This window comes from Pan paniscus, chromosome X, assembly GCF_029289425.2.
Source record: "Pan paniscus chromosome X, NHGRI_mPanPan1-v2.0_pri, whole genome shotgun sequence".
In the NCBI taxonomy this organism is placed as follows: domain Eukaryota; kingdom Metazoa; phylum Chordata; class Mammalia; order Primates; family Hominidae; genus Pan; species Pan paniscus.
In genome coordinates, this window is record NC_073272.2 from 66,183,332 (window position 1) to 66,255,420 (window position 72,089).

The window sequence follows — 72,089 nt, forward strand, 5'->3', positions numbered from 1 at the left end:
AATTGATCACATAATTGGAAGCAAAAGTCTCCTCAGCAAATGCAACAGAACTAAAATTATAACAAACAGTCCCTCAGACCAAGCACAAATTAGAAATCAAGATTTTAAAATGTACTAAAAACCACACAACTACATGGAAACTGGACAGCCTACTCCTGAATGACTCCTGGGCAAATAATAAGGCAGAAATCAAGAAGTTCTTTGAAAGTAGTGAGAACAAAGAGATAATGTACCAGAATCTCTGGGATGCAGTTAAAGCAGGGTTAAGAGGGAAATTTGTAGGACTAAATGCCCATAACAAAAAACTACAAAGATCTCAAGTTAACAGGCTAACATTACAACTAAAAGAACTAGAGAAACAAGAGCAAACAAACCCCAAAGCTAACAAAAAACAATACTTAACCAAGATCAGAGCTGGACTGAAAAAGATAGAAACACAAAAAAACACTTCAGAAAATTAATGAATACAGGAGCTGTTTTTCTGAAAAAAATTAATAAAATAGATTGGCCACTAGCTAGACTAATAAAGAAGAAAAGCAGGGTGAAACCATTGCTCTACCTTGCTTTTCTTTCTTATCCGTATGTCAAGTTGTTTCCCTACTCATTTCCAATGCAAGATTCATATATTTCAGTTGAAGGTGCTGTATTCACTTTCCCCTTTCATTGCTGTCCATGAGAAGATTCAAATAAACACAATCAGGAATGATAAAGGTGATATCACCACTGACCCCATAGAAATACAAACAACCATCAGAGAATACTATAAACACTTCTATTTACATAAACTGGAAAATCTAGAAGAAATGAATAGTTCCTGGACACATACACCCTCTGAAGACTGAACAAGAATGAAACTGAATCTCTGAATACACCAGTAACAAGTTCTGAAATTGAGGCAGTAACAAATAGCCTACCAGCAAAAAAAAAAAAAAAAAAAAAAAAAAAAAAAAAAGCAGCCCAGGACCAGATGGATTCACAGTTGAATTCTATTAGAGTTACAAAGAGGAGCTGGTACCATTTCTACTGAAACTATTTCAAAACATTGAAAAGGAGGGATTCCTCCCTAACTCATTCATTGAGGCCAGCATCACCCGATACCAAAACCTGGCAGAGATATGACAAACACAAAAACTTCAGGGCAATATGATTGATGAACATCGATGCAATAATCCTCAACAAAACACTAGCAAACTGGACCCAGCAGCACATCAGAAAGCTTATCTACTATGATCGAGTAGGCTTCATCCCTGGGATGCAAGGTGTGTTAAATATATGCAAATCAATAAACGTGATTCATCACATAAACAGAGGTAAAGACAAAAACCACATGATTATTTCAAAAGATGCAGAAAAGGCCTTTATTTATTTATTTATTTCCCATTTCCATAGGATACTGGGTCACAGGCAGTGTTTACTTACATAAGTAAGTTCTTTAGTTTTGACTTGTGTTTTTGGTGCACCCATCACCCGAGCAGTATACACTGCACTTTTTGTAGTCTTTTATCCCTCACCCCATTCCCACCCTTTCCACCGGAGTCCCTAAAGTCCATTTTGACATTCTTATGTCTTTGCATTATCATAGCTTATCTCCCACATACCAGTGAGAATGTATGATGTTTGGTTTTCCATTCCAGAGTTACTTCACTAAGAATAATAGTCTCCAATCTCATCGAGGTCACTGTGAATGCCAGTAATTTATTCCTTTTCATGGCTGAGTAGTATTCCATAGCATAAATATATACCACAGTTTCTTTATCCAATCATTGATTGATATGCATAAGGGTTGGTTCCATGGTTTTGCAATTCCAAATCGGGCTGCTATAAACGTGTGTGTGCAAGTATCCTTTCTTTTTTTTAAGGGAAATATCATGTGCTTAATTTAAATTATCATTGAATATAAGGCACTACTCTAAGAAGTGAAAAGAAACTCATAGCTCCTCATGTCATTATGAAATAAGTATTATTGGCCTCATCCTCATTTTACAGAGCAGAAAACGGGAAAAGGAGATAAACTGATTTTTTGTAAGGCCAAAAGATAATTATATGAGCTAGAGGTTGAAGCCAGGTAGTCCACCTGAGTACATTTCCTTAGCCCATGCTATAATCCCTCTGCTATAGTGTGCTGCTTAACTGGCTCACTCATCTATAAAAAATTTTCAAATCAATCTTGGACTAAAATTCAGTTTTAGATAACAAATCAAGTAAAACTCATCAAACATTATTTTACCCTGTAATATAAAGTTGAAGCACTTATTCTTCAATTTCTCTTTCTGCTTATCAAAAAAATCCCTGGCTAAACATTGAACAAAATCAAAACTGGTGAATAAAATTATTATTATCATTTTAAACAAATAACTTTTTTATTATTATACATTAAGTTCTGGGATACATGTTCAGAACTCGCAGGTTTGTTACATAGGTATACATGTACCAAGGTGGTTTGCTGCACCCATCAACCCGTCATCTATAGTAGGTATTTCTCCTAATACTATCTCTCCTCTAGCCTCCCCACCCCCTGACATGCCCTTGTGTGTGATGCCCGTACCTCTGTATCCATGTGTTCTCATTATTCAGCTTCCATTTATGAGTGAGAACATGCGGTGTTTGGATTTCTGTTCCTGTGTTAATTTGCTGGGAATGATGATTCCCAGCTTCATCCATGTCCCTGCAAAGAACATGAACTCATCCTTTTTATGGCTGCATAGTATTCCATAGTGCATATGTGGCACATTTTATTTATCCAGTCTATCATTGATGGGCATTTGGATTGGTTTCAAGTCTTTGCTATTGTGAACAGTGCTGCAATAAACATATGTGTGCATGTATCTTTATAGTAAAATAATTTAAAATCCTTTGGGTACATACCCAGTAATGGGATGGCTGGGTCAAATGCTATTTCTGGTTCTAGATCCTTGACGAATTGCCACACTGTCTTCCACAATGGTTGAATTAATTTACACTCCCACCAACAGTGTAAAAGAGTTCCTATTTTTCCATATCCTCACCAGCACCTGTTGTTTCGTGACTTTTTAATGATCGCCATTCTAACAGGCGTGAGTTGGTATCTCATTGTGGTTTTGATTTGCATTTCTCTAATGACCAGTGATGATGGCTTTTTTTCATGTTTGTTGGCTGCATAAATATCTTCTTTTGAGAAGTATCTGTTCATATCCTTCGCCCACTTTTTGATGTTTTTTTTCTTGTAAATGTGTTGAAGTTCCTTGTAGATTCTGGATATTAGCCCATTGTCAGATGGATAGATTGCAAAAATTTTCTCCCATTCTATAGGTTGCCTGTTCACTCTAATGATAGTTTCTTTTGCTGTGCAGAAGCTCTTTAGTTAAATTAGATCCCATTTGTCAACTTTGGTTTTTGTTGCCATTGCTTTTGGCATTTTAGTCATTAAGTCTTTGCCAATGCCTATGTCCCGAATGGTATTGCTTAGATTTTCTTCTAGGGTTTTTATGGTTTTAGGTCTTACATTTAAGTCTTTAATCCATCTTGAGTTAATTTTTGTATAAGGTGTAAGGAAGGGGTCCACTTTCAGTTTTTTGCATTTGGCTAGCCAGTTTTTTCAACATCATTTATTAAATAGGGAATCCTTTCCCCATTGCTTGTTTTTGTCAGGTTTGTCAAAGATCAGATGGCTGTAGATGTGTGGCAGTATTTCTGAGGCCTCTGTTGTGTTCCATTGGTCTATATATGTGTTTTGGTAGCAGTATCATGCTGTTTTGGTTACTGTAGCCTTGTAGTATTGTTTGAAGTCAGGTAGTGTGATGCCTCCAGCTTTGTTATTTGTGCTTAGGATTGTCTTAGCTATACATGCCCTTTTTTGGTCCCATATGAAATTTAAAGTATTTTTTTCTATTTCTGTGAAGAGAGTCAATGGTAGCTTGATGGGGATAGCCTTGAATCTATAAATTATTTTGGGCAGTATGGCTATTTTCATGATATTGATTCTTCCTATCCATGAGCATGGAATGTTTTTCCACTTGTTTTTGTCCTCTCATATTTCCTTGAGCAGTGGCTTGTAGTTCTCCTTAAAGAGGTCCTTCGCATACCTTGTAAGTTGGATTCCTAGGTATTTTATTCTCTTTGTAGCAATTGTGAATGGGAGTTCACTCATGATTTGGCTTTCTGTTTGTCTAGAAATGCTGGTGATTTTTACACGTTGATTTTGTATCCTGAGACTTCGCTGAAGTTGCTTATCAGCTTAAGATTTTAGACTGAGTTGATGGGGTTTTTAAAATATACAATCATGTCATCTGCAAGCAGAGACAATTTGACTTCCTTTCTTCCTATTTGAATGCCCTTTATTTCTTTCTGTTTCCTGATTTCCCTTGCCAGAACTTCCAAAACTATGTTGAATAGGAATGTTGAGAGAGGGCATCCTTCTCTTGTGCCAGTTTTCAAAGGGAATGCTTCCAGCTTTTGCCCATTCTGTATGATAGTGGCTGTGGTTTTTTATAAATATTTTTATTAGTTTGAAATACGTTCCATCAATACCTAGTTTACTGAGAGTCTTTAGCATGAAAGAGTGTTGAATTGTATCAAAGGCCTTTTTTTGCCTCTATTGAGATAATCATGTGGTTTTTGTCATTGGTTCTGTAACGTGATGGATTATGTTTATTGATTTGCGTATGCTGTACAAGCCTTGCATCCCAGGGATGAAGCCAACTTGATTGTGGTGCATAAGCTTCTTGATATGCTGCTGGATTTGGTTGGCCAGTATTTTATTGAGGATTTTTGCATTGATGTTCATCAGGGATATTGGCCTGAAATTTTCTTTGTTTTGTCTCTGCCTGGATTTGGTATCAGAATGATGCTGTCCTCATAAAATGAGTTAGGAAGGATTCCCTTTTTTTTTTTTTTCTATTGTTTGGAATAGTTTCAGAAGGATTGTTACAAGCTCCTCTTTGTACCTCTGGTAGAATTTGGCTGTGAATCCGTCTGGCCCTGGGCTTTATTTTGGTTGGTAGGCTATTAATTACTGCCTCAATTTCAGAGCTTGTTATTGATCTATTTAGGGATTCGACTTCTTCCTGGTTTAGACTTCAGAGAGTGTATGTGTTTATGTGTTTATCCATTTATTCTAGATTTTCTAGTTTATTTGCACAGAGGTGTTTACAGTATTCTCTGATGGTAGTTTGTATTTCTGTGGGATAAGTGGTGATATCACCTTTATCATTTTTTATTGTGTCTATTTGATTCTTCTCTCTTTTCTTCTTTATTAATCTGGCTAGAGGTCTATCTATTTTGCTAATCTTTTAAAAAAAAAACAGCTCCCGGATTCATTGATTTTTTGAAGAGTTTTTTCATGTTCCTGTCTCCTTCATTTCTGCTCTGATCTTAGTGTTTTACTTCCAACTGTGTGGTCAATTTTAAAATAAGTGCAGTCTGGTGCTGAGAAGAATGTATATTCTGTTGATTTGGGATGGAGAGTTCTGGAGAACTCTATTAGGTCCAGTTGGTCCAGAGCTGAGTTCAAGTCCTGAATATACTTGTTAATTTTCTGTCTTATCGATTTGTCTAATATTGACATGTGTTGTTAAGGTCTTCCACTATTATTGGTGAGTGTCTAAGTCTCTTTAAAGGTCTCTAAGGACTTGCTTTATAAATCTGGTTGCTCCTGTATTGGGTACATATATATTTAGGATAGTTAGCTCTTCTTGTTGCATTAATCCCTTTACCATTGTGCAATGCCTTTTTTTGTGTGTGTTTTCTGACCTGTAGAAGTGTTCCCTATTCACTGCATGCACGCCAACATCTAATTTTTGATTTTTTGATTGTGGACTTGCATGAATAAGTTGTTATCACATTGTGGTTTTGATTTGCATTTTCCTGATCATTAGTCATGTTTAGCTTTTTTATGCTTTTTGGACAATTATATATCTTCTTTTAAGAATTGTCTGCTCATGTCCTTAACACACTTTTTGATGGGATTGTTTGTTTGTTTCTGGATGATTTGTTTGAATTCCTTGTGGATTCTGGATATCAGTCCTTTGTTAGATGTATAGATTGTGAAGATTTTCTGCCACTCTGCTCACTGTTTCTTTTGCCATGCACAACTGTTTAGTTTAATTAAATTCCAGCCATTTATCTTTGTTTTTTGTTGTTGTTGTTGTTTTTCTTTTTTTGGGAGAGGAGGGTTTTGGTCATAAAATCCTTGCCCAAGCCAATGTTTAGAGGGTTTTTTCCAGTGTTATCTTCTAAACTTTTTACAGTTTCAAGTATTCAACTTAAGTCCTTATTTCATCTTGAGTTGATTTTTATGTAACGTGAGAGGTGATGACCCAGTTTCATTCTCCTACATGTGGCTTGCCAATTATCCCAGCATATTTGTTGAAAAGGGTGTCCTTTCCCCAGATTATGTTTTTGTTTGCTTGTCAAAGTTCAGTTGGCTGTATTTGGGTTTATTTCTGAGTTCTCTATTCTGTTCCATTGGTCTATGTGCCTGTTTTTATACCAGTACCATGCTGATTTTTTTGACTATAGCCTTATTGTATAGTTTAAAATCAGGGCATGTAATGCCTCCAGATTTGTTCTTTTTGCTTAGTCTTTCTTTGGCTATGCTATCTCTCTTTTGGTTCCATATGAATTTTAGAAATTTTTTTGAATTCTGTGAAGAATGATGGTTGTATTTTGATGAGAGTTACATTGAATTTGTAGCTTCCTTTTGGCAGTATGGTCATTTTCACAATATCGAGTATACCGATCCATGAGAATGGGATGTTTCTATTTGTTTGTGTCATCTATGATTTATTTCAGCAGTGTTGTGTAGTTTTCCTTGCAGAGGTATTTTGTCTCCATGGTTGTGTATATCCTAAGTATTTAAATTTTTTTTGCAGCTATTGTAAAAAGGGTTGAATTCTTGATTTGAGTCTCAGCCTGGTCGCTGTTGGTGTATAGAGAAGAGCTACTGATTTGTCTACCTTTGTTTTATATTGGGAAACTTTGCTGTATTCTTTTATCAGTTCTAGGAGCATTCTGGAGGAATCTTTAGAGTTTTAAAAGTAAAGAATCATATTTTCAGCAAACATTGACAGTGTTAGTTTCTTTTTACTGGCATGGATGCCCTTTATTTCTTTTGGTTTTCTGATTTTTATGGCCAGGAGTTCCAGTGCTATGTTGAAGAGGAGTGGTGAGAGTAGGCATCCTTGTTTTGTTCCAGTTCTCAGAGGGAAGGCTTTCAACTTTTCCCCATTCAGTATTATGTTGGCTGTGGGTTTGTCATAGATGGCTATTATTACCTTGAGGTATGTTCCTTGTAAGCCAATTTTGATGAGACTTTTAATCATAAAGGGAAGCTGGACTTTGTCAAATCCTTTTTCTGCATCTGTTGAGATGTTCATGTGATTTTTGTTTTTAATTCTGTTTATGTGGTGTATCACATTTATTGACTAGCGTACGTTAAACCATTCCTGCATCCTTGGTATGAAACCCACTTGATCATGGTTGATTATCTTTTTTATTTGTTGTTGGATTTAGTTAGCTAGTATTTTGTTAAGGATTTTAGCATCTATGTTTATCAGGGATATTGGTCTGTAATTTTCTTTTTTGATTATGTCCTTTCTTGGTTTTGGTATTAGGGAGATGCTAGTTTCATAGAATGATTTCATGAGGGTTCCCTCTTTCTCTATATTGTGGAATACTGTCAGTAGGATTGGTACCAATTATTCTTTAAATGTCTGGTAGAATTCTACTGTGGATCTGTCTGGTCCTGGACTTTTTTTGTTGATAATTTTTAAATTGCCATTTCAATCTTACATCTAGTTAGCGGTCTGTTCAGGGTATCTAATTCTTCCTGATTTAAGCTAGGAGAGTTGTATCTTTCCAGGTATTTATCTATCTCTTCTAGGTTTTCTATTTATATATGCATAAAGGTGTTCACAGTAGCCTTGAATGATATTTTGTATTTCTGGAATGTCAGTTGTATTATCTCCCATTTTATATCTTATTGAGCTTATTTGGATTTTCTTTCTTCATTTCTTGGATATTCTTGCTAATGGTCTATCAATTTTATCTTCTCAAAAAAACCAGCTTTTTGTTTCAATTTTCTTGTGTATTGTGTTTTTTGTTTGTTTATTTAATTTTATTTAGTTCTGATCTTATCTTGGTTACTTTTTTCTTCTGTTGGGTTTGGATTTGGTTTGTTCTTGTTCTGTAGTTCTTTGAGGTCTGGCCTTAGGTTTTCTGTTTGTGCTCTCTCAGACTTTTTGATGTAAGCCTGTAGGACTATAAACTTTCTTCTTAGCACCACCTTTGCCATATCCCAGAGGTTTTGATAGGTTGTGTCACTACTGTAGTTAATTTAGAAGAATTTTCTAATTTCCATCTTAATTTTATTCTTGACCCAATGCTCACGCAGGAACAGGTTATTTAATTTCCACATATTTGCATGGTTTTGAAGGTTCATTTTGGAGTTGATTTCCGGATTTATTTTACTGTGGTCTTAGAGAATGCTTGATATAATTTCAATTTTCTTAAATTTATTGAGGCTCACTTTGTGGCCTATTATATGGTCTATCTTGGAGAAAGTTCCATGCGTTGTTTAATAGAATATGTATTCTGTGGTTGTTGGATGAAATGCTCTGTATATATTTGTTAATTCCATTTGTTCTAAGATGTAGTTTAAATCCATTGTTTCTTTGTTGACTTACTCTCTTGATGACCTGTCTAGTGCTGTCAGTGGAGTACTAAATTCCCCCACTCTTATTGTGTTGTTGTCTATCTCATTTCTTACGTCTATTAGTAATTGTTTTATAAATTTGTGATCTCCAGTGTTATTTGCATATATGTTTAGAATTGTGATATTTTCCTATTTGATGAGGGCTTTTATCATTTTATAATGTTCCTTTTTGTCTTTTTAACTGCTTTTGCTTTAAAGTTTGTTTCGTATGATATAAGAATAGCTACTCCTGCTTGCTTTTGGAAGTAGATAGTTGGTTAGTGAATTCTTATCCACTCTGAAATCCTGTACCTTTTAAGTAGAGCATTTAAGCTATTTACATTTAATGTTAGTACTGAGATATGAGGTACCATTCTATTCATCAGGCTATTTGTTGCCTCTATACCTTGGTTTTTTGTTTGTTTGTTTTGGTTTTTTAAATTGTATTTTTGTTTTATAGGTCCTGTTAAATTCATACTTTAAAAAAGTTATGTTTTGATGTGTTTCCAGGATTTGCTTCAATATTTACAGCTGTTTTTAGCAGTTCTTGTAGTGCTGGCTTGGTAGTGGCAAATTCTCTCAGCATTTGTTTGTCTGAAAAAGTCTGTATCTGTCCTTCATTTATGAATCTTATTTTCACAAGATACAAAATTATTGGCAGATAATTGTTTTGCTTTAGGAGGCTGAAGATAGGGCCTTAATCCTTTTTAGCTAGTAGGGTTTCTGCTGAGAAATATACTGTTAATCTGATAGCTTTTCCTTTACAGGTTACCTGGTGTTTTTGTCTCACAGCTCTTAAGATTCTTACCTTCTTCTTAACTTTAGATTACCTGATGACAGTGTGTCTAGTTGATGATCTTTTGGTGATGAATTTCCCAGGTGTTATTTGTGCTTCTTGTATTTGGATGTCTAGGTCTCTAGCAAGGCTGGGGAAGTTTTCCTCAATTATTCCTCCAAATAAGCTTTTCAAACTTTTAGATTTCTCTTCTTCCTCAGAAATGCCAATTATTCTTAGATTTAGTCATTTCACATAATCCCAGACTTCTTAGAGGCTTTGTTCATATTTTCTTATATATTTTTTGTCTTTGTTGGATTGGGTTAATTCAAAGACCTTGTCTTGGAGCTCTGAATTTCTTTTTTCTACTTGTTTGATTCTATTGCTGAGACTTTCTTAAGCATTTTGCATTTTTATAAGTGCAATAACTGATTTTATATAACTGATTTTATAATAACTGATTTTATAATAACTGATGATATTTTGACACTAGTATGTGATTTTGGAAACTCCTAGGGAGACTGTCTGATGTAGTTTTCCGAGCCGAACACTATGACAGACTCAAGGGGATAAACATCCTCTTTTTTGAGGCCTGTCTTAAGGAGGCATCTGTGGTGTAGTGGACAGTGCTGGGCCTCAGAGTCACAGTCTTGTGCTGAAATTCAGCATATCACTTGCTGCTGTATATTCACAGAAAAATTATTAAACCTTTGTGAACTTTAGTTTCTTCTTTTGTTAAATAAAGATTGTAAAGGATGCCTACCACCTAGGAATATCATGAGTATTAAATAAGACAAAGTATGGAAGTAAAAAAGCACACCAGCAATAATCATTAAATATTAGTTTTTCATCCACCTTCTATTTCACTGCACTACTCCTTAGAAAGGAGGTCTTAAGGAAGGTAATTTGCTCTCACTAGAAACCACAAGGAAGAAAGGCTTTGTAGAAGATAGCCATGTGACTGCACAGCTGCCCTCAGTGGGGATCCATTTTATCTGGACAGGCAGCAGGTGAACCCCTAACACTCATGTGTACACAATTTCTGAGGACTTAAAAGCCTAACTGCTGGGTACATAGAAACTTGCCAATCACACTGTGAGCATAAAATGCAGTAGCATCATACCAGCCCAGAAATATGCAAGCGATTTTAGTCTCTAATGAAAAGGTTATTAACAATCACCTAAGAATCTTGTCTGACAGTTTGATGACTTGTTTGCTGCTTTGATCCATCTATTCACAGAGATCTGGTTCCCCATGTCCTTCTGGGGTATACAGTGGGGGCTCACTGCCCTTTGACTGACACAGGCACACACTGAAATCAACTCCAAAACAAAGTGTTGCCTAAATGCTAATCCTTCCTATGCCTTTATCATCATCCATAAATCAGAGGATTCTGTTTCCCCCACTGTACCACCATTCATAATTTTATCAAGTGAGAATGCAAGGCCCAGTTAGGATTTAAAAAATGCCTTTTCTCAAATAGAGGCATGAAAAATACACAAGTCCTGGCCTCTTACCTCCTGGTAATTCCAGTCACTTCTCCCCCATTCTGTAGTGGTTCCCTCAATAAGCCCTTCTACAGCCTGTGATAGTTATTTCCCAATATATCTTTTCCTATGCACACCCCTAAGCCTTAGTGGTTTCCTCCGTCCTTTCTGCTTTGGTATGAGTGATACCTCCTAAATCGTCCTCCTCTAAGTTCTGCCTAGATGCTTTCTCTCCCTCTTTTCTCTAGGCTACATAGGGTCTAGAGAGACTAAAAAGAAGAGAACGGAAAAGGACTCAAGTTCTGTCTCTATCTTTTGCTCTGAACTGAGCAATTAAGTTGTGAGTGTGTGTGTGTGTGTGTGTGTGTGTGTGTGTGAGAGAGAGAGAGAGAGAGATTGGTTATGGAATCAGCCCTAGTAATGAACATTTTTAAGAAAGTAAATTAGTAAACCAATAGCAGTCTACTCAGAGATCAGAGATCAGTAATCATAGAATATTTTTAAAACAGCTTTATTGAGGAATATTCTACATATTATAAAATTCATTCATAATTTCATGTATACAAGTCAATGATTTTTATTAACTTTATTGAGTGGGGCAGACATCAGCATAACTAAATCTTAGAACATCTTTATCCTTTAAATAAGATCCATCATGCCTATTAACATTTAATTGTTTTTCTCATGCCCATTCCAAGGCAACCATTAATCTACATTCTGTCTTGATTAGCATACTTTTTATGGACATTTTATATAGATGGAATCATACAATATGTGGTCTCTTGTATCTGACTTATTTTACTTGACATGATTTAAGGTTCATCTACAATGTATTATGTGTCAGAAGTTCAATATTTTTTATTACTGAATAGTATTCTATTATATGTATATACCACAACTTTTTATCTATTCATCAGTTGATGGACATTTGGGTTGTTTCCACTTTTCAGATATTATAAATAATGTTTCTATATTTGTATACAAGTATTGTGTGTACATATGTTTTTAATTATATTGAGTATATATCTAGGAGTGATATTACTGGATCATACTCAAGCTTTAGCTTTTAGAGAAACTGCCAGACTGTTTTGAAAAGAGGCTATACCATTTTATAATTCTACCAGCAATATATGAGGCTTCTCATTTCTCCACATCCTTGCCAACATGTATTGTTGTCAAGATTATAGAATATTAAAGATGGAAGGAAACTTGATTTTCCTCTCTCTTAAATTAAATTATAGTAAAGTATAGCATTCAAAATTAAATAGTTTCTCTTTAGGTGGTCTCTTTAACCTGGTAAGATTATCAACACAAATACAGACCTTGAAATGGCAAGGCAGTACTCTTAACAGGTCTAGCTAGAATATGCTTGTATTTTAAGACATTACGATCAAAATGAAAACACACACACACACTGAAATTCCTAAAGATTTTGCAGACCTCAGAAGATGTGCAGTGCACGGTTCCCTTAGGACCATGGAACCCTGTTTGATAAGTATTAGTTTAGAACACAACAGTTTCTAGTAGATCCTTATCTCAGAGGAGAATATAAATGGCATAAACAATTTTAGAAAAAGAAAGAGAGCTTGAACTATAACCCAGATCTCCTGTGTGACAAGTCAGTGAATCCCATCACTACTGATGCCATGTCCAATGATCAGAAACACATTTTCTTGCTGTGCTCACTGAGAAAAGACACATGAGCAAAATGATTCACCAGGTTCTCAGAAAGTAGAGGAATAAACAAGGTTTTTGGATATATTTCTGTTTATTGGCCAATATGAAATGTTTGCAGAGCATCATAAACAAACATAGCCCTGCCAGTACCTACACATGCATATGGCTCAAGAGTTAACAAAATCTCTATAAATAACCCATTTATGAGAAAAAAATAATTAAAATGTACCAATATTCAATGTAAAACACTGAAGACCTAGCTAGTAGGGTGGGGTTGGTAGAGAGGAGTGGGACAGGAGGGATTATGATCTCAATGTGACAGGGCTGTATGTTGTAGAGGGGTATGCTGTAGTGCTGAATCCTTTCCTAACCTGGATCTGAGAATCCTGGAGGAAAAAATTATTTTCCCAGACTCCCTCCTGTCAAAATCCAAGTCAAGGTATATGGAGAGAAAAACAGTAATCCAAAAAAAAAAAAAAATTCATTCTCAGGAAATACCTCCCCTTCCTTACAAACAAAAACTACATTTTTTTTTTTGCTAGTTCATTTAGAGACAACTTAACTGCTGTTTAGGCTCAATGTATGTTGAAAATGTTTTTATCAAGTGTACTTTGTTCTTCCACTGACCAATAACCCCTTTGTAGAAAGACACATAAAAGCACAGTGCTCAAAGAAATATGCCTCAGCATTGAAAAGTAAAACTGTAAAAAGAACTCTCCTGAAGCAAATACTCAACTATGATATTTGCCATGGCCAAACAGAAATTATAAGGACGAACATCCTTCACTTCACCTTTACCCGAAATACTTTAAAATGCAAAGCCAATTGCCACCTCCAATTGCTGAACCTCAAAAAGTTGGAATTAAGGTGATTCTGGGTATGGCTTGGGCTGTCCACATAGCATTCATGCCATGAGCAAGCACACTGAAGAAGTCTTACTCTTTCACTTTATCATATTTTTGTTATTATTATTATTATTACTGTGTTACCATCATTATCTTTCCTCTAGAGCAGCAGTGTCAAATGTGGGCTTGAACCACTGCCAGCCACATGGCAACCTTTGAACACCTGCAGCCTGCTGAAGCCAAATCATCCCCTGTCTGGATATTATTTCTTCTACCAGAAGGTCTAAACATGATCAGTGAAAGCCAGTGAGATAAGAATAACCTGTTGCAGAAAAACAAAAACAAAAACAAAACAAAACAAAAACAGGAAATCTAAAGGCCAAGGCCTAAAACCTTGGTTACCACATATTTGCTAATACCTGTGTGGGGCCAGGCTGCTTGCTTGGTACAGGCTTGTATTTCAATTGCTTCTAATCCTCAGTCCAGTACAATGGGACCTTTTTGCTTTTTCCCAAGTCCTTTTAGTAATCTGATCAATTGGTTGCCCCAGGGGCCCTTAATCAGTGTTTGTAGATGGATGAACCCAAAAGATGTATTTAATAAAATTCTAAAAGCAAAAATCTTGCTGTAGACAGCACTCCTTTGCCAGAGCTAGAACCTGGTGATGAAGTGCACATTCTGCCTAATGTACTTAATAAACCACTTAATAGTTGTGGGACAGGAACTAGCTGTACAAGTTTCAGACAGATTCTTGGAGAATAAAGAATACAACCTCCAAGGAACTTGTTTTTCTCTGAGCATGAGATGTATAGGTGGGAGCTAAAGGCAAAAAGACAATTGAGAAAGAATCAAAGGGGAACGGTGGTGAGAGAGCTGGGATTGAATTGACATTTCAATAGAAAGAGGCATACTCAGATGTCCCTACATGGATTGAGGGCTGTCTTTGAGGGACTGCTGTGGGGTAGTTTGGGGAACTCAGGCCCCAGAAGGAAGATTACTTTGGCTCAGAAATGTTCTGTAAGGTTCCAAAATGGCGAACTTCAGCCCTTCTCCCTGCTGAGGGTGGTGAGAACCTCAAATACAGGGTGAGGCCCCAGGGATCTAGAGGGAAAGTGTTTGCCCTGCCTCATGCTGCAATGCAGCAGTCTGAGACATGAACTTGGGAATTATGGCACAAGGCCTCCCCCAAGATAGATATTAATGTGTGTGTGTGTGTGTTTGTGTGTCTATGTATATGTGTGTGTATGTGTGTGTGTGTTGAGGAGGGAGGCAGTGTGGAGGAGCTAAAAGGGGAGAAGGGTTTGATTTTGTCCCTAAAGTGCTAGGTAGATGTGCCAACACAATTTTGAGAGGCTTACCTGACCAAAAATGCAGACATGAAAACCCTACCCCATTCACTGTCCTCTCTCCTCTTCTCTATAATCAAGTTGAGCTAGGAACATGTCTGGTAGTCCCATGAATGTGGAATCTGGCTCCCCAGACTACAACAGGGAAGCAAGAAATGCTCCAGATCAGTCCTGGTGAAATGGAGAATCAGTCCTCTGGTGGGATGGGATAAGATATGCCCCATCTGTAGGGTATTAGCTCTTGTGGACATCACATTTCAGGCCCCTGCTGCTGTTGTGGTATAGGAACAGAGTCCAGAGAGAACAACTGGGCAAGGCTGCCAGGAGCCCAAGAGACCTAAGGAGAGAGCAAACCAAGTTAGAAACATGTGGGGAAATCTCACTAGCACCCTTCTTTCTCTACCCCTCCAAATATCATAGGTTAAGCCAATGGTTGAGGATGTAATAGCAGAAAGACATTACCTAGATAAGGATATGACAATTCTACCCTATTCTACATTGGTGAAACCATTTATCCTGAAGATAGGTTTAGTTCTAAGCTCCACATACTTTAGAAGAACCTAAAGTGGTATTCTCCAGAGAGGTGGTGTTGTCTTCAAGTCTCTGCAGGGCTATCTTAAAGCAGAGGAAACTGATGAGGTCTGTCTGGCACGAGGAACAGAGCCAGGATGGATAGGCGGGTACTATAAGGAAAGCTCTTTCTTACATTGAGCTCAAACCCACCAGTCACAATTGTGTATACTGTAATATACATTGAGAAGTAGTCAGCCCTCTGCCACCTAAACTATGTGAGCAAGGACTACACAAACTCTTAGTGGGGATATTATAAAATGGACCCAAACCTTGGAAGAAGAACTGGACTAGATAACCTTGAAGGTACCTAAGTTGATTGATTTGACATCAGTTATAACTTTCAAATTTGATATCAGTTATGACTTTCAAATATACATTTGTTCACGTTTTCTTAGGTTGGATGCAGGGAGCAGGGAAGTCATTGGGAGAACTGAAAATGTATTAACTGAAGAAATACGGAAGTGGGCACTGCAAGATATTTGGTTAGTTGAAAACTGGGAATCTACCTACTCTCCTACCTCATGCTACATAAGCTTTGAGAAAGTAACATTGGCTATCAAATGGTTGCAATGGTGGAGTTGGACCAACTCTAAAATGTAGCCCCCAAACCTGGGTTCTTGCCCAGTTCTAGCCCACTAATTTGCCCTGTGACTTTGAGAAACTAACTTTCCCTCTCTGTGTCTCAGTTCCTGCCTCTGTAAAATGTAAAATGAAGTGACATACACACAAGGTTTGTATAGTTATTAGGGAATGAAGGTTGATTTGAAATGTAGGGTTTCCAGATGACAAGGCTTGTATATCTTTTTCTACTGTGCTATGCTGCTTGCACACATAAAGGGAGATACCTGAATATGACCATTAGATAGTGGGGCCCTGAGAGAGCTTACGAAAGACCAGAATGGAGAGACTGGTATCATGACAACCTTGCCAGTTCCCTGACAATTGTAGACCCAGAAGTGTGATATCTGTCTGGCTTAAAAGTTTAGCATCACCACTGTTGCCCCTCCACCCAAAGTGTTCCTAGCTTGCTGCTGTTCCTCCACTCCTAGTGAACAATACTATTCCAAAAGAGAATTCCTTGAGGTTAGTCCTCAATTTCTGTTTTGCTTTTTTTGTTTTTTTCTGATCCACCTTTCCAGCTCACCTCATTAGAGTTAAGGGCTGGGAACTTCAAAGGGCACATTGAGCTCCAGCCTGTCTCCAGTGCTTTCGACTGTGTTTCCCCCCAAGGTCTCAGCTCCAGTATAGGAGGCAGAGCTGGAAAACTTTTGCAGGTCCAGCTCTGTGCATTCGATGGGGCTGTGGACCCAGTGGGAGTGGCTCTCTGAGGCGCAGGAGGCCATGGTAAAGGACTCCTGTGTGGGGAAGCCACTAGTCGAGCTGCAGTCGTCCTCGAGGATAGGGTTAAGTGGCTGGGTCTGAAAGATGCTCTCACTCACTTGGGACTCAGCACTGGTCTCCTTGCTGGGTGGCACGGGGAAGAGAGATTCCTCCTTTGCTGTTTTATCAGCCTCAAACTGCAGCAAACCTCCTGCAACTCGAAGCAGAAAGCCACTGGGTTACCCAAAAGCAGGGGCTCTTCTCAGCTGGGCACTGGGTACTGAGTACAAGACAGGTAAAGGTCTGGGAGCTGATTCTTTCCTTCCTCTCCCTGGGGTCTAGAGCACCTAGCACCAGGCTGAGGTGACACAGTTGAGAAACATACTTACATTCGGGTATCGGATTGAGGCTACCTGGTACTGGATCAGGGAAAATAATCAATTTCTCTAGAGAAAAAGAAACCTTTGTGGGAAACAGGATTTTGATACCATCTCCCTTGCCATAATCTTCATGGCCTGGTCTTATGTCTATGTACATTAAGTTACATGGCAAACTAGACTCTGCAGATGGAATTAAAGTTATGGATTTCAAAATAAGGAGAGAATCCTGGATTACTCTATGGGTCCAATGTAATCCTGTGTCCCTAAAAGCAGAAGAGGAAGGCAGAGGAGACAGAGAGTATCAGAGAGATGTGCCATGAGAAGAACTCAACTCATCATTGCTAGTTTTGAAAATAGAAGGGGGCCATGAGCCAAAGAATGTAAGTGGTCCTAGAGGCTAGGAATGACCTTCAGCTTACAGCCAGCAAGGAAATGGGACCTAAGTCCTTTAACTGCATAGACCTGAATTCTGCCACTTTTGTGCATGATCAAGCAGATTCTCTCCCAGAGACTCCAGAAAGAAACACAGCCCTGCCAATATCTTAATTTTGGCATTGTGAGACTCTAAGCAGAGACAAAATTGAGCCTGCTGAACTTCTGAGCTATGGAAACTGTGTGATAATAAGCTACTAAATGGGTGGCAATTTGTTATGGCCATGATAGAAAAGTAATACCCCCTTTATGCATGGATCTGGTTCAACATCAGATCACAAACTGAGAACCTATGGGATTTGTGTTTGTCCTCTTTGCTTTGGTTGTGATTTTGCTCTTTATTCAAATTCATTGACTATGGTTAACACAACTTCATTAAAAAAATCCAGATTTCTGAATTCTCTTGAAAATGTAGAAGATCTTGCAACATTAAATATTTCCATATGGTTACAAACAGCTGGATCCAAGTAGTGGGATTCCCCTTTAGATAAGGGATGTGCTCTGTAGTTTGCCACAGTTGCACTTTTCTCTCTTGCAACCTTACACTGGATCTAATTCGCACATACATCTCACCCCAGTATGTGTGTAAGTCAGTGTCTCCTGAAAAACAGTTTTCCAAAGTAAGAAAATGTCTAGCCTTCCTACCCCTTATAAAAACAGTGAGGAAACTGCCTGCCCTCATATTCCAAGCAGGTTACCACATTATTATCTTCAGGATAGAAGGAGAGCAGAAAAGGGTTACCCATCTCTCTTCTTCTGAGGCAACTCTCTGATATTTTCTCATTTTCATCTTCTGGACCCTGGAGTCCAAATGCTTCATTGCTCATGTTTCATGTCCATGCACCCAGGGCCTAAGCAACAACTCTTATCTGGGACACTGGCCTCCAAAGTCAGAGACAGGAAGGTCTACCTTGAGTCACAGTGTCCCAGGAGCTAGCAAGAAGTAGACTTTGAGAAAAATCATAAAGGAACAACAGTGTTCCCCGTGTATCCTGCAGCCCATGAAATGCTATATTCATCTCCAATTAAGCCAGGGCACAACCAAACATACCTCTTGGGCTTTTCAAGATCATCTGCTAGGCCCCAGAGCCAAACTGACCCAAGGCAAATTTACATTAGCAGGATCTTCCCACACAAATACTGCAGCTTTGCACACAGTATCCAGTGGGCTGAAAAGGAGACCTGAGCACTCTTTTATCTAGTAAACTTTATCTTCCCCCTTATAAATCAACTTCATTCTCTGATCTGAGTTCCTGTTTCAGTGTCCCTGCCTAACTCTCAGTTCCCTTAATGGCAGTACCAAGTACTGAACCTTGGTACTCTTGGCTGGAGTTCTAACTCTTTACCTGGTCCTGATCAGCCACATTCCCACCTCCCCCATCTTTGTCCTCAGTGAGCTGGCTTTTCTGTCCCACATTCTTGTCTAGTAGCTGAAGTTGTGCTTAATAGAGATCACAATGTTACTGTGACTTTAAATATGATTTTCCATCTGGAATTTTGCATGGCTGTCTGATATGGACTGGGCTAGACCTCTTGGACATCAGTATTATCTGAGGGAGAAAGTCTAGGTTTGCCAACTACTCTGGACATAGGGCTTTCAGTTATCCCCCTTTGTGAAGTTATTATACTGATAGCAGTGGCCTTAGACCTCAACCACTTTTATTACAGTCGTATCTCAGATATAGCCAAGCCTTCCTCAATTCATGGCATGCTCTAGAATTTATACCTACTAGTATAGATATAAAGAATTGGAAAAGAACCCAGAAATCAACAAATCCAATCCTATCTCTTATCTTAAAGATTAGGAAGAAAGAGGTCCGAAGAGGCTAGATGACTTGTCTAAGGTTACATGGTGAATTAGAGGTAGATATAGAACCTAGGTCTCCCGATTCCTTTCCTGAGGGGTTTCCCACCGTGCCACGTTCCTTTAAAAACCCCTGAAACATAATGAACCAGGTCTTCTAAACTCTCAGCGTTGGCTTCAGTAATCTCTTAAGTCCCATACTTTCTATTGCAGCCCCAGATAGTTCCCCAGGCCAACAGAAGACTATTCATGGGGTTTTCAAGCATGGTAGAAAAGGCCCATTGTCTCTCAACCCCAGAACATCCCTCTCTTCTGCCAATAAGAGCCTTGTTCCTGATTCATGTGAAACATGAAACAGCCACCCTTACCACGCTGGCAATGTCTGTTGAAGAACTGCTTGCAGTAGAGGAAGAAGAGCCCCAGGAAGGCCAGGGTAAACACCACTAGCAGGCTGCTCACCAGTGCAACAAGTGTGGCCTCCTGAGGGGGCACTATGGGTGCATCTGCCTCCACTAAGCTCAACTGGAAGGCACCTGTGAGACAAAAAAATGGGGGAGGTCAGTTAACGTGGGCAGTAAACAGTCACCCTGACCCTGGACCTGGACTTCCTCAGGCTGTCACCCTTCTCCCTAGGGCCTTCCCCAATTAGGGTGGCTATGCTGGTTTTACTTCTTTCTAGAGCAGGCAAAATTATAAAGAACAAGGCAAAATAATTTGTATATAGTGCTGGTATGTAGAAATTAGTACAATTAATCGAAGATGCACATATCCTGTGATCTTTCTGTGCCACATCTAATTATATAATCCAGATCAATGGAAACAAGCTAAAAAATTCATCAGTAGAGCACAAGATAAACAAATCATGATATAATCCTAAAATCTTACATTATTATACAGCACTTAAAGGCCTTTATGGATCAATATAAATAATCTAGAGGGGAAAAAGAAAGTTGGAGAAACAGAACATATAGCTTGATATCATTTCTATAAAACATTATACAATACATAACAATAGCATATATTGGTTATGAATATGCACATATATCACAAAAGAACGCAAGTATTAAAACATTAGTGGAGAGTATGGCAGAGGCATAGTGCTCACCAATTATCCACATACTCCCATGTATTTCCCTTATACCCTTGCAGTAAGGCCATCAGAGTACTTCTGGCCAATGAACTGTGAGTTGAAATAACATGTGTCACTTCCAGACTGAGGCAGTTAAGAACCAGTATGTCTCCTCCATCTCTTCCCCTGTGTCATTGACCTGGAAGACATATGGTCTAGAAGGCACAGTCAAATGATGTAGGAAGGCCTTTGCATAGTAAAAAAAATATAAACTTTTATTGTATAAAGTCACTGAGATTTTGCAGTTTGTTTGTTACTTTAGCATAGCCTACCAACAGAATACATACAATTTCAGGATAGTGGTTGTACCTGAGGAGGTAGGGAGGTAATAGGACTCTGAGAGAATCTAGAAGAGAATTCCATTATATCTGTGGAATCTTTATTCTTTTAAAACATCTGAAGCAAATATGCAAAATGCTATGATTTATTAACTTTGGATAGATGCTGGGTGATTGCATTTTAATTTTATGTTTTTCTGCACTTAAAAATATTTCTACATGTTTGAAAACTTTCATGATTTAAAAAATATGTCAATAATTTTAAAATAGGAAGTAAGTAAATAGATGGTAGACAAAAAAGATAGACGATTAGATAAATGGATAGTGGTATAGGCATAGATTGGACCCTAGGTCTTCATTCAGCCTCTTACAAGTCCTCAGCCCTAGGGGCTCCTATATACTTCATATAATAATAATATCTCATAGGTTTACAAATATTATAATTTGTGAAGTTATTCCTAACATCCATTTTCTCATTAGACCTAGATACCCATCACACAAGGTATGAAGAAAAATGATTATCATGACTCACCCTTTTTTCAGAAGTAGGAAATGAGGTTCAATGAGATTGAATGATTTGCATAGAGTTGCAAAGATAATATGTTGTAAAACCAGAATTCTAATCTGATTCCCTTGCCACTCTACTCTACATGAAAAGGTATGAGGGGATATGGGTAGTCTTTACTACCCTATCTTGCTGCCACCCAATGGGATGAGGAGAAAGGGAAGAAGAGAACTGGGTACACACATTGAACCTCCGAGGTGGGGGTCTGCTTCGTGCACGGGATGCACTCTTGGTCCTGCAGGCCTCCAATGCGTGTCTTTCGGTAGAACCTGTGTTCAGAGCAATTAGGAATGGCAGGGTGATCAAACAAGCAATGCACTTGGACCAGTTCTTCCTGGGAAAGCAGCTCCTAAGAATCTTGCCAACCTGAAAGTAAGTGCCCACCCCTCATTCTGAGTTATCTGCCTCTGTGTCTTTTTCTGACTCAGAGACCCAGACACTCTACTTCTTCCCCCATTCATGACACCATGTAGCCAAAAGGAGACCTAATTCCACAAGAGAGGGGTGCACTGCTTTGATACCAAGTACATCATAACTTCTTTTAAGTCTACAGTGAGATTTACCTTGAACTTTGGTCTTCAGCTGAGAGTGATAATGGAAAAGCGGTCAAGTACTCATCTGTGACTGACAATGTGCTAAGCACTTTATAGAGGTATCTTGGGAAGACACCACTTCTCTCTTCTGGGAGCTTAAACTGAATATTATGTTTATAAGAAGAATATTTCGACTAAGTTCTGAGAGGTGAGGATGGGAGAAACCTCCAACAGCTAGAAAAGCCCAGACAAGCTTGGTCTCATAAAGCAAGCTCACCTGGGCAAACAGTCCCCACAGACAGCATTAGAGGTAGCTGTGCAGTTGACCTTCTGAACACGATTGATGACAGCACAGGTGATGCAACTCTGACATCTGTGGTGGCCCCAGCTGCTTTTGTACCTGCGAGGAGGGCAGGCTGTGCAGTAGGCATCTCCACCCTCTCCATAACCACAATCCTGTAGACAGATGGGAGTTGTTAATATTGCTTTATAGGAGCTTGGAGATGGGATCACCTGTGGGACAAGTGGACATGTACAGGGTAGTATTTTGCAACTTGCAACCCCATTACTAAGTCATAAAACCAATTCACTAGCTTCCAGCCAGCACTGAAAGATAAAATAGAATGAAATATAATAATAGTATCAAATATAAGAGTACATAGAATGAAGTAAAGCTAAGTATTTGTATCAGTCAGCATAGGCTATGCTGCAGTATGGCAAAAGTCAAACCCTAAATCTCAGTGTCTTAAAAGAATAAAAGTTTATTTCTCACTCATCACATTTGCCTACCAGGGGGTTCCTGAGGACTCTGCTGTACATCATCCTCAATGGGGTACCTGGGGTTACAGAAGCTTTATTTTTCTGCTTTTATGATTGAAACATTGTGAACTGCGTACAAGCTCTTAAAGTTTTCCCCAAGAAATGACCCATATTGCTTTACTCACATGTCCTTGGCCATACACATCACATGATCATTAATAACTACAACGGGTACAAGAAAATGCAATTCTACAATGTGACAGAATGTGGGGAGCTGAAATATTTGACAAATAGTCATAAGCACTACCCACATAAGTACTGTTTTATAAAAGTTTTACAGATAAAATGCATGAAAGTATATATTGGGTTGTGATAAAAAGTTATTTCTTACTCTAGGTCATGGTAAAAAATGTTTGAATGCCAATGGTATAGATGAGAGGCAAACACTCTAGCTGGCTCTTGTCTCAGCTCTGGTACTAACTTTGGCCATATTCCTTCCCCCTGACCCCCAGTTTCTGGGCATCAGAAGTCCCAACACTGAGGAAATTGAAATAAATGCTCTCTAGAGATTCTTAGATCTGACAGCCTAACTTCAACAGGAACAAGGCTCCTGCCTGATACCAGTCACAGCTCTTTCTCAAAGAAACAATTCTAGTTGTGAAAGCATATTAATTGTATGCTAGTTGTAGCAGAAGCTGGCTGGTTGTTCACTTAACCTACTCTTTATTTCTCCTGGGAACACCATTAGCCAAAATTCCTTAACCCCACTGCAATGAAGTGGGGGCATGTGCATCATTTCTAGCCAATGAAATATGGATACTAATATTGTTTGCCATTCCCAGGCTTGACTCAAAAACATGTCCTGTGTGATACTTAAATTTTCTTCATACATTCATTTTCCAGTGCATGCTGACACCCCTGGAAACCTTGGAATAAATATATTAAGAATGATAGCGGAAGCCAGATAAAATGGAGGAGTAGGCAGCTTCAAGCTCTTATGCCCCCACAGAAACATAGAAAAACAAGCAGGAACTGTCATAATCAATGTTGTCAGAACTCTGGAAAACATTTAAAGGCTTACATCAACCATGTAAATGTTAAATCAAGAAAAAGGTCACTTGAAAATAATAGGAAAGTTTTCTGCTATTTTTACTTGTACTTGTTACATCCCTCACCCCAGAGCAGTGGCAGTCCTAAAGTAGTGGAAGTCTTAAAGTAGCCTCAGCCTGTATTCCTAGTGTGAGACCTCTGTACCTGATTCCAGAGTGAGCTAAGCAAAACTTATTGACAAATTACTGTGTATGTCTGTCCTAACCTATTTGAGGGCTATTTGAAGGACTGATACAAGGTATTTATGTATGTTCCACTCGATTGAGAATGCAGATTGGAAAAGTGATGGGCACTGTTTCAAAATGCTGCAAGGCAAACTAACAAACCACAATACCTAGGGCAATGATTATGGATTAAGACATAAAACAGACTGTCTGAATCTGGGAGCAAAAGCTGGGGGAGGTTCCTTTAGAAATAAGTACATTCAAAAGTATCCACATGGAGGAATTTAGAAAGGTGTGTGCATACAAGACACATGCTCAGAAAATACTAGTGGAGACCTAAAGCTTACATGTCAGGCTGATCCCTAAGCTAAGTGCACATCTGGCTAACTGTTTAAGTAGTTCCCAAGCACAAAGCCAATCTAAAAATGTGAGAGTAATGTGTGACTATTTTTTCTTTTGGTTGTTGTTGTCATTTTTTAACTTTTAGCATTCAATGAAATTGCTGTCCAAACATTAGCTGAACATGAGCTAAATTAACATAGGTTTCAATGGCGATACATGACAAAAAATAGTCTCTACAAAAATAGTTTGGAAAAACACCTAAACAAATGGAGTGCTAGCCTAGGCAACACGGCAAAGCCTTGTTGCCAAAAATACAAAAATTAGTTGGGAATGGTGGCATGCACCTGTGGTCCCAGCTACTCAGGTGGCTGAGATGGGAGGATCGCTAGAGCCCGGGAAGTGGAGGCTGAAGTCAGCAATAACCATGACACTACACTCCAGTTGGGGTGACAGAGCAATACCCAGTCCCAAACAAAATAATAATAATAACAATAATGATAATAATAACAACAACAGATGGACTACTATAGCCTTCAACAACACAAATCTAGAAAACTAACAAACAAAACCAAAACCAAAAGTAAAACAGGAAGAGGGGAAATCTGACTACCAGAGTTACTTCATTACAATACAAAACTGCCCAGTTTTTAACAACAAAAAAATAAATCACACAGTGTAAAAAGAAAGAGGCAAGTGTGTCCCATTCAAAGGAACAAGAAAAAGAAAGAATTGAGACTATTCTTGAGGAAGCCCAGACATTGCACTTAGTAGACAAAGACTAAAAGAACTGTCTTAAATTTGCTCAAAGACACACATGGACAAAGAACTAAAAGAAATCAGGAAACAAATGTATAAACAAAGTGAGAATATTGGTTAAGAAAAATTGTAAAACGGAACCAAACATGAATACTGGAGCTAAAAAGTAAGATAAATGAAATGAAAACTTCACTAGAGAATTTGAGTAGGTAAAAGAAAGAATGAGCAAACCTGAATGTAGGACAATTTAAATTATCAAGTCTGAGGAGAAGAAAGTAAACAGAACATAAGGAACTTGTGGAACATCATGCAGGTGACCAATATATGCATTATGGGATTCACAGAAAAAATAGGGAGATGGGGGACGAGAATGAATATTTCAAGAAATAATGGCTTAAAACTTCTCAAATTTGATGAAAGACATAAATTAACCCATCCAAGATGCTCAAGAAACTCCAAGCAGAGTAAACATAAAGAGACCTATGCTGAGATACACTATCAACAAAATGTTTATAGCTGAAAACAAAGAGAAAATATTGAAAATCAAGAGTGAAATTACTTGTCAAGTAAAGGTATTCTCGATAAGATTCAAAGCATATTTCTCATCACAAAGTGCAGAGACTTAAAGTCAGTGAGATGACATATAAGTGCCTAAACAAATAAACTGTTAACCAAGAACTCTATATACAGAAAAAAGTTCTTCAAAAATAAAGGAATAATTAAAACATCCCTAGACAAACAACAGCTGATTGATATCACTAGACCTGACTACAAGAAGAGAGTCCTTCAGGCTGAAATGAACAGACAATGGAGAGTAACCCAAAGCCATGCAAAGAGTAAATATCTCTGGTAAAGGTGACTGCATGAAAAAATATGATTCCACTTACATGAAATATCTAAAATAGCAAAATTTGTAGAGACAGAGAGTAGAGGCTATCAGGCATTTTGGGGAGGGGGAAATTGGGAGTTATTGCTTAAGGCATACGGAGACTGTATTTGGGGTAATAAAAAGTCTTAGAAATAAAGGGGTGACGGTTGCATAACATTGTGAATGTGATTAATGCTGCTGAATTATACACTTACAATGTCTAATACAGCAAATTTGAGATTACATATTTTACCACAATCTTAAAAATCATAATGCAGTATACCAAAAACCATGAATTGTAAACCTAAATGGGTGAATTGACTGGTATGTGAACTGTATTTTAATAAGGCTGCTTAAAAAACACAGAGCTCCCATAAGCCTGGCTTCCTGAATGGCTGAGAAGAATCTTCCTACTCCCCAACATGGATTGGAGTCACATTCAGGAATAAACCCTTAACCTCTTATGTCACCAAACTTTAGTATTTGTTACAGCAGTTAATATTACCTGAACTAACATTTAAGTTATACTTTCCCAGGAGTTGGAAAAAGTGAGCATCAGGCAGGCTCGAAATACTCCTTCCATTCTGCCCCTGTGTTTGCCCACTCAGGCTTTACTCAATGCCTTGCAGCCTCACTCACAATGATCCCATCTACCAATGGGATCTGACATGGGCAGTAGTCATTTTACTCATGCTCTAAGTTTCTTGAAAAGTTAAAGGGTTTCTTGGAATCTCTGCTACCTTATGTGCACCACTGGAATGGTGATAGCTTCCATATCTGCTTAAAACAGTGAGCTGGGGGTCAAATTATTAGGAAATATAATGTAGTGATGAAAATCCCTGATCCAAGGTAATGAAGACCTATCTTTAACTCCCACTTTTACTACTGACCAGTGATGTGACCTTGGGCAAGTCATTGGGCCTGAATTTTCTTGTCAATCCAATTGGAAATAATGCTATCCAACTTATAGATTTGTTAAGATTACATGAGCTGACCAAATGAACAAAAGGAATATCCCAAAGTAATGGAGAATAGCTGGCTTTTTAAATAGGTTATGTTGGATAACTGAATGACAATGTGAAAAATGATAAAATTTGATACATTCCTCACACTATACACCAAAATAGATCAGAAATTTATAGATAAAAATTAAAACCAAAAAGTACCAAAACAAAATATAAATAAATTCCTCTTTAATCTGGGAGTGGAGAAATTTTCTCTAACTGCAACACAAAATCCAGAAGCAGTAAAGGAAAGATAGATATAATTACATAAAAATTTTAAAAAGTTTCAGGGTAAAAGATTCATAAGCAAAATTAGAAGACAAATAATGAACTAGTAAAAAGATGTACACCATATCACAGAATAAAGATTTATATTCCTAAAACACAGAACTAGTATAAATTAATGACAACCACCTTATGAGAAACTAAACGTATATTCACAGAAAAAGAAACACAAACAGCTCTTATTTAGATAAAGGATGTCTCTTAACCAGATACACAAACACACACACACACACACACACACACACACAGATACATATATAGCTCTGTGTGTGGGTTGTGTGTAGTGCTTGTCACCATGCCTAGAACATAGTAATCTTTCAATGAACAGATGAACATTAGGTATTGTTCTTCTGGAAAGCAAGTTTTTATTCTATCTATAGCACTGGAATCAGAAGATATGTGCCTGACTCCTCACTTACTCACTTGCTAGAGAAGGGAATGACAAAAGCAAGCTAGCATTTATTGAAAGTTAACCAATAAGTTGAGTGATTGATTGATTGATTAATTGGTTAGCACTCCCTTTTATTTTATTGGTTAACTCAGAAAACATTTTTGAAGCAACTACAATGCATGAGGATGCTATTCTGAATATTGTGACTAAATAATTGAATCAATCAGACAAAAATCCACACACTCATGAATTTATATACTTGTTTATTCATCATAAAACCTTATAAGGGTGCATTATAATCCATGTTTCACAAATAAGCAAAATTGAGGCACAAATTGTTGGCCTGAGAAGCCTCTTCCCCATGGGCCTGCGATTCCCCACACACAACTAGAGACAATAGGCTGCAGGGGGCACTTGAGATTCCACCATAAGTAACCAGCTCAAATGCTTCTTTGTCCTGTGGGTCTGAGATTATTTTCCCCCACATAGGAACAGGTGGCTGGGGTATACTGGCAAGTGGTATCCTACTAATAACAAGTGGTCGAGCATGGGAAATGTTCTTTGACTCTACAACTCAGACACTTCTTTATGCCGACCTAAATGGACCAAGTGACCTGGCCCAGGAAATCGTCTATACCTGAGGCAGCACAAGATAAACCCCGCAGACCAAAAATCACACTACAAAGGTTCTGGAAATTAAATAGCCTTTAGAACTGCAGCTCACAAACGTAGGCCAAAACCTGTATGCTAAACATAAACAGATGACTGCCTGCTAAAGTAAAAGTTTAAATAGGACCCTGAGTCTCCTGACATAATTGACAAAATGTCCAGAACACAACGAAAAACCACCCATGATAATAAGAATAAGGAAAATCACAACATGAATGAGAAAAGTCAATTAACTGACAGCAACTCTTAGATAAAGCAGATGTTGGAATGATTGAACAAGGATTCTAAAGCACCCATAATAAAAATGTTTTAAAAAACAATTTAAAATTCTCTTAAAAATAGAAAATCTCATCAAAGAAACAGAAGATTTTTTTTAAATAAACAGATGGTAATTATTAAAAATAAAATGACAGAAATTTTAAAAATTCACTGGATGGGCTTAGTAGTAGAGAAGAGACAGATGATAGAATCAGTGAACTTGAGGACAGAACAACAGAATTTGTGCAATATGAACAACAGGGAGAAAATGACAAAATAAAATGAACAAAGCCTCAAGAACCTATGAGACTATAACAAAATACAGAAAAATCATATTGTCAGAATCTTATGAAAAGAAAATTTTTTAAATGTTTATCTAAAAATATTTTCAAACAAATTGGGAGAAAACTTCACAAATTTGGTAAAAGACCTACAAGTTAAAGAGGATGAACAGATCCCAAACAGAAAAAAATCCAAAGTAATGCACACCAATACACATCATAATAAAACTTCTGAAAACTAAAAAAAATATATTGAAAATAGCCAAGAATAAATGGCATTACCTATAGAAAAACACCCATTCAAATGATACGACAGTGGGTTTCTGTCAGAAGCCATGGAGGCCAAGAAGGAAGTATTACATTTTTCAAGTACTGAAATAAAAAAACTGTCAACTGCAAATTTATATTCAGTGAAAGTATCCCCAGAAATGAAGGGACATAAAAACATTCTCAGGCAAAGGAAAACTAACAGAATGAGTTGCTAGTAGGTCTACCCTTAAATAATTCTAAAGAGAGTTCATAAAACACAAATGAAATGATTTAAGAAAGAGTGGAAGTGATAAAAGAAGAAATCTTGGAGCATCAGGAAGGAAGGAACACTGGGAAAGAAAAAAATATGGTTGTATAAAATGTACTATCTTTCTCTTCATACATTTTATAAATCATAGTAGATGACTAAAACAAATTTAACAAAAAATATATCTGATATTCGTGACAATGATATTTAAAAGTGGGGAAAGTAAAGGAATCTAAATGGAACAGATATTTCAATACTTCACTTGAAATGGCAAAATGTTGATACCAGCTGACACTGAAAAAGTAACGTGTTAGTTTTTCATGTAATACTCAGAACCACCTCTAAAAAAATGATACAAAGAGACACACTCAAAAACACTACAAATAAATCATGATGGAATCCTAAATAAAATGTTCATGGAACCCACAGGAAGGCAAGAAAAGACAAATAGAGGGATAAAAAAAAAACAGAGAAAACAAACACAAAAAGAATAAAATGTTAGGTTTAAATCCTAAAATATCAAAGATTATTTAAACATAAATGTTCTAAGTAAGCCAATTAAAAGACAGGGATTGGCATAGTGAAATAAAACCAAAGACTATCAAATTGTACTCAATAAAAATTAAATAAATGAATCATTTTTAATAAATTAAGGAGCAAATTATCATTAAAAATTTATTGAGAATTCTCCTTCATAATTAGGAGGCAAAGGAAGTTCTTTCAAATCATTAAGGTGCAAAAATTCTTTTGCTATTAACCACTTTTATAGCCAGAAAACATTGATATTCTTGATTTTGCCATGGTAGCGCAATGCTGATCCAAAATTTTGATGCTGATAGTGTTACAATAATAATTATTTGTTTTAGTTAAAATACTAACTTATACAACATAAAAGGGTATTTACCTTAAAACTATAATCAAGAATGGTTTATACTGGGAATGCAAGATATTTAAATTTTAGGAATTTATTAATACATGTCATCAAATTAATACATCAAAGGGAAAATATATTTACAAATCAACAGATGATACTAAAATGAAACAAAATTTAAAAGCATTTCTGGTTTTTAAATACAAATATACTTACATTTTAAACGATTTTTAAAATACTCTGTTATCTACTATATGTCTGTCTACTTAGGTTCCTTATGTGAGTAGACAAAGAACAATAGATAATGAATAGAAAGAATAGAAAGAGAAACAATCAGAAACAGATCACAAAATTGGAAAGGCAAATGGGCAAATAAACACAGTAAAGTTGGTACATTTCCCCTATCAAATAGAAAAAAAGTAAAACCAAAATTCTCATAAAGTCCTCATAAATTAGTAATTACTGTTAAAAGGAAGGCATAAAATTAATAGATCATGAAAATATCTATTATTCATTTGCGTTTAGGCTTCTGGGACATGGGAATTTGTTGTGGGAAGTCAGGGACCCCGAACAGAGGGCCACAACAGGAATTCTATGCACTGTTGAAAATAAATGTAATGGTAATAGAAATTAGTATAAACAAAATTCAGAAGTGTTATCTGCTGATATATTTCAAGAGTCTTAAAATCGTACGCATTATTTAGCTTGGCAATTATACATCAAGAAAAATGTCCTGAGGAAACGGTGTTAATTTTCTGCAATGATTTATTTACAGTGATGTTTATAATTCATGAGTAAAATTTAAAAGTAAATAAAAGTTACTTTAAAAAAGGCTATCAGATGCTTCTAGCTGCTTATTCAAACAATTGCCCCTCTTCTTCCTTACTATAAAAACACTGATTTCATTCTAGGTGGCATGAAGACTAGCCTCCAGAACGGATTCTTGATTGGTCTTAATCACACAATCCCATTCTCATTGGCCAGATACTTATTTCCCAGTCTCTATTCCAGCTAAAGATAGCTACATCACCCAGTTCTGGACCATAAGATATAAGGAAAAATCTGTTGGACAGCTTCTGGGAAAAGACTTCTTCCCTATAAAAGGCAAGCTATTTTGACCTTGCCCCTGATTCCTGACTTTGACTATTGTATGGAGATATGATGCTTTGAGTTTTGCAATCATGAGGCCACAATGAGAACAAAACAGCAAGATGTCCAATATGAAGGATGAAAAGAGGCTGAGTCCTTGATAACATTGCTGATCTGCCCAACAAGCAAAAAGGCTGCCTGTCTCCAGACTTCATTACATAAATAAATATACTTATGGTTCATGTCATGGTTAAATTTTATGTTACTTTCAACTTACTACATCCTAATTGATTCTGAGGTGAAATAATTTGCCCAGAGCAAAGATGGGACTCATGCCCATGTGTATCTGGCTCTAAAGCTTATATGTATTACACATATATAAGCTTTAATATCTATTTTAATGTCCAGCATGACCTAACCTCTGGCGATCTTTCCTTGGTACTGGGATCCTTTATCAACCATGTGGGTACCCCACTGTGGGACATAATGCCATGTGTAAAAACTTAGAATTAGTGCTTGTATCTCTTGATATCCCTGCGCCTTATTCTCTTCATTTTTTAAAATACAAAGGTAGGAATAAAGTGGGCTAGATAATTATTATGTTGTTTTCCAGCCACAGATTCCTATAACTTTCCAACCCAAAACCCTCCAAAGAGCTCCTAATGCACTTAGAGAAAGATGAAAATTTCTCATAGACCTCAAGCTGCTATCTGGTCTGGTCTATACTTCTCTCTCTGACCTCTTTGTGTACTACCCTCCCTCTCATTCACCATACACCCATTGCACTACCTTCCTCCTTTTCCTTCAAAATGCCTAGTTCATTTTCACCTTGGGACTCTGCACTAGTATCCTCTCCCCAGAGGCTGTCTCCTTAGGGAGACCTTTCCTTGTTTCATAATCTGAAGTAGCCACCCAGTCACCCTAATTTGATTCTTCTCATATCTTCATATCAAGATTCTTCATTTATCTCTGTATGTGTCTCAATTATTATTTTTTCACTAATAATAGAAGGTAAGGTCCATGAAGGCAAATATTTTTGTTTGTTCTGCCATATCCATGGTGTCTACAACCATGCCTGCCACTCTGCAAGTGTTGAATAAGCAACTGCTGAATAAACAAAAATTGCATAAAATAGGGTGTGAATATGCAGAAACCATCTGCTAGCTGCTTGCTTCTGGCCTCTGTAGCCCCAGCTGCAGCCAAAATTTAATACCACCCCCAAGTTCAGGGACCTACAAGGGACCTGAGGAAAGAACAATTAAGCAGATCCAGGCTTGAAACAAGTAAGTTACATAAAGTCTCTGCCTTGCTGGTCATTTTATTCTGATCCTTATCTTTAATTGGGATTTTAGACCCTCCGTGGTTCCCTATCCCTATATTCTCCATTGCACAGCTTCCTCAGTAGCGCAGACCCTCTAGAACAGAGGTCTTCTTGGCTCTTCTCTCTTTCTCATTCCTAAGACCTGATATCTGGCTCTTGAACACCATGTGGTTGGGCCTTGCTTTAGCTGACAGATTACCCTAATGCTGAACAGTCCTCATGGGTCTCTGCATTACACATCTATTCTTGAAATACTCTTGTTATCTCATGGAAACTTCCCTTGACCTTGATCCTGCTAGGCTGACTTCATGCTGGAATCATGACTGCTATTGCATACTCTGTGGATCCCAGGTTTTACCCGCTGAACTGGATCAGTCATAAGTAGGGCTGACTCCCCTAATCTTGGCCTCTTTCAGTTGCCGGGCTGGTTCCTAAGATGCAACAGAAATAAGTGTACTGAATAGGAGAACTTACCTTGGATAGCTCCTGTCCAGGACCACACCGTTGGCAGGTGACACACCGTCCCCATTGGTCCCAGTACTCATTTTCTTGGCAATCCATGGTGGGAAGGCTGTGGGTACAGAACACAAGAACTAGCAAGCTAGTGGGAAGGGACTATAAGTAGTGGCTTCCATGCCACTTGGCTTCTGGGTCCCCTTAATCTATTCTCTAGATCTGAGATAGTAGGGACGAGGAAGCCAACACAAAAGAGTTAATGCTTATGTAGCTCTGACCATGTGCCATGAGTTCTTGTAAATGCTTTGCATGTAGTAACTCATTCCATTCTCAAGACAATCATATTAAGAATTATTGTTAGCAACATTTTACAGATGAAGAAACTGAGGCAAAGAGACCAAGCAATTTGCTCAAATTCACAGTCAGTGGCTATACCAGGAGCTGAATTTGTAAAGAGAGTAATAAGACAAGGAGTTGGCTTCTGCCCAGGGGGTAAAGAATAATCACAATCCCTCATGTGTGAACAGATCATAACAATTTAGAAAGTACTTTCACATCTATTATTATTTGATCTACACAACATCCATGTGAGGTAAGCAGTATAGGGATTGTCATCTTTATTTTATAACTGAAAAAGCTGAAACATGGTTTCTCTTTGCCAACAGTGGCCTCAGTACCTCTGAGGACCAATACCTGCCATAGCTTCTGTCTTAGGCAGAATGGGAGGGGAGAATAACCCAGCATGTAGACATATTTTGGTGCACAAAGGTGCACAGATAGGGAAACATTACTCAGATAATAGTTCTTGGAATACAGATGCATATAGCAGTAGAGCTAGCATTGAACTGAGATTAGGAGATATGGATTCTAATCCTGGCTATAGGATAGCAAATAATCCTGTTGCTCAGGACGAAGAGGTTTCCCAGTACATGGAACTTTCAGTGCTAAAACTGGAACAGTTCTGGGCAAAGTGGGATGGCTGTTCACCAAGCCTGGCTCTTACGCTTTCAATCTACAATCTGGGATGGATCACTTTATCTTTTCTGGCCTCAGTTACTTAATCTAAGCAAAAGGGATAGAATGTTCTTCACCTATTGTATATAGCTCTTGGGAGGGTTAAAGGAGCTAAGGTCCATCAAACCATTCTAAAGAGCTATACAAAATAAGACAGAGTTAAGTATGCAGAAAGGTTGTCTTCTACAAAGAGGAATTTTAATGAAGGGGCTAAAGTAATTCATAAATGGGGCTTATCCTACTCAAAGAGAAAGGTAGCATGAGGTTCTTTACTTACTCATGACTTCATACTAGGGTGAATTTCAAGTGGTTTCTAAAAGTGCCAAAGTCCTAAATGTGTACTCTTAGTCAGAAGAGACGAGAGTGTACATGTGTACCTTGAGAGGCCACCACTCCTCCACTCAAAGTTCCCCAAAAGCGACAGATTAAGTCATTCTAAATGGCATTCCATAAGTGCACCTTTTTTCATCATCAACTGGGCCATTCTTTCCCATTCCTTCATTCAAAGGAAAGTGGGCTACAAGATCCATGCTTGCATAAGATAAACATACTGTCTTCTGTGCTGATTTGATTGCTGGCCCATGGTGTTGGCCTCAGTAGGCATGCTTCCCTCCCCTTGCCATGCACTCTTCTCCTTGAGAACAAAAAACTTCAGTATTCTCATAGCCTTCATGACCAGGAAGTTAAGCACCACAGTAACAGGGCCAGGAAACTGCTCTGGACAACTTTCTCATATCCCTTTTTGCCCACAAAACAGAAAAACATTGGCAGGAACCAAGAAGTAGCCCTCTTTTTGAGCTAAGTTCCCAACATAGGCGTTTAAAATCTCCATGACAACTGCTGCTGGCATTTGAGGGTCTGAGACATCCTATTTCATTTGGTTTCTAGAGCTCCACCCACCTAATAAACATCATGTGTCCTAAACCCCAACATGTCTCTCTAACCATGGCTTTGAAACCTCTGTCTAGGCAAGGCAGGCTTGGTGCCAAATTGAGCAAAGGGACTTTCTCTCCCCTCTTTTTTCCCTCCCTCCCTCCCTTCCTTCCTTCCTTCTTTCCTTCCTTCCTTTCCTCCTTTCTTTCTCTCTCTCTCTCTCCTTCCTTCCTTCCTTGATGGAGTTTTGCTCTTGTTGCAGTGCAATGGTACAGTCTTGGCTCACTGCAACCTCTGCCTCCTGGGTTCAAGCGATTTTCCTGCCTCAGCCTACCGAGTAGCTGGGATTACAGGCACATGCCACCATGCCCAGCAAATTTTTATATTTTTAGTAGAGACAGGGTTTCATCATATTGGTCAGGCTGGTCTCGAACTCCTGACCTCAGGTGATCCACCCACCTCGGCCTCCCAAAGTGCTGGGATTAAAGGCGTGAGGCACCGTGCCCAGCCTTCCCTCTTTTTTTCTCATACTATTTATTCAAAGCATACAAATTAAATTATCTTTCATTCGACGCTTAACAAATTGACTTTATTAAAGAGAACAAAATTATAGATTCTGGACTCTTTTGAAGAGGTCAGGGCGTATGTGTAAAACTACCTAATAAGGGTTAAATGTCATTACCTAGGGAGAAAGTCAGACCTTATATGAATTTTTCCCTGTAATCAACAGTTTCCTGTAGCATATGTAACCACCTTTTAAAAGAAAAAATAAGAAAGAATAATTATGTTTTCAGAAAATTAGAGTTACTCTGAGGTATTCCATACTGCAGCTAGACACTCTTCCAAAGTATCACAAAAGATGTGGCTGAATCCTCTAAACTTCTGGCTAAGTTGGCAATTTATACAGACCTATAAAGTTCCCAAGAGTAGAGACCACTGCATGCCCAGTGCCTAGCCCTGCACCTGGCACAGAGTGTGTACCTCAACAGTGCTTACTATTTGTTAGCTTATCAACATGCTACATTCCCTGGACTATGCTTAACTATGCATATTAATCTAGCAACATAGATCATTTCTCTTTAAGATAATGACTTTCCAAACAATAGTAGTAACCTCACATCAAAAAAAGAGCAAAGCTCTTAGTTAGGGACATGTAGACTTGAGTTTTAATTTTAATTCTGCATCCTCAAAGAAATGGTTTTACCTTTGTCCGCATCAGTTTTTTCATCTGCAAAATGGAGATTTAAATAATATACTGCACAGTAATTTAGAAAATTAAATGCAATAATACATATTAAGGGACCAAGTATAGGGCTTGATACATATGAGACGTTTGGTAATTAGCAGGTTCCCTTTCTTCTTTCCTCTTCAGAAGAGTGAGGTTTATAGTAAAAGGAGTGCACATTTGTCATTTTTGGGATGTGTGGGGAAGAAAAAGGAAAGGCACCCAAGCTTCTTCATTGACCATTTCAGCTGGGGCATGAAGGCCATTTTTAAGATGGATGCCACTATAGCAGTTTCCTCCTCATTAATCACAACCACCAGTGACCTGATGCTTAAGGAAAAGATTCTCCACGATACCCTCAGTGCCTAAGCCACCTTGGCTAAAAGAAACATTGTTCTAAGTGTTTGCTGGATTTTTTTTATCAAGGCATTTCTGTATAGGATTAACTTGGTCGACAAACGTTTGGAAACTTTTCCGAGACAATTGCCTTTGAAATGGAAGTGAAAAAGAAATAAAATCAGATTTGCAAATAAGTGAGGATGTTATTATGGACTTTATGAAATAGCACATGATTTTCCACAGAACAGTCCCTCTCACCTCCACAACCTAAGGTTATGGCTGCTCAAGAACATTTTTTTCACCCCAACTCTGACATGGGGTTGTGTTCTCTTTACATTACTGAGGGTTGGGGAGAGGAAGGGAAGTGGCAGATGCCTCTTGTCTCAATCCCATGGAGTATAACACATGATGAGGTTCTGATTCTGCTAAAGCGCATCACCCACTCAGTTGTACTGTTTGTCAGCTACACCCTGAAATACTTCCTCCAACTTCCCAACTTGCCCAGAGAATATCTGATCTGTGTAACTCAGAAGTTACACAGATGAGGTAATGTGGAAGTGCTCTAAAAATTCATGTGGGTAACATGCTGGGATTTTTTGTCTGTTTCTGATTGCAGTACAACATATACATAGTAAGGAGCATAAAGATTAAGTAAATTAATAAATTTTTACTGTATACATGCCCATGTAAACACCACCCAGATAAATACACAGAACTTTTCTATTACCCCAGCAGGCTCCCTCACGCCCCTTCCCAGTCAATATCGACTCCTCCCCAGGTAATTACAGCACTGGCTTCTATCACTACAATTAGTTATACCTGTCCTTGAAATTCACATAAATTTGAATCATACAAGATGTGCTCTTCTGTTTCTGGTTTCTCTTGATAACTATAATGTCTGTGATAGTTATCCATTATGTTTTGTGTAGCAACATTTGTTAATTACTATTGTTGTGTAGTATCCTATTGTATGGATATACCACAATTTATATATTTTTCTTGGCAAACATTGGGCTGCTTTTAATTTGAGGCCATTATAAATTGAGTTGCTATACTATGGTCAATGGATTTTTTAAAGAGTGCCGAGAAAATTCAATGAGAAAAAAAATATTTTCAAAGAAGGGTGTTGGGGAAACTGGATATCCACATGCAAAAGAATCAAATCGGACCCCTACCTCATATCATATACAAAATTAACTCACAATAGACTAAATCCCCAAATGTAAGAGTTAAAACTATAAAACTCTTATAAACGTTTTCTTATAAGAAAACATAATAATTCTGTAATTAATGTTTTTCTTATAAGAAAATATAGGTGTAAATTTTTGTGACACTGGATTAGGAAGTAGTTTCTTAGATATAACAACAAAAGCGCAAGCAACAAGAGAGAAAAACAGAACAATGACATGTCAACAAAATTTAAAAATTAAAAATGTTTGTGCTTCAAAGGACACCATCAAGAAAGTGAAAAGACAATCCACATAATAGGACACAAAAATTTTCATATCACATATCTGATAAGAGACTTGTATCTAAATATATAGAAAACTCTTGCAACTCAAAAATAAAAAAAGATAGATAATTTAAAAATGAGTAGAGAATTTGAATAGATATCACTCTAAGACTTACAAATGGCCCATAAACACGTGAAAAGATGGTCGGTGTTATCAGCAACAAAGGGAATGCAAATGAAAACCACAATAAAACAGCACTTTATATCCACTACCAAAAAAAAAAAAAAAATAGCCGGCCAGGCACGGTGGCTCAAGCCTGTAATCCCAGCACTTTGGGAGGCCGAGGCAGGTGGATCACCTGAGGTCAAGAGTTCAAGACTAGCCTGGCCAATATGGTGAAACCCTGAATCTACTAAAAATACAAAAATTAGCCGGGGATGGTGGCAGGCACCTGTAATCCCAGCTACTTGGGAGGCTGAGGCAGGAGAATTGCTTGAACCCGGGAGGCAGAGGTTGCAGTGAGCCGAGATCGTGCCATTGCACTCCAGCCTGGGGGAGAAGGATGTGGAGAAACTGGAACCCTTGTGTATTGCTGGCGAGAATACAAAATGATGCAGCCCCTTTGGAAATTAATTTTGCAGTTCCTCAAAATGTTAAACATCATGTTACAACATGACCCAGCAATTTCACTCCTAAGTGTAAATACCCAAAAGAATTGAAAACATGTGTTCATACAAAAACCTGTTCAACAAATGTTGAACAAATGTTCCTAGCAGCATTATTTATAATAGCCAAAAAGTGGGGAAAATCCACATGTTCATCAACTGATAAATGGTAAACAAAATGTGGTTTATCCATACAATGAAAATTATTCAGAGAAAAGAATGATGTGCTTAACATGTGCAATAACATGAATGAACGTTGAAAACATTATGCTAAATAAAAGAAGCTAGACACAAAAGGACAAATGTTGTATGATTCTATTTACATGAAATGTCCAGAATAGGCAATCAATCATAAACTAGCTTTAGTGGATATCAGGGCCTGGGGAGAAAGGGAAATGGGAAGTGACTGCTGAATAGGTATGTTTCTTTCTAGGGTCATGAAAATGCCCTGGAATTAGACAGTGGTGATGGTCGTGTGACTTTGTGAATATGCTAAAACTAGTGAATTATACACTTTAAAAAGGTAAATCTTATAGTATGTGAATTATATCTCATTTTAAAAGATGGTTCTTTAGCTTTATTTAATACTTTGAATTTATTATTCCAATAGGATATTGCTTAAGTTAGCCCCCCCAAAAATGTTAAAGCTGCTATGAATATTTTTACACAGGCCTCCAAATACAATTTGATTCATCCAACTTCTCACCCAAACTTATCCAAGTATGTGTTGTATATACCTTGATTGTGTTTACAAGGGCCAACAAGTGGCAATATGACTAGAATTATTCCCTTATTTTGCCTGTCTGTCATGTGGCTGCTCTTCCCACCCATCTCCCTGTCCTGATTCCTCAAAAAATAATGTAGACGATTAAGAATGCAAGCAGACAGGGAAGAGGAGAAACAATACAGCTGACATCAATAGTAATTCCCAAATTAGCTCATCATGCCCTGAATAATTGATGTTGGCCAAGTTTCTGCTGGATGTGAGGTACCCAGGCTGCTGGGGGTGCAGCTGCTCCTTGCTGCAGCTTGTGGCTGCTGCTCTTCTCAACTTGCACACATGCCTGTGGGGTGAAACATGCTCTCTCTATGTAGTATGGGTAGGCAGGAAAGAAGGACAAGTCTAAATTAAGAACTCAGTACTTCAGGATATTTGCTTTGCCTGGACAGTGCAGGAGGTGTGGGATTAAAAACGATGAAGAAGACAGCAGATGGTCTCCATGCCTTGCCCATTCCTCTACTGCGAGCCCATCTATCCGCCCACATGCACAAGACAGAATCAAAGAAGTTGCTCAACGTAGCCTTGAGAACACTGCTTTCTTGAAAATCAAGCTTCTAAACTGTACAGTGCCATCATTTCCAGATGCCTGGCCTGTAATTCAAATGTTGCTTTACCTTTTGGTGTTGGCACTCAGCCTTTCCCTTTCTGAACTGACCCAAGGCCACTTCTATCCAAGGTTTATCTTGTCTATAACCTCCTTCCAAACTATCAAACATCATATCTTCCTTCTGCCCCACTATTTGTAAAGTTTGCATTTCCTGTTTTAGCTCAGCATAGTGAATGGTCCTAGTCCCAGCTCTGCCATCAGGCGAATATCCCTTCCCAATGCTGGAATCAAGTTCTCCATTCATACCACGAGGGAGTTTGTTTGGCTAATCTCTTAGACCGGTGGTTCTCAGTCTTGGTTGCACCTTGGGAGTGCCAAAAAATAGTGACACCTGGGTCCCTCCCCTAAGATTCTGTTGTAGTTAGTCAAAAATGTGGCATGAGCACGCTACATTTTACAGTTCACCAAATGATTCTCATGTGCAGTCAATGTTGAAAATCACAGTTTTAAGGGCTCTTTTCTTTTAGTTCTGACCTTGTCTGTTTCACCTGAAAATAAAATGCAGTCAGAAAAAAAGGTTTTTCTGTATCTCTCCCCCATATTCAGAGAGAATCTGTTGAGGGAGAAACCCAAGGTCTATCCATTTTTTTCTAGGGAGAATAGAAAATAAAGATAAAGGGGATAAAACATGTTAGATTATGTCATTTCCAGCCTCAAAAGCCATTGATGGCTCCCTCTTTCACTCATAATATCACATAAGTCCTACATAGTTTTGGATATAACTTCAAAAATGAATGGGTATGTAAAAACATAAAATATACACAGTGATGTATGGCATATAATAAAGAGCTCATATTTAAAAAAATTAAGTTCTTATAATGGCCAATAGAGACCTTAGATGATATGCCTACCTCAATTTCCCCCATTATTTATTGACCTTAAGTTCTACTACTCTTTTCCTTATTGTCTTCACTCCACCCATGCTGGCCTCCTTGTTGAACTTCAAACTAACCAGAAATGCCTTCATCTTAAGGCCTTCACATCTGTTGTTCCCTCAAGCAGGAATGTTCTTCCCCAGATACCTGCATGGCTACTTCCCTCATCTTCTTCAGTTCTTTGTTCATATACAGTCTTCTTAGTCAGGCTTCCCTGACCACTCTCTCAAATTTTCACCTTCTTTCCAGAATTCCTATCCCCGTTTCCAGTTTTATTCTTTTCCATAGCACATATGACCTTATGACATATCATAAATCTTATGTACTTTATTGCTTTTTCTTCCCCAGTTAGAATGTAAATGCCATAGCATTTACATTCATAAGGCCATGGTACATATTGTGTTTGCTACTTCTTCATCAGTGCTTACAATAGTGCCTGGCACACAGTAGGCATTAAACAAATATTTGTTGAATGATAAAATGGTGAAAATCTACAGAATACTGGGAATACTCTCCTGTCTGAGTAAAAGGTTTCATAGTTTATAAAGGATTTTACATCGATTAGCTCAACAGATCACCATCACATCCCTAGGAGGAATCTAGGGATTGTTATCAAAAATTAATAAATTTGGGCAGGTGCAGTGGCTCCCACCTGGAATACCAGCCCTTTCAGAGGCCTAGATGGGTAGATCACATGAGGTCAGGAGTTCAAGACCAGCCTGGCCAACATGATGAAACCTCAATTCTACTAAAAATACAAAATTGAGCTAGGTGTGGTTGCATGCACCTGTAATTCCATCTACTTGGGAGACTGAGGTACAAGAATTGCTTGAACCCAGGAGGCTGAGTTTGCTGTAAACCAAGATTGTGCCACTGCACTCCAGCCTGGGCAACAGAGCGAGACTCTGTCTCAAATAGATAAATGAATAAATACATTAAAGAAGAAGATCACATGATGAGGAAGGAACAGACAGATCTGAGACCTTGCTCAAGATCTCAGTAAAGAAGTAGAGCTGGGGGATCATCATGGCAGACGGGAGGCAGGACTAGATTGCAATTCCAACTCAGATGGACAGAGCAGTGTGAGGAGGTTTGCATCGTGCATTTTAGCTCCAGGACGACTGCAAGAACAAACCAGGGATCTCGAGAGGACCTACAGACACTCTTAGGAAGTGGACTGCTCCTGCAGGACCCAGGAGACACTCCAAATACTTTGAGCACTCCAACAGCAGAAGTGGGAAAGGGAGATCCTCCATTCCTTAACACACACCCACACTGAGGAAACACTTAACACACTGGGGAAACACACTGGGGAAAGTCTAATTTGCAGGAGAAGTTTCTGACTTTACCTGCAGCTGAGTCAATTTAGAGAGCTGAGCAAAATACAGGGGTAGAGGAAGCAGCGGGAAAAGCCCCGGGAGTTTGCTGGGTCCCCAAGCAGGCCTGGAACCACAGGGAACCTTCAGAAGGGTCTCCAGAGGCACAGGGGAAAATGCCACGGGGAAAAGGAAGTCTCCAGCTGAACTTTGTAACAATTTGAACCAGAAGAGAAGCATCCTGGCCAGAACTTGGGGTAGGGCATGAATCTGGTGTGGAGACTCTAAAGGAGTGGGAAGAACCAAAGCCCTTTTCTTTCACAGATGGGAGGTGGGTAACCTGGGGCAGGTTCTCAAGCCCTACTCACCCATTGCCTGGAAACAGACTTGGGACTGTTATGGGAGCACAGTGGGAGTGAGACTGGCCCTTTGGATTGCATGGGAGCTGGGTGAGGCCTGTGACTGCCAGCTTTGACCCACTTCCCTGACCACCTGCATGACTCAGCAGAAGCAGCCATAATCCTCCTAGGTACACAACTCCATGGATCTGGGAACCTCACCCCCACCCACACAGCAGCCACAGCAAGACCTGTCCAAGGAGAGACTGAGCTCAGACATGCTTAGCCCTACCCCCACCTGATGGGCCTTCCCTACCCACCATGGTAGCTGAAGACAAAGGGCATATACTCTTGGGAGTTCTAGGGCCCCGTGTACTACTGGTTCCTCTCCATACTACCAAAGCTGATGCTCTCTGAAAAGCACCACCTCCTGGCAGGAGGCCAACCACCACAAAAATAGAACATTAAACTACCAAAGCTAAGAACTGTCACAGAGACCATTTCATCCCTTGACACCTCCACTGGAACAGGTGCTGGTATCTACAGCTGATAGACCAATAGATGGTTCACATCACAGGACTCTGTGCAGACAACCCCCAGTACCAGCCCAAAGCCGGATAGACTTGGTGGGTGGCTAGACTCAGAAGAGATATAAAAATCACTGCTGCTTGGCTCACAGGAAGCCACATCCATAGGTAAAGGGGGAGAGTACTACATCAAGGGAACACCCCATGGGACAAAAGAATCTGAACAACAGCCTTCAGCCCTAGACCTTCCCACTGACAGAGCCTACGCAAATGAGAAAGAACCAAAAAAACAACTCTGGTAATATGAAAAAACAAGGCTCTTTAACACCCCCCAAAAAATCACACTAGCTCACCAGCAATGGATCCAAACCAAGATAAAATCTCTGATTTACCTGAAGAAGAATTCAGGAGGTTAGTTATTAAGCGAATCAGGGAGGCAACAGAGAAAGGTGAAGCCCAATGCAAGGAAATCTAAAAAATGATACAAGAAGTGAAGGGAGAAATATTCAAGGAAATATATAGCATAAAGAAAAAACAATAAAAACTTCAGGAAACAATGGACAAACTTTTAGAAATGCAAAATGCAAAGGAAAACCCATCAGATTAACAGCAAATTTCTCAGCAGAAACCCTACAAGCTGGTAGAAATTTGGGCCCTATATTCAGCCTCCTAAAAATATACAACTATCAGCCAGGAATTTTGTATCCACTGAAAGTAAGCATCATATATGAAGGAAAGATACAGTCTTCTTGAGACAAACAAATGCTGAGAGAATTCACCACTACTAAACCACCACTACAAGAACTGCTAAAAGGAGCTCTAAATCTTGAAACAAATTCTGGAAACACATAAAAATAGAACCTCTTTAAAGCATAAATCACACAGGACCTATCAAACAAAAACAAAATTTAAAAATAACAAAAAAGCAAGATACACAGGCAACAAATAGCACAATGAATGCAATGGTACCTCACATCTCAATACTAACATTGAATGTAAATGGCCTAAATGCTCCACTTAAGAAATACAGAACTGCAGAAAGGATAAAAACTCACCAACAAATTATCTGCTGCCTTCAGGACAATCACCTAACACATAAGGACTCACATAACCTTAAAGAAAAGGGATGGAAAAAGGCATTTCATGCAAATGGACACCAAAAGTGAGCAGAGGTAGCTATTCTTATATCAGACAAAAGAAACTTTAAAGCAACAACACTTAAAAGAGACAAAGAGGGACATTATATCATCATACAAGTCCTTGTCCAACAGGAAAATATCACAATCCTAAACATATATGCAAATAATACCAGAGCTCCCAAATTTATAAAACAATTACTAACAGACCTAAGAAGTGAGACAGACAGCAACACAATAATAGTGGCGAACTTCAATATTCTACTGACAGCAGAGATAGACAGCAACACAATAATAGTGGTGGAGTTCAATACTCTACTGACAGCACTAGACAGGTCATCAAGAGACAAAGTCAACAAAGAAACAATAGATCTAACCTATACCGTGGAATAAATGGAATTAACAGATATATACAGAACTTTTCATCCAACAACCACAGAATACACATTCTATTCAACAGTGCATGGAACTTTCTCCAAGATAGGCCGTATGATAGGGCTCAAAACGAGCCTCCATAAATTTAAGAAAACTGAAATTATATCAAGCACTCTGTCAGACCAAAATGGAATAAAACTGGAAATCAACTCAAAAAGGAACCTTCAAAACCATGCAAATACATGGAAATTATATAACCTGCTCCTGAATGATCACTGGGTCAAATACAAAATCAAGATGGAAATTAAAAAAATTCTTAGAACTGAATGACAATAACAACACAAACTATCAAAAGGACACAGCAAAGGTGGTGCTAAGAGAAAAGTTCATAGCCTTAAACGCCTATATGGAAATGACTAAAAGAGCACAAACTGACATTCTAAGGTTGTGCCTCAAGGAACTAGAGAAACAAGAACAAACCAAACCCAAACCCAGCAGAAGAAAGGAAATAACCAAGATCAGAGCAGAACTAAATGAAATTGAAACAACAACAACAAAAAAAACACACGAAAGATAAATAAAACAAAAAGCTGGTTCTTTGAAAAGACAAATAAAATTGATAGACCATTAGCAAGATTAACCAAGAAAAGAAGTGAGAAAATCCAAATAACCTCATTAAGAAACAAAATGGGAGACATTAGGACTGACACCACTGAAATACAAAAGGTCATTTCAGGCTACTATGAACATCATTACACACATAAAGTAGAAAACCTAGAAGAGATGGATAAATTCCTGGAAAAATACACCCCCCCCAGCTTAAATCAGGAAGAATTATATATCCTGAACAGACCAATAACAGGCAGAGATACTGAAATGGTAATTAAAACAATAACAACAACAACAAAAAAATCCAGGTTCAGATGGATTCACAACTGATTTCTAGAAGACATTCAAAGAACAATTGGTACCAATCCTTTTGGCACTATTCCACAAGATAGAGAAAGAGGGAAGCCACCCTAATTCATTCTATGAAGCCAGCATCACCCTAATACCTAAACCAGGAAAGGACATAACCAAAACAGAAAACTACAGACTAATATCCCTGATGAACATAGATACTAAAATCCTAACACAATACTAGCTAACTGAATTCAACAACATATCAAAAAGATAATCCACCATGATCAAGTGGGTTTCATACCAGGGACGCAAGGATGGTTTAACATACACAAGGCAATAAATGTGATATACCCCATAAACAGAATTTAAAACAAAAATCACATGATCATCTCATTAGATGAAGAAAAAGCATTCAACAAAGTCTAGCATCCCTTTATGATTAAAACTCTCAACAAAACCAGCATACAACAGACATACCTCAATGTAATGAAAGCCATCTATGACAAACCCATAGCCAACATAATACTGAATGGGGAAAAGTTAAAAGCATTCCCTCTGAGGACTGGAATAAGACAAGCATGCCCACTCTCACCACTCCTCTTCAACATAGTACTGGAAGTCCTCGCCAGAGCAACCAGACAAGAGAAAGAAAGGGCATCCAAACTGGTAAAGAGGAAGTTAAACTGTCACTATTTGCTGACCTTGGAAACCCTAAAGACTCCCTCAGAAAGCTCCTAGAACTGATAAAATAACTCAACGAAGTTTCCAGATACAAGATTAAAGTACAGAATTCAGTAGCTCTCCTATACACCAACAGTGACAAAGTGGAGAATCAAATCAACAACTCAACCCCTTTTACAACAGCTGCAAAAAATAATTAAATACTTAGGAATATATCTAACCATGGACGCAAAAAACCTCTACAAGGAAAACTACACAACAGTGCTGAAAGAAATCATAGATGATACAAACAAATGGAAACATCCCATGCTCATGGATGGGTAGAAACAATATTGTGAAAATGACCATACTGCCAAAAGCAATCTAGAAATTCAACGCAATTCACATCAAAATACCACCATCATTCTTCACAGAATTACAAAAAAAAAAAAATCTAAAACTCATGTGGAACCAAAAAAGAGCCCACATAACCAAAACAAGACTATGCAAAAAGAACAAATCTGGAGGCACCACACTACCTGATTTCAAACTATACTATAAGGCCATAGTCACCAAAACAGCATGGTACTGGTATATAAATAGGCACATAGACCAACGGAACAAAATCAAAAACCCAGAAGTAACCCCAAATACTTGCAGCCAACTGATCTTTGACAAAGCAAACAAAAACATAAAGTGGGAAAAGGACACCATTTTCAACAAATAGTGCTGGGATAATTAGCAAGCCACATGTAGGAGAACGAAACTGGAATGTCATCTCTCACATTACACACAAATCAATTCAAGATAGATTAAGGACTTAAATCTAAGACCTGAATCTATAAAAGTTCTAGAAGATAACATTGAAAAAACCCTTCGAGACATTGGCTTAGGCAATGATTTCATGACCAAGAACCCAAAAGCCAATGCAATAAAAACAAAGATAAATAGCCGGGACCTAATTAAACTAAAGAGCTTTTGCATGGCAAAAGAATCAGTCAGCAGAGTAAACAGACAACCCACAGGGTGGGAGAAAATCTGCACAATATATACATCTGACAAAGGACTAATATCCAGAATCCACAATGAACTCAAAAAAATCAGGTAGAAAAATCAAACAATCCCATCAAAACGTGGGCTAAGGACATAAATAGACAATTTTCAAAAAAGATATACAAATGGCCAACAAACATACGAAAAAATGCTCAACATCTCTAATGATTGGGGAAATGCAAATCAAAACCACAATTTAATACCTCCTCACTCTTGCAAAAATGGCCATAATCCAAAAATAAATAAAAACAGTAGATGTTGGTGTGGATGTCGTGAACAGGCAACACTTCTACACTGCTGGTGGAAATGTAAACTAGTACAGCCGCTATGGAAAACAGTGTGGATATTCCTTAAAGAACTAAAGAGAATCATATATATATATATATATATATATATATATATACACACACACACACACACAAACACACGTATATATATACACACACGTATATGTATGCATATATACATATATACACACATATGTACATGTGTGTATACACATACATATATACACGTATGTGTGTATACATACCTATATACACGTGTGTGTGTGTATGTACACATACACACACGTTTGTGTGTATGTACACATATACACACACGTGTGTATGTATATATATACATATATATTGATGAGATTCGAGACTATTATTTTTAGTGAAGTAACTCATGAATGGAAAACCAAACACTGTATGTTCCCACTGATATGTGGGAGCTAAGCTATGAGGATGCAAAGGCATAAGAATGATACAATGGACTTTGGGGACTTGGAGGGAAGGCAGTGAAGGGGGGCGAGGGATAAAATACTACAAATAGTGTGCAGTGTATACTGCTCAGGTGATGGATGCACCAAAATCTCACAAAACACCACTAAATAACATATCCATGCAACCAAATACCACCTGTATCCCAATAACCTATGGAATTTTTTTTAATTAATAGATTAAAAAATACTGAGGCTCAGAGGGAAAGTATACAACTATCTTTATTTGGCTAGCAAAAAGCAAGACAGAACCCAAAGGTCATTTAGAAGCTATGAGTCTGGCACACTTTTCAAGGCAGTATTGAACTCTAAAATAGAGAATGGAGGTCCTCCCAGCCTTCACTGAAATTTTTTCTTCAGTGATATTTCAGGATGGGCAAAAAAGCATTTTATTAATGTTAACCTGAGTGCATTTTAAATAATGGTTTGATAGGGTTACTGCCCAAGCTTTAGGAGACAAGGGCCAGGTCAAAGGTGGTTACAATAGGAACAGAGAGGAATGATGGTGGGAGATACAAACCTTACAAAGTGAGGACAAACAGAATGACCAGAGTCAGAGATTCTGAGAGTTTCTGCCTGGGAAACCAGAAGAATCCAAGTGCCATGAGAAGCGTGAAAGGAGCGCAGCTTGGTAAAAGAAAAGAAAATGCACTGTTTTTCAATTATTTTCAGTATAGAGAAGTTGAAGGGGACAGACGAACATTTCAGTGGTCATGCCCAACAAGCATATACAATATGTAAAATATAAGTTGAAGTTGGAGATGTGTCAAATGCATAAAAACACCAGAATAACAGTTCTTGCTTATGGCTGCACATCAGAATCATATGGAGCACTGAAAAAGAAATCCTACGCTCTAGATTAATTAAATAAAAACCTCTGGGGTTGGATAACCACTGGCCTAAGTAAATCATGGCAGAAGTTAAATCATGGGTAAAGAAGAATGGCTGGATGCAGTGGCTCCTGCCGGTAATCCCAGCACTTTGGGAGGTCGAGGCAGGTGGATCACTTGAGGTCAGGACTTCAAGACCAGTCTGGCCAACATGGCGAAAAACTGTATCTACTAAAAGTACAAAAATTAGCCAGGCGTGGTGGTGCATGCCTGTAGTCCCAGCTACTCGGGAGGCTGAGGCAGGAGAATCGCTTGAACCCTGGAGGCAGAGGTTGCAGTGAGCCGAGATTGTGCCACTGTACTGCAGCCTGGGTGACAGATTCTCAAACAAAGAAGAAGAAGAAGAAGGAGGAGGAGGAGGAGAAGGGAAGAAGGAAGAAAGAAGGAAGAAGGAAGGAAGAAGAAAGAGGAAGAAGAACCAAACATTGAGGGTCACTCATACTTGAAGCTGGAAGAGGAGGAATACATGACAGCAACGAAGAAGGGGAAGCCAGAGAAGAAAAAAAAAAAAGAACCTTGATAGAGTAGAATAGGACAAAGCTTTAAGAAGTAAGGGATGAGTAATGTGTCAGCTATTGATACTGGGACGTGGAGGAGGCCAGGACTGAGGATGTGTCATTTTTATTTTATTTCATGGGCATGTGATAAAAGTAAATTATCTTTTTGTGTTTAAGTATACTAAAATCTGTGCCTGGAATAGACATAATGTAGAGACCACAGGTGGGTACTACAGTTTTTAATGGGCTATTTTCAACATTTCCAAAGTGGCTGAATAATTTTAACTGTTAGTGATAGCAACATCTGGCCCAGCAATGTCAGGAATGGTATATCAACAGAGGAGAATGAACCTGCGCAAAATTAAAGAAGTCTCATCTATTCTCCTTTGTCTTTTATTCTAGCGCACAGAGCAAGAGGTAAAGCCCCAGCTGGGGAAGAAAAAGAAAAAAAAATCCTTACTAAAAGCTGTTGTCATTGTACAGACAAAATTAATAACCAACTGAACTGGGCTACTTCCACTTGGCCGAAAGTAAATGCTAACCATATGAGTCAATTGTTTTGCCTTCAAAACATGCGTATGTGCACAAAGACAACAAACAAAGCACAAACCTCAAAAGACAAATACAACTTAGCAGACTGTAAATTAAAAATATAAATATTTGGTTAGTGTTTGGCAACTGCTGAAAAATAATTGTTAAACGAATGGGGAAAAGAGACTGTGTAGCCAAGAATACAAAGATACCATTATAAAAGAAATAGGATGAAATTAAGAACAGCAAACTCTAGGCTGATTTTGAGTGAAAACGTTCTTCTACTGACTGCTAAAATACTCTTCCCAAGTGGGAGCAAAAGCACAGAAACTACCCTGGATTATGTTCAAGGGTAAAATGAGATAATGTATGTGAGAGTGCTGTGGAAACTCCAGATTGTGCTACGCATGTGAGGAGTTGCTATGATTGTTGTTACTATCCCACCCAGAGCTGGGGAACAAAGGGTATTGGAGACAAGCCCCAAGCCAGACCGGCACTCAGCTAACACCCGAAACCTCTTGCTTTGCTCTGCTGTTATCCTAGCCAAAGTGAGTCACTGGTCATGTACCAATCACCACAAGATTCCATAAAATTATGGTATCATAAAAAAATTAGTTACTCAACCAGCAGTACTGGAAGGGGAGATAAGCTGACTTCCCAAGAAGGCTTTTGGCTGAGTTGTCCCAGTTGGGTATTGAATTCATGGTATGATTTATTTGCAGGGTTGGGACTGGATAAAACTCAGTCAAGTACTCCAATTTCTGATTTCTATTAAGTTTGTTGGTCTTGCCCCACACTCCCTCCACCCTGTCCCATTTACCAAGCAATCTGGAATAGCTGTATCTGAAGATGTCAACAAGAACAGTCTCTTTTTTTTCCCATGGCAATCAAGTACTCCATCCCATCCTCATAGGCCTGGGAATAAAATATCCTAAAGGAGCAGAGATACAAACCAGTGGGCATTTACAAGCCCAGCCCAGGTCCACATCCTTAACAAAGGACTGGAAGAATAGAATGAGAACTATAGAATGAGGCATGTCTGTACAAAATGAAATGCTGCTGCCAAAATATTTCTTCATTTTTTCTTTAGATGTCCAAGAAAAGGGAGAAAGGTATAGTACTTTGTGAGGTTGTGGAGGGAAGGTGAGACTGATAACAAGAAGCCTATGACCTCATATGTAAATGCACATTCTTTGAGACCATTTTTAGACTCTGACAATCTTAGAGTCAAAGGGAGGTTTAAAATTAATCTTAGTCCCAGTGGCCTTTTGCCCAGTAAAGAAATACCATCCAGCTCTACTTGAAGTCCTTTAGTAACAGGCACCTCAGTACTCATAAGACAGCACATTCCATCATTTGTTTTTTTTTTTCCTCCTCTTTGGCAACCAGTTAAAACTTCAAACTATCAGATAATTGAAAACATATAGTCATGGGATCCTAAAAGTATTATTCAGGACAACTTAACCCCATTCCCTGATGATCTAAGATGAGGAAACTAATGCTCAGAAAAGGGATAGAATTTTCCCAAAGTCACACAGTGGTCAATGGTAGAGCTAAAAGTAGAATTCAAGTCTGCATATTCAGGGCCCAGTGGCTTCTCTGCTTCCCATATACGAAGAAAGGAGTTGGCCCAGCTTTAGGACCAATTACTCAGTGACTATACTACCAAGGCTCCAGCTTCTTTTTCCTAACTCCCACAGCCCAATAATGGCTCATTTTATCCTCAACAGAAACAATTCCAAAGGGTGGGCTGGGTCATGGAGAGGTGGATCGTAGAAGGGAAGAAGTGATGCCCACTCTTTTTGGCTTAACCACAACGGTGACTAACAATCTCCTGGAAGTAGGACATCTCAGTGTCTGATTCCACCATATATTACATGGAAAATCCTTTATTTTTGAGAATAGCATGATGTCTTTTGGTGGTGTTTGGAAGATATAATAACTGTTGTCATCCCAAGATAGGGAGAATTAATTTCTGGTCACTCAGCAACCACTTGATGAGTACTTTCTATGCTAGGCATTCTATTAGAACTTAGTGGCAAGAGAAAAAAACAGATGTGAATAAACCATATTCTCCAAATTTAGGAGATTGCAGTCTGGTGGGGAACATAGAAAATATATACAGTAAACTCTAATCCAAGACAAAGTATAGCCATCCTCATATCTATGTTCACAAAATAATAGTAGTCGTATTTTACATACTGATGGTGAAACTTACCCATATCTTTCCTGTTAAGCTCCCAAGAAGAGAATACACGGGTGGAGCTAGTTTCTAGAAAGAAAGCAGTGAAAAGCAGCTTCTGCTTCAATATGAAGCTTCAGCACTGAGGAATGGCTCCAAAAGATGACTCACTCTCTGCAGGAAGCATTCAAGTGGAGCAGGTCAAGAAGACATCTAAAGAAAGGAATTCTCTCAAAGAGGGAATAACTGGTATAAGGTAACTGGAGGATCCCTCTTTCTTTTGACTCATTCTTTAGTGCCAGAGTTGGCGTAATTGCCCAGCTATCTATCACCTTAAACCCTAACAGCTGTGGAAAATGAAAAGCCATACTGAACTTGGAGTAAGAAAAATGTGTCTTGCAGTTCTGGCACAGATGCTTACTAACTAAATGATCTCTAGCAAGTTTCATTTTCTCTAGGCCTGTTTGGCCACCTGTATAATATATATAAATAAATCTGCAATTCCCTCATTTGGGGATAAGGAATCAGTGGGATGATGGATTTGAAAGTATTTAGCACATAGTGGAAAAAATGATTTATATTCTTTAATTTTTTTTTGAGATAGGGTCTCACTTTGTTGCCCAGGCTGGAGTGTAGTGGCATGATCATAGCTCACTGCAGCCTCAAACTCCTGGGCTCAGGAGATTCTCCTGCCTCAGCCTCCCAAGTAGCGGGGACTACAAGTGCCCAGCACTCAGTGCCCAGCTATTTAAAAAAATTTATATAGACAGGGTCTCTCCATGTTTCCCAGGCTAATCTTGAACTCCTGGGCTCAAGCCCTCCTCTCGCCTATGCCTCCTAAAGTGCTGGGATTACAGGAATGAGCCACCCTTCCTGACCAGAAAAAAATAATTTAAAAAATAATAAATTACAAGGAATTTTGTCACATTTACCCATCCTGTTCCTTTTGCAGTATTCCTCATCACTATGAAGACATACTCATACCCCAATTTATATACTTCAAAACCACAGAGTCATATTTGACTTGATACCATGCCAGATAAGAAATGATACAATTATCTGAGCTGTTTGACCTGGGAGCAGAAGATGCAGGGGGATCTGATCTCTGGTCTTCAGATCTCTGAAAAACTGTCATGGAAGAAAAAGAACAGACTGCTCTAGGTGGCCTCAGGGAGAATGACTAGGATATCCAGGTACAAGCTTTAGGAAAACTAAGTTCAGCTTAGCAAAAGGAAGAACTTTTAACAGTCCAAGGCTTTCCCTGAAGACAGTGGGCTCTCTCAGAAAGCAGTAAGGAACCTCCCTCTAGAAGTGTTCAAACAGAAACTGGCAAGGATGTTTTAATGTGGAATCCATTAGGGTAAAGGAAAATTACAATTCATGAAATTCTACTTGTCAGGCACTGTGCTAGACCCTTGGCAGGAAATATATCTTTTAATCCTCCCAATAACACCATGATGTGAGTACTGTTATCCCTCTTTTTCAGGTTAGAAAGCTGAGGCTCAAAGAATTTGACTACTTCTCATTGGGCTTACTACTGGCATGGTGGGTGGGAGGAACAATTATTTGTTGCATCTGTTTGGCATTAAATGCAGTAGTACCTCAGACTGTGTGTAAAACACACACACACACCCCACATACTTCTAAATGTCTTGTGGAAATACTGATCCTAGTTGGGAATGTCAAGCACATAATATGCTTAGGATCACAAACAGCAGATAAATAGCAGACCCAGGACTTGAAAGTAGCTGTGTCTAGCTCAGAAGGTACATACTCTTTCTATTGCGTTATCCACAGAAGTGAGATGGGAATGCACAACCTTGTAAGGTCTAAGCTAACCTGAAAAGATTCTGATTTTCTCATTCTTCCTTTTTCAATTCCATATAATGTATCAACTACAAAGTTCTGTAGATTCAACTTTTGTGATGGCTTGTTAAATTCATCACCTCCTTTCTATTCCTACAGCCACGACCTCAGTTCCAGGGCCTTGTTCCCTCTCTGCCCCTAGTTTATCCCCCTCTTGTGTTTTCCTATTCCAATCCAGCTGACTAACCTTTTACCAGATTACTCTTCCTAAAGCAGAGGATCTGAAGTTTTTTTTAAGCTCAAAAACTTTCAATGGCTTTCCATTGTCTGCTAAATCAAATCAAAACTCTAGCATCCACTGTCTTTTGCAGTTTACCACCAATCTGCCTTGGCAAGTTTAACTTCCATTTTTCCGCTAATCGTACTCCAAAATCCAGCTCAGCTGGTGTTCTTTTCATATGCCCTGAGCTTCCCTGCCTTAAAGCAGTTGTTCCTATTTTCTCTGCTTAAACTGTCTTCTCTATCTCCACCTGTTGAAATCTTATCTGTGTGCCACAGTCTATCTTAAATAATAATAGTTAATATTTATTGAGTGTTTATTTTGGGCCAGCCACTGTGCTAAGTGTGTGCAAGTATTTTATATGGATTATCTCATCTAATCCTCACAACAGCCCCATGAGGTGGGTGCTATTATTATCCACTTTAGCCTGAAGTTAACAGAAACTCAGAAAGGGAGAAGTAATTTTATTTGTCCAGGGTAACACAAGTTAAATGGTGAGCATGGGATCTGAACTCAAATAGTCTAGCTCTGGAGCCCTGAAAGGCATTACAATTTCAAAAAAAGAATTAAAAAAAACCTTTTTCTGATTTCGTATGGTTCAACTTGATACAATCCTTACTTGGCAGCCTCTAAGCATTTTTATTTAACTTTTAAAACCTCTCTTGTGTTATATTAATATTTATCCGTGTTTTTATATCCAGGATGAGATTGTCAGGCCCCAGTGGGCACAGCCTAGGTCTCAGACAGACATCTCACTGTCTCACACATGGTGGCACAGACTAGGTGCTCAGTGAGTCTGCGGAGTTGAAGGTATGTTGGGGTGAAGAAAAGAACAGAGGAGTTATCTAGGGAAGATGTTCCAAACTCTCCTGCCCCAGCCACCCAGCATGACATTGGCCAACGCTGCCAACACCTGTCTAAGTCAGACCCTGAAGTCTCTGTTTTCCTAGCCTGGTCTCTGGCGGGTCCCTTCTTGTCCCCCAGTTCTTGCAGCTTGCTGGGTCTTGGCCAGTGTTTGGGGTGAGGCAGGATCAAAATAACACTGCCCGGGGCTCAGCTTCCAGGAATGAGAGATCAAGTGAAACCAAGCTCGGCGGGTGAGGGGGTGGATTGAAAGCCCCCATACAGAGCCAGCATGCTCTTTACACAAGCCCTGACTTGCCCTCAAGCCACGCGGGTTAGCAGTTCTGCTTTCCTCAGGATGCTCCACAAGTCTGATCCACTGTCCCCACCTTCACTAACACCCAGCCTCCTTCTCTTCTTTATCTCCCAACCCTAGATGCTCAAGGTTGTTGGACACGTCCAGGCATGTTCTCAGAGGCAATGCAGGTCCAGTAAGAGCCTACAGGAACTGGCTCGCCAAGATCCTAGAGATGTCAGCCCAGATCCCTGGTACCTCAGAAGGCGCTCTCCGGACACAAATGGATGGACTGACAGCCAGCCACAGGGCGCCTTCCCAATTGTTCTGATTTTGCGGTACCCTAGCAGGATCATCCTGACCTGATTCTGTACTTCTGCACCTAGATGCCGCAGGTCCCAGCCGCCTTGCCACACCAGGGGGTGTTCCCACACTCACCCGGTAACGGATGAGTAGATGGCTCTTGCTCCCAAATGGGACTCCGGTACAAATCCCCCTCAGCGCAGAGCACACATCTCACCCAGCCCCCTCCCGTCACCCCCCGCCCTTCACCCCGCGCCCCTCAGCCCCCGCCCCTCAGACCCGCCCATCAGCCCCGCCCCTCAGCCCCCAGCCTGCATACACACTCACAGTATATGAAATTCCTTGTAATCAAAGTTCCGCTTGACTCATTTCACATCCACGTGTAGCAACAACAGCCCAAACCCTCCTTTCACGGTAAGCTTACCTCTTCCGCCCCCGTGAAGTTCCTAGAGCAGCTATTGGACTGTTTGAGTGCCTAGGCGTGGCTACGAAAAGAAACTGCCTTTGAGAGGCACAATGTGAGGCTGAAGAACAGTGACCCAGCCACTGGTATGGCAGGAGCTGCAAATCTCCTGGGACTGAAGCGGGGGCCAGAGAGTAGAGGGCCAGGGAGTGGGGTCCAGAGAAAGCATCAAGTTGTCTCTTTCACAGCTGAATGCAGCTCAGCTCATCAAAGTTTATTCATGACTTAGCAGGCTTGGAGTTTGACAGGGAAAATTATTGTTGGAAAAGCCAAAATTTTCAGACACATGGAGAAGCCGCTTTCCAGCTCTGCGTCTGCCTCAAAAAAATACTCCTCCATTCAGAAGGGTAGATAGGATTGTGACAGGAGGAAGAGAGCAGACATGAAGCAGGGAAAAGACCACTCAAAATAAAGGAAAACTGGATTCGGCACTCAGCTTTGATCATCCATCTTCTCTGGGCCCCTGAGTGTCTGTACAAGGAGGGGGTTGAGCTACGTAGTCTCTAAGGGCACTTCAAACAATGACACTTTGGGAGTTTATTAATCCATGATCTCAGAGGCAGCGGTGGATAAATCCCGAAACGTTACTAGTCCCTGACCTTGAAGAGTTTGCAGAGCTGGGAAGATAAAGTAGACCGGACAGAGACAGACAATTAAGGGCCAAACTATGAGGTGCAGACTGGAAGGGTTTGGGGGCCAGTAGGAAGAAGGAGTAAAAAAGAGTCTGACAAGGAAAGCAAATGCTTTTCAATAGATTAGGAGGTTTTAAAAGAGGTCAAAGAGGAAATAGCCTAATGGGTAGAGGAAAAGAAAAGCTTGAGCCAAGGTATGGGGGAGAGGACCAAGAAATGTGCCATTATCAGTCTCTGAGGGACCCCTCCTGTACTGGGCAGAGGCTATATGCCAGCTCAGGGTGGGGTCTCAGTAAAGCAGCTGAAAAGCCTTTGGTGGGAAAGGGCTGAATAGGCCCTAAGCTGAAGTAGAGAAAGTCCTCAATGAATTTCATATCTGTCCCCTAGCTAGAGTTAAAACCAGAATAGGCTACTGTGGGCTCAGGCCTAGTAGAAGGGAAAACTGCCAGAATTGGAATCCTAGGTCTGCCCCTTACTAGCTTTGTGACCTAAGGCAAGTTACTTAACCACTCTGTGGCTCAGGATTCTCTTCTGTAAAATGGGGAAAATAACAATCCCTTACTCATAGGATTGTTTCAGGTATTATATGAGTTAATATACAAAATAGTGTTTATATGCATAAGGAGCTTAGAATGATTTCTGGGACATAGTGGTATAGAAGTGTTTATTAAATATAAATAAACACATGAATGCAATTTAGGGACCTCTGAAATCATCTGTGAGATTCAAATGAAAATAGCTACCCTGGGTACCTCCTAATTCTATTCTGTCCTTTCCTAGAAAACAGGACCTCTTCTTTTTCTCCATCCTTTCCTACCCAGAGAGGCTGAATTACAGACAGTTTTGAAACTTTAGTGTAAAGAACCCTAGCTTGGAATTTAGATGTCTTGACAAAACTAAGTGTAACGTCATGTAAATCTCTTCCTCTCTCTTAGTTTTCCTTTCTGCATCTGTACCCTGAAGAGACTGTTGGACTGGATGACCTTGAAACGCTAGAGCCGTGCTTCTCTCATATTAATGTGCACACAAATCACCTAAGGATCTTGTTAAAACACAGATTCTGAGTTAGCAGCTGTGGTGTGGGACTAAGACTCTGATTTTCTAACTGCTTCCAGGTGATATTGATGGTGCTGGGCCACAGACCATAGTTTTAGTAGCAAAGGTCTAGAAGGTGGACAAGAATAACATTTACTGAGCATCTATAAATCATGCATATGCGTCCCTTTATACCTTACAACCATTCTATGAGGTTGAGGTTACCATCCTCATTTTGTAGATGAAGAGGCTCCTTGTACTCTGTGATTCTGCCTGGAAGTACAGGAGGAAACTTGAGATAGAGGTACCAGGGATATGTCAGAGTCCACAAGCTATTGTGGAAAGTGATTATAAGCAGCAAATATGAAACCACTGTCCTCCACCATAACTTGTCCAATAATACTATAACAGTTAGCTGGCCCTCACTAAGCACTTGCCAGGCACTGCTCAAATTTTTTTCATGAATTAATTCATTTTATCTTCATAATCTATGAAGCCACAATCATTAGAATTATCCTCCCCTCTCCTTTTGCTCACACCTCACATTCAACCCATCAGCACATCCTATCAGCTCTGCCTCCTGCCTCAGAGATAAACTCTGAATTTCACCAACTTCTTAGCACCTTCACTGCAACCACTCTGGTGCAAGCCACGATTACTTTTCACCTGAATTATTGCCATATACTCCAGTAGCTCTCCTTGCTCTCATGCTTACCCCACTCCAGTCAATTCTCAGCAGAGCAACCAGAATGATCCTTTTAAAAGTACATCAGTCTAAGTCTGTCCAAGCAATTCTACTGGTTGGCTTCTTATTCAGCAGAAAACCCAAAATCCTTAACTATGGTCTATAATAGTCTACAATCTATCCCACGCCATCCCATCCTCACTAACCTGCCCCTCTATCTCTGATCTCACCTCTTACCACTCGCCTTGACCACCATACCCAACCCCAACTGGCGGCCTTGATATTTCTTCCAACACTCAAAGCACGCTCAAGACTCTGGTCTTTGCACTTGCTGCTCCTTCAGCCTAGCCAATTCTTCCCCCAGATATCAGCATGGCTCCTTTTCTCACTTCCTCCATATCCCTGCTTAAATGTCACTTTATCAAAGTGGACTTTCTTGAATATCCTAGCTAGTACAAGCTAATGGGATTGCCTAGGCCTTTTGAAATCCACTGGGTAGGTGAGCTTTTTCTCAACATAGCCCCAGGACCTCCGGTGCAGTGTGGTGGTGAGTAGGGTTAAGGCTCTCAACTCTGCTCTCTATTGGGGAGCCACTCTAGCTCCATGTGCTTGTGCAGCAGAACTAAGTTTGGATCAGCTAATTTCTTGGGGGCTTTCCACAGCCCCTCCTTTTATGATAAACAGGAGTCACTTCGTGAACCCAAACTGAGAACTATCAGTACAGAGTTTCTCTACCTACACTCTACTGCTGGAACCAGCCTAACCTGACAGCAGGATAGGCAGGACCAGCCTCCACTCTGCTTATCTCTGGGACCAGACAGATTCTGGGGCTCAGTGAGATTCAGGTCTCTCTGATGCCACCCCTCAGCTCTCTCTCAGAAGTTACTTAGGGTCACTCAGGGGAATACTGGCCTTGGCTGTGTCTCAGAGAATCCTGGGTAGCCTCTAATTCTAGTGTCCAACAATGGCAGGACCACCTTTCATGAAGGAGCTTCATGGTTATCCAGGCAGAATGGGGCCCTTATAGCTCCTCTCAAGACTGGGACCAGGGGGCAGGAAAAGAGGCTGAAAGACTAAGGGGATGCTGAGGCCTGTGGGGCAACCCCTGTAAACTCAAACATTGCTAAGGATGTCCCTGAACACAATATCAGCTTCTTGTTCTCTTTAGCCTGTGAGATGTGTGTAGATAAACTTGGCCATAAATGTTTGCTGCAGTGGTGTATACAGGCTTAGGTCTTCTGAATTAGAAAGCTGGGGTATAAGAGTTACTTCTAGCCATGGGAATTTCCAAACTTCAGCTAGATTCTAGCACAGTCCAATAGTGTTATCTCTCATTTTAAATAATCTTCTATTCCACTTGCCCAAGATGGCTTTAAAACTCACTCTTCTTAAGTCAAGTGCTCAACACAGCTCCCAAACCCCTAGCAGATGACTTCACCTCCAGTTTCACCGAGAATGTAAAAGGGCACGAAACTTGAAGTCTAAACAACTTCTGACATCTCCACATTCAAGTTCATCCTGTTTCTTACCTCAGAGTTTCCTCCTGTCCCTCCTGTCTCCATCTGTGTTTACTCCTGTCTATTCCATTTTGCTTTATTTGTATCTTCATGGTCTTTCTTCCTCTGGCTCTTTCTCCTAAATTGTCTTTCCATTCTGAACTAAGATTAATTCTTTTCATATCCTCACCTCCACCTCTTCATTTCCAAACTCACTACATTTTGCTCTTCTCAAGGTCACCCATGATTTCCATACTATCAAACCCATGGATTCTTCTGTTTTCTTATTTGAATTATCTAAAACATCCAACATTGTCTGGATTCTTTTCTTTCTGACTCTCTTCCCTTGACTTTCATGGAACTAATGTCTTCTAGTTTCACTTATTTCTCTACAGCATTTTATGGATTCTCATTCTCCACTTGCCCCTCAAGTGCAGGGATTTTACAGAGTTCCTCCCACCCTCCATTGGCCCTCTGGCCTGATTCTAACTTCTCTCACTGGAGTGTGAACCTATGTGGCAGGGACCTTATATACCATTTCACAAATTTCCACATGCAAAACCGTACCTAGAGTATTTTAAGTTCTCAATACATTTTTACATATTATATATATCAATATATCTGTTGAATAAATAAATGGGTGGGCCCAAGGAGAAAAATGTTCACATTTGAATGTATCCTTCTATAATGAGCTCCCAGGCCTCAGGTGTGCCACAATAAAAATAAGATGGCTAAAAAGGAATTGAAACCCACACCCAAAATAATGATAATAGCCAACACTTGATCAATGCTTGATGAACTCTATATGTCAGGCCCTATGCCAAATGTTCTGTATGCAATAGCTCATTTAATCATCACAATAATCCTATGAGGCAAAAACCATGACATCACTCCTATTTTATAGATAACAAAATTGAGGCACAGAAACGATAGGTAACTTATCTATGCCATCTATCAGTGCCACAACCAATAAGTGGCAATTGACCCAGGATTCTCAAGAATAGCTGATGCCTTAATTATTCACTGTCACACTCAAATGTACAATCCTTGCTTTCCCTTCCAATCAGAGGCTCCTTCCATCCTCTCTGAAGAGCTATTCTAAACCTCTACCTTTAGAAGTAAAGGTTAAGTTCCTACTTTAGCACTGAATTCTTAGCCCAGAAACATTGACTCTTTTCTTCTTCATCAATAAAACAGATTCTATTAGGCATTTAGTGCCTATAACTTCTTCCTTAATTCCTATAAGGTTCTCTCTGTCTTCATTCATCTTGGCCTTTCCTCTTGAAGAAGAGAGAATGCCTCCCCTGATATCTATGAATCTTTCTCCATCAATTACCCCCACTCTCTATGGCATCATTATTTACCTGCCTTCTGTGCCTACCCCTTTAACTCATAAACATATTTGAATTCCTCCCACTACAAAATAAAATCAACCCTTCTACCACATTTCCTCTTTCTCAAACAACAGCCTCGTCCCATTTTTTTCTTAGCCAAATTTCTGGATAGAGTTTTCTCTAATAACTGTTTCCATGACTTTAATTTCCATTAGCTCCCCAACCTACTATAATCTGGCTTCTAGCCCCATTTGTTCTCCCTAAAGTTACAGGGGACCACTTAACTGCCAAATTTTAGGAAACATTTTCTCTCATCTTTTTTTTTCTTTTTTTTATTATACTTTAAGTTTCAGGGTACATGTGCACAACATGCAGGTTTGTTACATATGTATACATGTGCCATGTTCGTGTGCTGCACCCATTAACTCATCATTTACATTAGGTGTATCTCCTAATGCTATCCCTCCCTCCTTCCCCCACCCCACAACAGGCCCCGGGTGTGATGTTCCCCTTCCTGTGTCCAAGTGTTCTCATTGTTCAATTCCCACCTATGAGTGAGAACACGTGGTGTTTGGTTTTTTGTCCTTCCGATAGTTTGCTAAGAATGATGGTTTCCAGCTTCATCCATGTCCCTACAAAGGACATGAACTCATCCTTTTTTATGGCTGCATAGTATTCCATGGTGTATATGTGCCACATTTTCTTAATCCAGTCTATCATTGTTGGACATTTGGGTTGGTTCCAAGCCTTTGCTACTGTGAATAGTGCTGCAATAAACATACGTGTGCATGTGTCTTTATAGCAGCATGATTTATGCACCTTTGGGTGTATACGCAGTAATGGGATGGCTGGGTCAAATGGTATTTCTGGTACTAGATCCCTGAGGAATAGCCACACTGACTTTCACAATGGTGGAACTAGTTTACAGTCCCACCAACACTGTAAAAGTGTCCCCATTTCTCCACATCCTCTCCAGCACCTGTTGTTTCCTAACTTTTTAGTGATCACCCTTCTAACTGGTGTGAGATGGTATCTCATTGTGGTTTTGATTTGCATTTCTCTGATGGCCAGTGATGATGAGCATTTTTTCATGCCTCTGTTGGCTGCATAAATGTCTTCTTTTCAGAAATGTCTATTCATATCCTTCACCCATTGTTGATGGGGTTGTCTGATTTTTCTTGTAAATTTGTTTGAGTTCATTGTAGATTCTGGATATTAGGCCTTTGTCAGATGAGTAGATTGCAAAAATTTTCTCCCATTCTGTAGGTTGCCTGTTCACTCTGATGGAAGTTGCTTTTGCTGTGCAGAAGCTCTTTAGTTTAATTATATCCCATTTGTCAAATTTGGCTTTTGTTGCCATTGCTTTTGGTGTTTTAGACATGAAGTCCTTGTCCATGCCTATGTCCTGAATGGTATTGCCTAGGTTTTCTTCTAGGGTTTTTATGGTTTTAAGTTTAACATTTAAATCTTTAATCCATCTTGAATTAATTTTTGTATAAGGTGTAAGGAAGAGGTCCAGTTTCAGCTTTCCACATATGGCTAGCCAGTTTTCCCAGCACCATTTATTAAACAGGGAATCCTTTCCCCATTTCTTGTTTTTATCAGGTTTGTCAAAGATCACATAATTATAGATGTGTCGTATTATTTCTGAGGGCTCTGTTCTATTCCATTGGTCTATATCTCTGTTTTGGTACCAGTACCATGCTGCTTTGGTTACTGTAGCCTTGTAGTATAGTTTGAAGTCAGTTAGCATGATGCCTGCAGCTTTCTTCTTTGGCTTAGGTTTGACTTGGCAATGTGGGCTCTTTTCTGGTTCCATATGAACTTTAAAGTAGTTTTTTCCAATTCTGTGAAGAAAGTCATTGGTAGCTTGATGGGGATGGCATTGAATCTATGAATTACCTTGGGCAGTATGGCCATTTTCATGATATTGATTCTTTCTATCCATGAGCATGGAATGTTCTTCCATTTGTTTGTATCCTCTTTTATTTCGTTGAGCAGTGGTTTGTAGTTCTCCTTGAAGAGGTCCTTCACATCCCTTGTGAGTTGGATTCCTAGGTATTTTATTCTCTTTGAAGCAATTGTGAATGGGAGTTCACTCATGATTTGGCTCTCTGTTTGTCTGTTATTGGTGTATAAGAATGCTTGTGATTTTTGTACATTGATTTTGTATCCTGAGACTTTGCTGAAGTTGCTTATCAGCTTAAGGAGATTTTGGGCTGAGACAATGGGGTTTTCTAGATATACAATCATGTCATCTGCAAACAGGGACAATTTGACTTCCTCTTTTCCTAATTGAATACCCTTTATTTCCTTCTCCTGCCTAATTGCCCTGGCCAGAACTTCCAACACTATGTTGAATAGGAGTGGTGAGAGAGGGTATCCCTGTCTTGTGCTGATTTTCAAAGGGAATGCTTCCAGTTTTTGCCTATTCAGTACGATATTGGCTGTGGGTTTGTCATAGATAGCTCTTATTATTTTGAGATACGTCCCATCAATACCTAATTTATTGAGAGTTTTTAGCATGAAGTGTTGTTGAATTTTGTCAAAGGCCTTTTCTGCATCTATTGAGATAATCATGTGGCTTTTGTCGTTGGTTCTATTTATATGCTGGATTATGTTTATTGATTTGCATATGTTGAAGCAGCCTTGCATCCCAGGGATGAAGCCCACTTGACCATGGTGGATAAGCTTTTCGATGTGTTGTTGGATTTGGTTTGCCAGTATTTTATTGAGGATTTTTGCATCAATGTTCATCAAGGAAATTGTTCTAAAATTCTCTTTTTTGGTTTTGTCTCTGACAGGCTTTGGTATCAGGATGATGCTGGCCTCATAAAGTGAGTTAGGGAGGATTCCCTCCTTTTCTATTCATTGGAATAGTTTCAGAAGGAATGGTACCAGCTCTTCTTTGTACCTCTGGTAGAATTCGGCTGTAAATCCATCTGGTCCTGGACTTTTTTTGGTTGGTAAGCTATCAGTTATTGCCTCAATTAAGAACCTGTTATTGGTCTATTCAGAGATTCAACTTCTTCCTTGTTTAGTTTTGGGAGGGTGTATGTGTTGAGGAATTTATGCATTTCTTCTAGATTTTCTAGTTTATTTGCGTACAGGTATTTATAGTATGCTCTGATGGTAGTTTGTATTTCTGTGGGATCAGTGGTGATCTCCCTTTTATCACTTTTTATTGCATCTGTTTGATTCTTCTCTCTTTTCTTCTTTTTTAGTCCCGCTAGCGGTCTATTAATTTTGTTGATCTTTTCAAAAAACCAGCTCCTGGATTCATTGGTTTCTTTGAAGCTTTTTTTGTGTCTCTATCTCCTTCAGTTCTGCTCTGATCTTAGTTATTTCTTGCCTTCTGCTAGCTTTTGAATGTGTTTCCTCTTGCTTCTCTAGTTCTTTTAATTGTGATGTTAGGGTGTCAATTTTAGATCTTTTCTGCTTTCTCTTGTGGGCATTTAGTGGTATAAATTTCCCTCTACAAACTGCTTTAAATGTGTCCCAGAGATTCTGGTACGTTGTGTCTTTGTTCTTGTTGGTTTCAAAGAACATCTTTATTTCTGCCTTCATTTCGTTATGTACCCAGTAGTCATTCAGGAGCAGGTTGTTCAGTTTCCATGGAGTTGAGCGCCTTTGAGTGTGTTTCTTAATCCTGAGTTCTAGTTTGATTGCACTGTGGTCTGAGAGACAGTTGGTTATAATTTCTGTTCTTTTACATTTGCTGAGGAGTGCTTTACTTCCAACTATGCCGTCAATTTTGGAATAAGTGCGGTGTGGTGCTGAGAAGAATGTATATTCTGTTGATTTGGGTTGCAGAATTCTGTAGATGTCTATGAGGTCCACTTGGTGCAGAGCTGAGTTCAATTCCTGGATATCCTTGTTAACTTTCTGTCTCGTTGGTCTGTCTATTGTTTAAATTTGGGTGTTAAAGTCTCCCATTATTATTGTGTAGGAGTCTAAGTCTCTTTGTAGGTCTCTAAGGACTTGCTTTATGAATCTGGGTGCTCCTGTATTGGGTGCATATATATTTAAGATAGTTAGCTCTTCTTGTTGAATTTATCCCTTTACCATTGTGTAATGGCCTTCTTTGTCTCTTCTGATCTTTGTTGGTTTAAAGTCTGTTTTATCAGAGACTAGGAATACAACCCCTGCCTTTTTTTGTTTTCCATTTGCTTGGTAGATCTTCCTCCATCCCTTTATTTTATGCCTATGTGTGTCTCTGCAGGTGAGATGGGTTTCCTGAATACAGCACACTGAGGGGTCTTGACTCTTTATCCAATTTGCCAGTCTGTGTCTTTTAATTGGAGGATTTAGCCCATTTGTATTTAAGGTTTATATTGTTATGTGTGAATTTGATCCTGTCATTATGATGTTAGCTGGTTATTTTGCTCGTTAGTTGATGCAGTTTCTTCCTTGCCTCAATGGTCTTTACAATTTGGCATGTTTTTGCAGTGGCTGGTACCAGTTGTTCCTTTCCATGTTTAGTGCTTCCTTCAGGAGCTCTTTTAGGGCAGGCCTGGTGGTGACAAAATCTCTTAGCATTTGGTTGTCTGTAAAGGATTTTATTTCTCCTTCACTTATGAAGCATAGTTTGGCTGGATATGAAATTCTGGATTGAAAATTCTTTTCTTTAAGAATGTTGAATATTGGCCCCCACTCTCTTCTGGCTTATAGAGTTTCTGCTGAGAGATCAGCTGTTAGCCTGATGGGCTTCCCCTTGTGGGTAACCCAACCTTTCTCTCTGGCTGCCCTTAAAATTTTTTCCTTCATTTCAACTGTGGTGAATCTGACAACTATGTGTCTTGGAGTTGCTCTTCTCGAGCAGTATCTTTGTGGCATTCTCTGTATTTCCTGAATTTGAATGTTGGCCTGCCTTGCTAGATTGGGGAAGTTCTCCTGGATAATATCCTGCAGAGTGTTTTCCAACTTGGTTCCATTCTCCCCATCACTTTCAGTACACCAATCAGATGTAGATTTGGTCTTTTCACATAGTCCCATATTTCTTGGAGGCTTTGTTCATTTCCTTTTTCTCTAAACTTCTCTTCTCACTTCATCTCATTCATTTGATCTTCCATCACTGATACCCTTTCTTCCAGTTTATCGAATTGGCTACTGAGGCTTGTGCATTCATCATGTAGTTCTTGTGCCATTGTTTTAAGCTCCATCAGGTCCTTTAAGGACTTCTCTGCATTGGTTATTGTAGTTAGCCATTTGCCTAATCTTTTTTCCAGGTTTTTAACTTCTTTGCGATGGGGTTGAACTTCCTCCTTTAGCTCGGAGAAGTTTCATCCTCTGAAGCCTTCTTCTCTCAACTTGTCAAAGTCATTCTCCATCCAGCTTTGTTCCGTTGCTGGTGAGGAGCTGCGTTCCTTTGGAGGAGGAGAGGGGCTCTGAGTTTTAGAATTTTCAGCTTTTCTGCTCTGTTTTTTCCCCATCTTTGTGGTTTTATCTACCTTTGGTCTTTGATGATGGTAACGTACAGATGGGGTTTTGGTGTGGATGTCCTTTCTGTTTGTTAGTTTTCCTTCTAACGTCAGGACCCTCAGCTGCAAGTCTGTGGAGTTTGCCAGAAGTCCACTCCAGACCCTGTTTTCCTGGGAATCAGCAGCAGAGGCTGCGGAACAGCAGATATTGGTGAACAGCAAATGTTGCTGCCTGATCGTTCCTCTGGAAGTTTTGTCTCAGAGTGGTACCTGTCCGTTTGGGGTGTCAGTCTGCCCCTGCTCGGGGGTGCCTCCCAGTTAGGCTAATTGGGGGTCAGGGACCCACTTCACGAGGCAGTCTGTCCATTCTCAGATCTCAAGCTGCGTTCTGGGAGAACAACTAGTGTCTTCGAATCTCAGTTGGAAATGCAGAAATCATCCATCTTCTTTGTCGCTCATGCCAGGAGCTGTAGACTGGAGCTGTTCCTATTCGGCCATGTTGGAACCGCCCCACTTGCTTTTTTCACTCGTCTTCTTACTTGATTTATCCACAGCTTTTTCCAGTAGTGGTCACTCTTTTCTTGGAAAACACTATTTCTAATGTTGAAAAAAAAATCCTGTCCCCTAGCTTCCTTCTATTTTTCTTTTTCTTTTCATTTATTTATTTATTTTTATTTTTTAAATTAATATTTTTCCATAAGTTATTGGGGTACAGGTGGTATTTGGTTACATGAGTACTTTCCTTATCATTACTTCCCCTTATTGTCTGCTCTCACCTTACTCAAATCACTTCAAATGTAGTTCTGACTCAGACAAGTAGCCAAACCCTCTATGCCTACTCTATACCTTAGCAGGCCTATGCTCGGAAGCTCAGCACACGCTGACCAGAAGGCTCTGCAATAATGACTATTCTACACATGTATTTGTTAATAATATTACTTTAAAGTAATGTGGGATATAACCCTTTCAAGTCCTGTATACATGTACCTCATTCAATCTTTATAATCACAGGAAAGTGGAATTACTCTTATTGTAGCAATTTACTAATTGGAAAGGGCAGAATTGCTGTCTGTTGGATGTGCACTATATACAGGCACTATACTAGGTAATTTATGTAAGTTATTTCACTAACCCTTCCAGAGCAGCTCCATAATTAGCTCCATTTTAAAAAGTGAAACAAGTAAACATATAAAACATTAAGTGGGAGTGACAGCAGCAACATTGTTGGATAGAACTTTTCAGCACTCATCCTCTTGTAGAAACATCAGTTTGAAAAACAATCCATAGCCTGAGCAACAAAGCGAGACCCCAATCTCTACAAAAAAAAAAAAAAAAGTAATTAGCCTATTGTCATGGTATGAGCCTGTGGTATCAGCTACTTGAAAGGCTGAGGTGGGAGGATTGCTTGAGCCCAGGAGTTTAAAGCTGCAGTGAGCTATAGATGATGCCACTGCATTCCAACCTGGGTGATCAGAGCAAAACTCTCTTAAAAACCAAAACAAACAAGCAACACAAACAATGACAATTACAAAAAATAAAACTATCCATGAACAAAAATATGTTCGCAAGAGTAAAGGAATACAGGTGAGAGATTATAGCACCTGGACATAGCACAGAAATAAGAAAAGACACATCAAAGAGGGAAGGAAAGAAAGTTTTACGTTATCCATATTATCCCTCCCCCATGTCTCGGCAAAAACCATGATGTTGCTCCTATTTTATACATGAGAAAATTGAGGCACATAAATGATAGGTAAATTATCCATACTAATATATCTGGCCTAGTTACCAGGCTCACCACAGCTATAGGCCAGTCCCTATATATTGAGGTTCCAGGCCCCTCCCAGACTCTGGAGAAGCCCCAGCACCAGGCTAGTCCCCACAGCATTAGACTCCATGCTGGCATCCACAGACCCAGCCTCCAGGCCTGCTAGAGTGTCAGAACAAAACTGACAGACCCCAGCTCCAGTTTGGCTTACATGGCACTAGGCATGAGGCCAGCATGCACACACCAAGGCTCTATGCTAGTACTCATGGCCCCACACTCCAGTGGACCCCGAGACCAGACCTGCTTCAGTAGGCCCCAGCACCAGGCCAGCCTATGGCCTTAGGCTGCAGAATTACCCCCCACAGCCCCAGGATCCAGGCTTAGCCCACAGACTCATCCTTCAGGCCCAGACACATACTAGGCTTGCTCCCACAGATCCAGCATCCAGGCCAACCCCTATAGACCTAGCTTCCAGGCCACCAACTGCAGACTTAGAATCTAGTATGCCACCTGCAGACCCAGGATCGAGGCCTGCTACAGTGAACCCAGGCTCCAGGCCCTTTGCTGTGGATAAATGATAACAGGAAAACAATACTTCAAAAAAAATGAAACATTTGACAAAGAGATAGAAAGCATAAAAGGGAACCAAATAGAAATTCTGGAGCACAACGACTGAACTAAAAATTTCTAGAGAAAGCTGGAAATAACAGGCTCAATAACACAGAAAAATAAAGCAGTGACCACAAGACAGATTATTTGAAATTGCCCACTCAAAAGCAACAGTAACAAAAATAAAAGAAAAAGGTGATGAAAGCATGTGGGACTTATGGGATACCATCAAGGAAACCAGTATGCAGTTAGCACTCCATATATGCAAGTTCAGCATCCAGATTATCAACTAACCACAGATCAAAAATATGTTTTAAAACCCAATAACAATAAAATAATACAAATTTTAAAATACAGTATAACAAGTATTTACATAGCATTTACATAATATTACATATTATGCTTACATCTAGAGATGATTTAAAGTATACATGAATAGATATGTGAAGGTTATATGCAAATAGTACACAATTTTATGTAAGATGTATATTCTAAGTCTCATGGTAACTACATAAAAAGCGAATATTAGATACACAGATGATAAAGAGAAAACAAAACATACTGGTAAAAGTCATCAAATCACAAAGACAGACAGCAAGAGAGGAACAGATGAACAAAAGAATTACAAAAGAGACAGAAAACACAATGGCAGTGGTAAGTTCTTAGTATCAAAAATTACTTAAAATGAAAATAGATTCAATTTTCCAATAAAAAGGAATAAAGTGACTAAATAGAAAAACAAGATCCAACTTATGTTTTCTACAAGAGTCACAGTTCAGCTTGAAGGATGCAGATAGGCTGAAAGTGACGGTATGGAAAAACATACTTCATACAATGGGTAATCACAAAGAGCATGGATATGTCTACTAATATCAAACAAAATATAGATTTTAAGTCCAAACTGTGACAAAAGACAAAAAAGCATTATATAATGATAAAGGGGACAATTCATCAAGAAGGCATAGCAATTAATTGTAAATACATATGCAACCAGCATGACAGCAACTAAATATATAAAGCAAATATTAACAGAGCTGAAGGAAGACTATTTTGCATTTCTGCAAAAATGCAAATGCAAAAATAGTAGCAAATGCAAAATACAGTAGAGAACTTCAAACCACATGTTCAACAATGGATAGATCATCTGGACAGAAAATCAATAAGAAAACAGTGGATTTGAACAACTGGCTCAACACACATGTACAGAACATTCCATCCAACAGCAGCAGAATACACATTCTATTCAGCACACACAGAACACTCTCCAGAATAGACCATGTGTCCAGCCACAAACAATTCTTAATAAAACATTTAAGAAGATTAAATCACATCAAGTATTTTTTTTTCTGAACACAATGGAATAAGACTAAATAAACATCAACAAGATGAAAATGAGAAAATTCACTAATAAGTTGAAATTAAACCACTAACTTCTGAACAATCAGTGGGTCCAAAAAAGGAAAATAAAAGTCTTAAGAAAAATGAAAATGGAAACAAAACATAACAAAACATTTATGCAGCAGAAAAGTAATTTTAAGAAGGGCATTTATAGCAATGTAAGCCAACAATAGGGAATAAGAAAGATCTCAAATAATCAACCTAACCTGAGACTTCAAGGAACTAGAGAAAGAAGAAAAAATGAAGCTCAACTTCAGCAGAATAAAGAAAATAACACAGAACACAGCAGAAATAAATAAGATAGATACAAGGAAAAGCAATAGAAAAGATTAATGTAACTAAGAGTTGCTTTTTTGAAAAAGATAAACTAAATTGACAAACCTTTAGCTAGATTGAGATAAGAGAGAATAAACAAGCAAAATTACAAATTAAAGACACGACATTAAAACTAACGCCATGGAAATAAAAATGGCCATAAAAGATTACTATGAAAAACTATATGCCAAGAAACTGGATAAACTTGAAAAAAATGGTTACATTCCTACAAACATACAGCCTATCAAGACTAAACCATTGAGAAATATGAAATCTGAACAAATCAAAAATGGATAAAAATATTGAATTAGTAATCCAAAACCTCCCAAGAATGAAAAGCTCAGAACTTGATAGCTTCACTGGTTAACTCCATCAAACATTTAAAGAAGAATTAAGGTCAATCCTTCTCAAATTCTTCCAAAAATAAAATAGGAGGGGAGACTAGCAAACTCATTTTACAAGGTAGGCATCAACCTCATTCCAAAGCCAGACAAACACTCATATATATAAACCAAATATTATTATAGCCAAAGAGAGAGATAACCATAATGCAATGAAAGCTGAGACTTCAACACTCCACTTTCAGCACTGGACAGTTCTTCCAGACAGAATATCAAAAAAGAAACATGGGACTTAATCTGCACTATTGACCAAATGGACCTAAGAGATATTTACAGATCATTTTATCAAACACCTGCAGAATATACTTTTTTTCCCTTAGCACATGGATCATTCTCAAATATAGACCATCTGTTAGGTCACAAAACAAGTCTTAAAATATACAAAAACATTGAAAAAATATTAAGCATATTCTCTGACCATAATGGAAAAAATGTAGGATTTGTAACAAGATAGATTTTGGAAATTATATGAATAAATGGGAATTAACAAGTTCCTGAATGACCCATGTGCCAATGAAGAAATTAAGAAGAAATTTGAATAATTTCTTAAAAAAATGATAATGGAAATATGACATACCTATGGAATACAACAAACTGTGTAATAAAATAGAAGTTTATGATTATAAATGCCTACACTAAAAAAGAAAGAAAACTTCAAATAAATAAACTTAAAGATGCATCTTTAAAAAATTAAAATAGCAAAAGCACATAAAGCCAAAAATTAGTAGAAGAAAATAAGTACTAAAAATCAGAGAATTAATAAATGAAATTGGACTCAAGAAGACAATAAAAAAGATTAATGAAATAAGAAGTGGTTTTTCTAAAAAAAATTTAAACAAAATTGACAAACTTTAGCCAGACTAAATAAAAAGAAAGAGAGAGAGCATTTCCAGCTAAATAAAATTAGAGATGAAAAAGGAGACATTACAACTGACACCACAGAAATTCAAAGGATTATTAGTGGCTTTTATGAGCAACTGTATGCCAATAAATTAGAAAATCTGGACAAATTTTTAGACACATGCCAGCTATCAAGATTGAACCATGAA

At 38.9% G+C, this 72,089-nt stretch overlaps 1 protein-coding gene across 18 annotated transcripts; it reads right to left on the reverse strand.

Moving 5' to 3' along the window:
- Positions 1–11,425: 11,425 nt before the first annotated feature.
- EDA2R (ectodysplasin A2 receptor) lies at positions 11,426–55,923 on the reverse strand. 18 transcript variants are annotated; one of them, XM_063601918.1, is made up of 7 exons: positions 55,812–55,923; positions 32,972–33,068; positions 22,090–22,268; positions 21,463–21,548; positions 19,767–19,840; positions 16,811–16,908; positions 11,426–15,135 (listed from the first exon to the last, which is right to left on the reverse strand). In XM_063601918.1, the coding sequence occupies exons 2-7, from the start codon at positions 33,056–33,058 to the stop codon at positions 15,033–15,035; spliced, it is 627 nt and encodes a 208-aa protein (XP_063457988.1). In that variant the 5' UTR covers positions 33,059–33,068; positions 55,812–55,923; the 3' UTR covers positions 11,426–15,032. The 18 variants fall into 18 exon arrangements, with proteins under 18 accessions (XP_063457988.1, XP_024783156.1, XP_054962468.1 ...); XM_024927388.4 differs by having other exon boundaries at positions 19,676–19,840; XM_055106493.2 differs by having other exon boundaries at positions 16,811–16,902; positions 55,812–55,897.
- Positions 55,924–72,089: the final 16,166 nt, after the last annotated feature.

What these genes read in the sequence shown, in the direction of transcription:
- EDA2R (XM_008970015.4), bottom strand. Translation starts at nt 33,058, where the DNA reads ATGGATTGCCAAGAAAATGAGTACTGGGACCAATGGGGACGGTGTGTC. An exon ending in CTGGACAGGAGCTATCCAAG is followed by an intron (nt 22,269 to 32,971) that starts GTAAGTTCTCCT and finishes ATCTGTCTACAG; the next exon opens with GATTGTGGTTATGGAGAGGG. An exon ending in CCCCACCTCGGAGGTTCAAT is followed by an intron (nt 19,841 to 21,462) that starts GTGTGTACCCAG and finishes TTTGTCTCACAG; the next exon opens with GTGCCTTCCAGTTGAGCTTA.